The following is a 72,089-nucleotide window of genomic DNA, read 5'->3' as shown; positions in this document are numbered from 1 at the left end:
TTTATACTGTGAAAAGTATGAAAGAAATTGAAGATGACACAAAGAAATGGAAAGAGATTCCATACTCATGGATCAGAAGAACAAATACTGTTAAAATGCCTATACTATCCAAAGCAATCTACACAAATCCCTATCAAAATGCCACCAGCATTTTTCACAGAGCTAGGAGAAGCAGTCCTAAAATTTGTATGGAGCCACAAAAGACCCTGAATAGCCAAAGCAATCTTGAAAAAGAAAAGCAAAGCTGGAGGCATCAAAATTCCAGATCTCAAGTTATATTACAAAGCTGTAGTGATCAAGACAGTATGGAACTGGCACAGATACAGACACATAGATCAATGGAACAGAATAGAGAACCCAAAAATGGAATCACAACTATATGGTCAACTAATCTTCAACAAAGCAGGGAAGAATATCCAATGGAAAAAAGACAGTCTCTTTAACAAATGGTGTTGGGAAAACTGGACAGCAACATGCAGAAGAATGAAACTGGACCGCTTTCTTACACCACAAACAAAAATAAGTTCGAAATGGATGAAAAACCTAAATGTGAGATAGGAAACCATCAAAATCCTAGAAAAAAATCCTAAAGGATAACACAGGAGCAACTTCTTTGACATTGGCCATAGCAGCTTCTTACTAGGTATGTCTCTGGAGGCAAGGGAAACAAAAGCAAAAGTGAACTATTGGGACTTCATCAAGATAAAAACCTTCTGCACAATGAAGGAAACAATCAATAAAATTAAAAGGCAGCTTTTGGAATGGGAAAAGATATTTGCAAATGGCATATCTGATAAAAGGTTAATATCCAAAACCTATAAAGAACTTATCAAACTCAACACCCAAAAAACAAATAATCAAGTTAAGAAATGGGCAGAAGACATGAATAGACATTTTCCCAAAGAAGACGTACAAAAGGCCAACAGACACATGAAAAGATACTCAACATCACTCATCATCAGGGAAATACAAATAAAAACTACAGTGAGATAACACTGCACACCTGTCAGAATGGCTAAAATTAACAACAAAGGAAGCAATAGATTTGGCAAGGATGTGGAGAAAGGGGAACCCTCTTACACTGTTGGTGGGAATGCAAACTGGGACAGCCACTGTGGAAAAGTATGAAGGTGCCTCAAAAAGTTAAAAATAGAACTACCCTATGATCCAGTAATTGCACTACTAGGTATTTACCCAAAGGATGCAAAAATATTGATTCAAAGGGTATTTGCCAGTTGTCTATTGACTGATGAATGGATAAAGATGTGGGGTGTGTGTGTGTGTATGTGTGTGTGTATAAGAATATTACTCAGCTATGAAAAAGAACAAAATCTTTCCATTTGCAATGATGTGGATGGAGCTAGAGTGTATTATACAAAGTGAAATAAGTCAGTCAGATAAAGATAAATATGATATGATTTCACTCATGTGGAATTTAAGAAACAAAACAGATGAACATAGGGGAGAAAAAGAAACAGGTAAATCACAAAATAGACTTTTAACTATAGAGAACAAACTGAGGTTTGCTGGAGGGGAGGTAGGTGGGGGCATGGGTTAAATGGGGGATGGGCATTAAGAAGGGGACTTCTTGTGATGAACATTGGGTATTACATGTAAGTGATGAATCACTAAATTCTACTCCTCAAATTAGTATTACCCTATATGTTAGTTAACTGGAATTTACATTCAAAAGGAAAAAAAGTAACTTTTATAGACAATAGAAAAAAAATTTGATGATTACTATGACGTATTAATGAATCGTAAGGATAAAAGATGAATTTTCTATTGGAAGAATGAGCTCGAAAGGGATGTTTAGTGCTAGTACCCACTCTATTCTCAAAGGGCAATACATCCCAAAGTAGGTTAGTTCCCCACTAGTTCAAGTACTAGTTGGGAGGCAAACAGTAGTTCTTGAAGCTTATATCTTTTCTAACCTCAGCTTATTTATCGATAAACTTGGAAACAAATTCTTATTTGCCCTCAAGCCAGGTGTTGCTTAGCTGTTGTGTTGTCAAAATCTAGGGACCTGAGATACTCAACCTGGCTGTGAGTACAATTTAGGTACATGTCTAATGTGTGTAAACTAGTTGGTGGGGTGGGGTAGAGGAGATCCATTTTTTGGACCAATGGTAGATCTCCCTACAACTTATTTTATACATTGTTGCAAAAAGAAATATGGTATTGTTTCACAAGGTAAGTAGATAATTCTGAAAACACAGTTATTTATGAGCTTTTTTCCTTTAGAAAAATGGAAAACAAATGTATATATTTGCATGTGTGAGTGATGGCATTTGTCTCATCCCTTGTACTTCGTCCCAAATAGGGTTACATCTTTGGTTACCTTGTCCTATGATACTACTGTTCCTTTAAATAGATACTTTGCAATGTAATTTATCTATCTTGAATCTCTACAAAATTTGTAAGCACCCCTACTTCACCCTGTTGTCTCCCCCACTTTCTCCTCTTCACACCTCACTCCCAAAACTAATCCCTCTTCCCACCTCTTATTCTATTAGCTACATTATATCATGGCTGTTGGTTTAGCATCCAGCTTAAGTTGGCCCCAGAAAATTAGACCCTTTACTTCTTTACCCTCTCTTTCTTCAATGCTTAGCACGGTGTGTGGCCCAGACACAGAGTAGAAGCCAAATGTTAGAATGGAGAATGTTTTCTGAGAGACAGGAGACTCTCTGTCTTCAAATGTGTGTATGCACTCTGAGAGTGTGCTAATATGTGCACATGCACAGTGGTCCTTATTATATTAACCTTCTGTGACCATAGGAAAAATGTTGACTTTCTTCCTAATTACTTGCAGTACATGAAATATCACTGCTTATCAAAATCTATAAATCTTGTATCTCCAGGTTTTCTTTGTTATATTTGTTTTTGTGAAAAAAGGAAAAAAAGTGTAAGTGGAATGAATCTATCAGTTCTTGAATTAGGAGAACTGAACTGGAAAGTTGAGATACCAAGCTAATTCAAAATTTTTAAAACATTTTATAAATAGTATAGCATCCCAATAGGATAGTGGAAATGTTGTGCTAGGTTTAAGGGTGACATAGGTGATCCCATGATATGCAATTCCTAAGTTGAAGACAATACATTAGGTTGACACTGAAAATTATAGTAAAACCTCTCATGAAGCCCCTTGTTAACATGCAGATGATTAACCCCCAGGCAGGCTCATGCTATTGGCGTTGGCAGCCTCTACCTGGGTACACCACCAAGCTGGTGCCCATGAGGATGTTACACCTCTCCTTAGCAGGGTTTTCCATGGAGTTCTATGACTATGCAATGATTTAGGGAAAAAATGGTATGTGGGAAGGATTCTTAATATTTATTATCCTAGACATAATAAATATTTTTTTTCTAAAAATTAATTGGTCAAAAGATTTCCCCAGTGTCTTGTTTATTTTCAGAGGCAAGGGAAGGAAGCTGGTGACCTTTCTGTATTCTCACATCAACAGCCACAAGGCATTTTAATTTAAGGGGAAACAAAATCTGTGACCCACTTTTAAACAATTGAGACTGATCAACCTTTGTTTAAATTCATCTAACTTAAACAGTCTGGAAATAAGTTCTTGGACATTTTTCAGTAGGAAGTGGAGAAAATGGTCGTGTGAATACACAAAGTGAGAAGAGATGTTAACTACACAGTTGCTGGTGTGAATTGTGGGAGAATTTTATTTAAAAATCTCTATTGGCTCTTTAATGTAGAGATCATATCCTCATCTCTACTGGTTTTAAAAATGGATTAGTTTTACATGTGAATGAAACCAAAGAGGATCTTAACAAGGGTCTTTATTTACATATGTATACCTTTAAACAAGGAAAAATGTATTTATTCTTTGTGGAAATTGGGAATACATCTCACCTCCTCTCCCAAGTGTAGTGAATCAGAGTGTTAAATACACAAAAGCTTAACAGGACTAACCTGAGAGGCTCTACCTGAAACCTCCAAAACCTGAATTCTTGGTGGAATTTGATAGTATGTAGCATTTTTATGGTGCTTTATTTTGTAGTTTTGGGCTATGATGGTATATAGAGTCCTAGCTTAGGAGTCAGGAGCTTGAATTTGCATTAACTCGTTGTATGACATGGACATGCTATTTAAACTCTCTGTGCCTCAATTTCTTTTCTTTCTTTTTTTTTTTTTTAAAGATTTTATTTATTTATTTGACAGAGAGAGAGACAGCAAGAGAGGGAACACAAGCGGGGGAGTGGGAGAGGGAGAAGCATCCTTCCCGCTGAGAAGAGAGCTCGACATGGGGGCTCGATCCCAGGACCCTGGGATCATGACCTGAGCCGAAGGCAGACACTTAACGACTGAGCCACCCAGGCGCCCCTATTCCTCAATTTCTATTGAAGAATAGAAGAGGGGAAACTGTCTTTGCTGGGGCAAAAACTGGATAAGAGCATACTGTGTTTTCAGTCATATATTTCTATAAAACTCAAGTAGAATTAAGACATCAACATTGAAGAGGTTGGCTTAGGTGGTGATGCTGTTAAAAATTTCCATGGCAACAAAACATACTAAGCTTTATTTTTAAAAATTATTGTATCCATAAATTAAATGCCCTTAGAGTGTAAAGAATTATGCATTTTGTTGATAGAACACAGTGCATTTATAATTCTTTGAGGAATCTTTTAATTAGTGTGTATGTGTATATTTAGTGCTTATCAAATATCTAATAGATTTACTCAATGACTGGCATTTTTTATCATTAATATGATTGTTTTTCTGTTCTAGTTAGCCAAGATTGGTTTCAGTTTGGGACGAGGAACTCAGACTGTTGTATATTGACTTAAAAAATTTTTTTTACCTTAAGTTACTTTTTCTAGTTTTCCTTAGATGAATGTCATTTAACCAAACCTGTTACAGGTTTTTCTTCACAAATATTTCAAAATGTACCTTCTGTTTTGTTTATTTTTTTAGAGTTTTTATTTTAATTCCAGTTAATTAACATACAGTGTTATATTAGTTTCAGATGTACAATATAGTGATTCAACACTTCCATATCACCTTGTGCTCATCATGACGAATGTACTCCTTAATCTCCATCGCCTATTGTTTTAAATCTGTTTGAAACTTCACAAAGACTTTGGAATATAATTCAACAGCATATAAAGAATTCTTAGTACTCTGTTGATAAGAGAACTAATAATATATTGATGTAATCTATTAAAGGAAAAGATGGGATTTATATGAGGAAAAGAGGCAAAGAGGAGAAGAAGAAGATTGTGGATCCTTCAGAAACAACAAATTGTTTTCCTTTACTTGGGCAAGATGTGGATGAGTTGGTAGTGAGCCAACTTTTCAGTTGCTTATGGATTTTCTTTTCAGTTGCTTATGGATACTCCAGATATTGGATATTTCCCTATAACAGGTTGCTCACAGTTGTGTCTCTTAGTGCCCTTTGTCAGCATTTCCATCTCGGTTTTGCTAGGTGTGCTTCGTTCCTCTTATCACCATTTTTCATGATCGATCACTTTTTACATATGCCCCGTACATAACTATCTTAATTTCCTATTGTTGCTGTAACAAATTATCACAAAATTAGAAGCTTAAAAGAATACAAATGTACTATTTAATAGTTCTAGAGGTCAGAGTCTAAAATGAGTCTGCAGGGCTCTAGGGGAGAATTTATTTCCATGCCCTTTCCAGTTGCCTGCCTTCCTTGGCTCATGGCTACATCAGGCTGACCTCGGCTTCTGTTGTTATGTCTTCTTGGAGATTATACTGGACTCACCCAGGTAACCCAGGGTAACCTTCCCATCTAAAGATCCTCTACCTAATTACATCTGTAAAGTACCTTTTGCCATGTAAGGCAACATATGCACAGGTTTTAGGGATTAGAATGTGGGCATCTTGGGAGGGGGGGCGTTATTATTTCTGCCTGTCACAGTAGCACATGACAAGATCTATAGTAAATACAAGAAGCTACAGTAATTGCAATAATGCCCATAATTAACCAGGAGCTTAAGACAAAAGCTGATGCTATTATGACGTATCAATAATTGATAATTATGCCTTTTCTGATTGAAGTTCTAAGGCCCTTCACAAAGTAGTTAAAAAGTACAAAGTAGACTTTGTAAGACCATTCCAGTGAGATCATAATGTGTTTTTATTTTCTTCATGGGGATTCATTTACTCACATGTATATATGTTTATTGGTTAATAATTAGAATGAACAAACTATGTGTCAGGTCCTGCCCTCATAGAAGCTTAAGATGGAGGAGGAAGATAGCTATTTATGAAGTTATGACCTGTAGTGATTGATGTGATTACAGATAGCAATGCTAGGAATGAGGGGAGAGTATAAATGGAGTTCCTAACCTAGTGTGGAGGATGAGGGTGGATTTCAGAACTCATTTAGATAAATAGCCAAATGTTCTTAGAAAAGAACTGGTTCATCTTTAGGCATTGGCATTCTAGGCATTTATATCATGAGAAGACTAATTATAAAAACTGTCAATAGCTCTCCCTATTATTCTACTGAGGGCATTTTCCATTGACAACTTGGGTTATGAGTGGGTTTTTCCTGGCTTTCAGAAAGCCATCTGTGGTGCCATTTTTAGACAATGATCTGATGACCATAAGAAAGGAAGAACTGCTCTTAACTTCAGTGAGTATCAGACGGTCTGGTGAGAGGAGAGCTCTAAATCTGAAACTGTGTCATCTTCTCAGATTACTGCCTCAGTGACTGACTACCCAATTTAAAAAACCAAAACCAAACAAACAAAAAAACCCAAAAAACATTCAATTCAGAGACAATGCAAGGAACTCTGGACTTCTTAAGGCATGGAGTTTTGCTCCATTAAAGGCAGTCATGGGCTGGCACAAACATGCCTTTCCTAATGTCTAAGAGCTGTTGAATCCCGATCATTGCTACATTCTAAGGAAGGCACACCACTGCACTGATGCTCTTTACTTTATGGTATTAAGAAGGTCCTTGGCTACAAAATGGTATTTAGCTTTGGGGCCACAATTACAACCTGACTTGTCACCTTCAGATTTGCTTATAGACGCTAAGTCCTAGATGTTACCTGGAATCTATTTTCATGGTCATGTCTTAATAAACTGTACTGGTTCCACACTTCATTAAGGGTTTTTTGTTTGTTTGTTTGTTTGCTTGTTTGTTTTAGGGTGCACCTATGACTTTATTCTTTTTTCTTTGTTTTGTTTATTGACTTTTTTTTTTTTTTTACTTTATCGCATTACAGCTCTTGAAGCTTTTGTCTGGGTTTCTGTTCTGAGACATCTGTCACTGGATTATAGATTTGGTGCAGCTGACTCAGGAAGTTTGACCATAACAGAACCTCTCTTAGCCACCTCTTCAGGGTGATACATTGTAAGGTTGGTTACCTGTGGACTACTGGTTCAAAGAGATAAATAATAGATGACTAACCAGAAAGCTTTCAGAAGAACTTAAGCTTTTATAGACTGTACTTTTAAAAAATGATGTTTTGTGGGGAAACAGACTTGATATTCCCACAGGTGACTGCTGCATTCACCTCTGGTGGGACTTATTTCTATAGGCTTTGTTGTTAAATGTTTTTAGTCCATCTATGGTTGTGTAAAAGACTAGTTTAGATTATTCCATGTTCCAGGACTGATTTTGTTTTATTAAGGAACTACTGCTAAGGCAAACCTATGTTTTGTTTAAGCCTAACAACCCACTTTTATTACAAACTTTTTTATTTTGTGAGGAAAATATTGCTTCCTTATTCTTTATTTCTATAGTGGTAGTCTTAGATATGTATGTCCATGAAACTGAAACAAGTAATAATTTGGAAGAAGAATTTAGAAGTTTCTAAAAAGAAGGTTACTTAAGGTTTCATAAACTTTTGTACAAGTTACTTGCTATTAGATAAGCATTCTAAGAGAGTATTTTTCTTAGATTATTTTGAGCTCTAACATGCTGCTTTCTGGTAATTGCTTAAGACTATGAATTTGACATATCAGACTGGGCTATTAAGGAATTTAAAATAGCTTTATCACCCTGGGTAGGTGGGAAAATTAAGGAATTTCTATGTCAAATGGCAAACAACTTGATTATATTCTCTATAGTCTTGGCTTTCTTGCAATAAAGTAACTAACATATACATTTTTTTTATAACCTTGTTTTTTCCTTTTTATTTAAAAAATTATAAAATTTATGCTGATGGTTAAAAAATTCAAATGCTAGAAGAAGGTATACATAGAAAAGTCCTTTCCTCAGTCCCACTCCCAGGAATCTGGGTATCGTTCTAGAAACTATTCTCTCGATAGAAGCATAGTTTTCATTTAAAAAACACATCCACATTTTCTGGATGCCTTTCCACATGAACATGTTCAGATTTCCTTGTTTGTTTTAAGATGAGATAAACGGATTTAACCAGTTGCCTACGGATGGACATTCCGATCGTCCCCAGCCCCCCACACACTGCATCTTCACAGGCTGGCACACCCAGTGGGAGTGGGGAGGACGAGGATTAGACCTCTGGGAGCGGTATGGCTGGCCTGGCCGATGGCCTCGAAGACTCAGGAACTCTTCACTAGCACAAGGACAAGGTCGTTCCTGCAGCAGCCCTGAACCAACTAGCCAGTCACAAACGAATGTTGTCTCAGACGGGTGCAAGGTTAGCTTACACGTAAAGAAGGCAACTGTCCTGTCACGTCCAGGAAGTAATTAAAGTAAACTCAGCAAATGGCAAAATGAAAAGAAATGGTGTCAGAACAAGCTCTTCTATTCATTTGATATCAATAAAATGGTTCAAAATAAACCGGAAGACCGTGGCAGGGTCTAGCTGTGTTAATGATGAAATGTGATATTTACTGTTTAGATTCAGCAGCTGGACGAATTTCAGCTCCCTTAGTAAGAGGGAAGATGAAAACCGGGACCAATCAGAACTTGGGTAGGACTGTTACCTTTTCCTTCACATCCGCACCGCGGTGTTCAGCTAAAGCTCTCATTTTCTGGGCACATTTTTCTTCGTATAACAGGAAAAACAGGGAACCTTTAGGGAAAATAGGCTGAATAGCTAAACAGCCTTCTTTTTCGAGGCAGCTATTTATATTCTGAGAGAGTGTAAGAACTTGAAGAAGAATCTCCTTTGCCACGTGGCCGTCATAAAGGGAAAGGAATGAGAAGTCCACTTGGGCACCAAGTAGTCCGTCTGCCATGGCTGGATTTTCAGACACATTCACGAGCAGTTTCAAAACTTGAACCTTGGTACTTCCATTTCCTGTAAGCAGCACGTGGAACAGGTCTGTGATGTACTTGCTAAGCATGTGCTGGTGGTCGTTGGTAACTGTCATGTTGGTCAACAATCTCAGCCCAGCCAACTGTACAGCAGAATCCAGGGGCCCGGAGAGGACATCCTTGCAGACTTGACTGATGCATGCCTTTATCTCGACTTGATTGTCAACATTCACACTCAGGTTATTCAATTCAATGCATTTAAAGCTTTCTCTTTACTACTGTGGTTGGGATGGTTGATTTTGCTTCCAGTGATTGGAATACCACCCAATTTACGAATAATGACTTGGTTAGCTGAAAAGGCTGCATTGTTACCCAGAGCGACCAAAGCTCTTTCAGTAATTACAGGATCATCAGTTGACTCAACCAGGTAGAGGAGTTTCTGGAGCTGGTCATCGTTTAGGACATCATCATATGAGCCATTGGTTAAGGCTTCTGCGGAGCGCGAGGGGCGCAGCGGAAGCCCGCGGCCGCCTTGCCGCTGGCTCCGCGTCAGCTTGTAAATGCAGTAGCAGGCGCCGGCCGCGAGGACCAGGCCCGCCGCCAGCCAGCCCCCGGCCCGGGCGCCGCCCATGCTGCCGCTGGGGCTGGGGCGCGGCGTGGGGCCTCAACATATGCATTTCTAACCACAAGTTTATCTAGGGGAAATGCACAGGGTTAGTTCCTAGCACCTTGTGCTCATTTTCATGGTAATTATTGCTCCCCCTTGATTTATTAAGATATAATTGACAAGTAAAATTGTATATATTTAAATTGTACAACGTGATGATTTAAAATACACATACATAGTGAAATGATTACCCCAATCAAGGTAACACATCTGTCACTTGACATGGTTATCATTTTTCTTTCTGTGTGGTGAGAATGTTTAAGATTTACTCTCGTAGCAAATTTCAACTTGACAATAGAGTATTATTAACTGTAGTTATTATGCTATAAATTATATCCCCAGAACTTACTCATTTTATAACTGAAAGTTTATACATTTTGACAAGCATCTTTCCATTTCCTCCACTCCCCAGTTCCAGGAAACTACCATTCTACTTTGTTTCTCTGAATTGGACTTGTTAAAGGAAAAGATTCAACGTATATGTGAGATCATATAGTATTTGTCTTTCTCTGTCTGGCTTATTTCACCTAGCATAATGCTCTAAAGATTTATCCACGTTGTCACAGATGGCAGAATTTCTTTATTTTTATGGCTTTTATACCAAAGCCAGACAAGGACACTACAAGAAAAGAAAATTATAGACCAATATCCCTGATGAACATAGGTGCAAAAATCCTTGACAAACTACCAGCAAACCAAATTCAATAGCACATTAAGTGGTTCATATACTGTGATCCAGGGAGATTTATCCTTGGGATGCAAGGATTGTTCAACATATACAAATCAGTAAATGTAATATACACATTCACAGAATAAAGGATAAAAATCACATGGTTATTTCAATAGATGCAGAAAAAGCATTTGGCAAAATTCAATATCCTTTCATGGTAAAAACTTTCAACAAATTAAGAACAGAAGGAATGTACCATAATAAGCCAAAAGATAAATAATATATCATAATGTACTGTAATTACTATAGTAAAGTCTGTATATAATAGACCACAGCTAATAGCATACTCAATGGTGAGAAGCTGAAAGCTTTTCCTCTAAGATCAGGAACAAGACAAAGATGCCCACTCTTCTCACTTCTATTCAACATAGTACTTTAAGTCCTAGCCAGAGCAATTAGGCAAGAAAAAAAAAGCATCCAAGTGAAATTGTCTTTATTTGAAGATGACATGATTTTATACATAGAAAGCCCTCCATCAAAAGCTCCACAAAAAACTCCCCTAAAAAAACCCAACCCCCAAAACAACAAAAACCCCACCAATAAACTAAAGTTTCAGGATACAAAATTAATATACAAAAATCAGTTGTGTTTACACTAACAACTATCTGCAAGAGAAACTGAGAAAACAATCCCATTTACAAAGGCATCAAAAAAGATGAAATACCTATGAATAAATTTAACAAAGGAAGTAAAAGATCTATACACTGAAAACTATAAAAAAATTGATAAAAGTAATTGAAGAAGACACAAATAAATGGAAAGATATTTTGTGCTCAGGGATTGGAAGAATTAATATTGTTAAAGTGTCCATACTACCCAAAGCACTCTACAGATTCAGTGCAATCTCTATCAAAATCCCAAACACATTTTTCACAGAAATGAAAAATAATACTAAAATTCATATGGAACCACAGTATCTGAATAGCCAAAGCAATCTAGAGAAAGAACAAATCTGGAGGCATCACACTTCCTGATTTCAAACTTATTACAAAGCTATCGTGATCAAAACAGTATGGCACTGGCATAAAAACAGACACAAAGATTAGTGAGAAGGAATAGAAAGCCCAGATATAAATCCACATATATGTTCAAGTAATCTTTGACAAGGGTGCTAAGAACACACAATGGGGGAAGGATAGCTTCTTCAATAAATGGTGTTGGGAAAACTGGACAGCCACATGCAAAAGAATGAACCTTGATCCCTATCTTACATCACTCACAAAAATCAACTCAAACTGGATCAAAGCTTTAAATGTAAGACCTGAAACCATAGACATCCAAGGAGAAAACAGGAAAAAACTCATTGACATTGGTCTTAACAATGACTTTTTTATATATATAACACCAAAAATACAAGCAACAAAAGCAAAAATCAATAAGTGGGACTACATTAAAGTAAAAGGCTTCTGCAGTACAAAAGAAAAAAATCAGTAAAGGGGCAACCTATGGAATGGGAGAAAATATTTGCAAGTCATACATCTGATAAGAGGTTAATATCCAGGGCCGCCTGGGTGGCTCAGTCGTTAAGCATCTGCCTTTGAATCAGGTCATTATCCCAGGGCGCCGGGATAGAGTCCCACATTGGGCTCCTTGCTCAGCAGGGAGCCTGCTTCTCCCTTTGCCTGCCATCTCCCTGCTTGTGCCCTCTTTCTCTTTTTTCTTTATATCTCTGACAAATAAATAAAATCTTTTTTTAAAAAAAGAGGTTAATATCCAAAATATATCAAGAATATATCAGGAACTCAAAACTCAATGACAAAAAATCCAATTAAAAATGTTTAAATAAATTGAATTAAATTAATTAAAATAGATTTTAAAAGGATTTGAATAGACATTTCCCAAACACATATAAATGGACAACAGGTAAATGAAAAGGTGCTCAACATCGTTAATGATCAGGGAAATGCAAATCAAAACCACAGTGAGATACCACCTCACACCTGTTAAGATGACCAATATATAAAAAAAAACCCAAAGATAATAAATTTGGGCAAGGATGTGGAGAAAAGGGAGCTCTTGTTCTCTGTTCGAGGAAATTTAAATTGGTGCAGACACTGTGGAAAACAGTATGATGGTTCCTTAAAAAATTAAAAACAGAAGAGCAATCCTACTTCTGGGTATATATCTGAAGGAAACAAAATTAGTATCTCAAAGAGATATCTACACCTCCATGTTCATTGTGGCATTATTCATAATAGCGAAGATGTGGAAACAGCAGTAGTAACTACACTTATTGTGGTGAGCATTGAGTAATTATAGAATTGTCAGATATAATATATAATTCTATCAATATATATATTGTACACCTGAAACTGATATAATATTGTATGTCAATTATATGTCAAAAAAGATATGGAAATAACCTAAGTGTCCACTGATGAATGAATAAAGAAAATATATATCTTTTGCTTTGATACAACATACGGTAAGCACATGCCATTGAAAAGATTACTTTTTCTGTCTATAATGAAAATTTAAGAGTTGTATCCAATTTGACTATCAGTACACTTTCCTCACCTGTCTGGTTCTGTCTCCGTAATCCTGCAATATTAAATAAAAGAGGATTCTCTCCCTGAGCTTTAGAAGTAAAGTATGTTGCTGTGAGATTAAGAAGCGATACTGAGCAATACTCTGTTTTATCAGCTGGGTTTCAGGCCCTGATGAAACCAAGAACAATGATTTTTTTTTTTTTTTTTATTGAAGACAGAAATTATAGTTTTATTAGTAAGCTAAAAAAAGGTTCATTTCAAATGACATCTTAACAAAAACATGTAGTAGTGGAGTAGTAAAAAACTGATAGACGTTACACATCTTAAGGAGACTAAGGAAACAAATTCACTTTCTTTGCTGGTTTGTCAGGGGCTACTGACAATCTAATGAAGGACCAGTATTTTAAATTATTTTCTGGTTTAAAACTTGAATATATTTTAACCACATATGGGGTTTTTATATCTTTGATGTTAAAATGGCAGTCCATAAACTAAAACCTGTTCGTTATGGTTACATTGCCTTTTTTTGTTGTTTGTTTGTTTGTTTTAATTATGTTAATCACCATACATTACATCATTAGTTTTTGATGTAGTGTTCCATGATTCACTGTTTACGTATAACACCCAGAGCTCCATGCAGAACGTGCCCTCTTTAATACCCATCACCAGGCTAACCCATCCCCCCACCCCCCTCCCCTCTAGAACCCTCAGTCTGTTTCTCAGAGTCCATCGTCTCTCATGGTTCTTCTCCCCCTCCGATTCCCCCCTTCATTCTTCCCCTCCTGCTATCTTCTTCTTCTTCTTTTTTTTTTTTTTAACATATAATGTATTATTTGTTTCAGAGGTACAGGTCTGTGATTCAACAGTCTTACACAATTCACAGCGCTCACCATAGCACATACCCTCCCCAATGTCTATCACCCACCTCCCCATCCCTCCCACCCCCCACCACTCCAGCAACCCTCAGTTTTTTCCTGAGATTAAGAATTCCTCATATCAGTGAGGTCATATGATACATGTCTTTCTCTGATTGGCTTATTTCACTCAGCATATTACCCTCCAGTTCCATCCACGTCGTTGCACTTCACACCAGTCAGAATGGCTAAAATTAACAGGTCAGGAAATGACAGATGTTGGCGAGGATGCGGAGAAAGGGGAACCCTCCTACACTGTTGGTGGGAATGCAAGCTGGTGCAGCCACTCTGGAAAACAGTATGGAGGTTCCTCAAAAAGTTGAAAATAGAGCTACCCTATGACCCAGCAATTGCACTACTGGGTATTTACCCCAAAGATACAAATGTAGGGATCTGAAGGGGTACGTGCACCCCGATGTTTATAGCAGCAATGTCCACAATAGCCAAACTGTGGAAAGAGCCAAGATGTCCATGGACAGATGAATGGATAAAGAAGATGTGGTATTTTTAACATCTTGTTTAGAATACTCATCTGTACCAGGATGGAGCAGTAATGGTTGAGAGTGTGTCAATAATCTCAAAATTAAAACTGTGCAGGTAATTTAAGTGAATAACTTTTGCATATTAGAAGACACTTGCCCTATGTAAATGTGAGAAATTGGGCCAGGCATTCTAAATTTTTAAGAAGAAATGAAAGTCTGAATCTTTTATATGAAGTGTACTATTGTTTAACATTGGCAATGAACTAAATCAAAACATTGCAGATGAAAGAAAACACAACTGCAAAACCAGCTGTGAGATTGAAACCTCTGGAGTAAAGGACATCTAGGTTCCTTCTAGCTGTAAAAAATGTCTAGTTAATGAATTATACTTACCACTCCATCAATCTAGTTAATGAATTATACTTACCACTCCATCACCCTGTTCTCATTGGCTCATCATACAGTTTCTTTATTAAACAAGATGCCAAGGCGTGTTATATAAATAACTGGAGTATGCCTTTTTACCACAGAAACCTAGCTTTGATGTTTTGCTTTAGAAAAATGATACTGATAAATGGCTCTAGATTTTTGTACATATGATGCTAATGAGAGCAGTGGGGTTTCTTTTGATCAGATACTTTAATATCATTGTCAGAATAAGTACTAACCTGAATATGAACTTGTACTTTTAAGAACACTATTGTATCAAGTCAGGGATTAGGTTGTCAGCCATCCCAGACCCGACTGATAAAATTAGCCAGGAAGCACAGTAACTTTTGTTCCAGAATTTTTGGTTAAAGAAAACTTGGTATTGGGGCGCCTGGGTGTTTCAATCGATTAAGTGTCTGACTTTGGCTCAGGTAATGATCTCAGGGTCCTGGGATCGCCCCCTCTCCCCTGCAGTGTGGCTCCTTGCTCAGTGGAGAGTCTGCTTCTCCCTCTCCCTCTGCCCCTCTCCCCACTTGTGCTCTTTCCCTCTCTCTCAAATAAATAAATAAAATCTTTAAAAAAAAAAAAAGAAAACTTGGTATCTGACTCTTAATTATAGGGACTATAATAACCCTTTGGGGGAAAGTCTTTAATAAAATTATAAATGGGAAAAAAAGTAAATCAGAATTTCAACATCTAAAAGTAGAATTACAGATTTTCCTCAAAATATTTGGCATTAGTGTTTGACCTTTGTATTGGACCCTGTATTAGAAATACATGTAGCAGGGGCACCTGGGTGGCTCAGTCGTTAAGTGTCTGCCTTCGGCTCAGGTCATGATCCCAGGATCCTGGGATCGAGCCCCGCATCGAGCCCCGCATCAGGCTCCCTGCTCCACGGGAAGCCTGCTTCTCCCTCTCCCACTCCGCCTGTTTGTGTTCCTTCTCTCGCTATGTCCCTCTCTGTCAAATAAATAAATAAAATCTTAAAAAAAAAAGAAAAAAATACATGTAGCAGCTTAGAATATATAATAAGGAAAAGCAGGGATTCTTTGTGAGTTTCAAGTCTTCACAGTTGTCTGGAAGATTCTTTTCAGAAAAGCCCTGAAACACCTGGGCAGAGCCCAAGGATGCCCTTCGGTTGCTGTGTGATGCAAATGTTTGAACCCTGACAGATTTCTCTTAGTATGAGTCATTCACATGTTAGTGTGATTGAGTTCTAGATTCTTCCTGGAAGGTATTAAGCAAAAGAATTATACTGGATATAGGAGGAAAGTAGTTGGCAAGGGATACTAGGGAGCATTCTCTGAGACATACTTCAACTAGTTTTTGATTTAACTAAGGCCATTGCTGCTTACTTGATAAAGTGGAGGACTTTGTTTTACACGGCCTTTCTCTATTTGATAAATCTACTTAAATGTAAAATCATGGCAACTCAGGAAGAGTACTCACAGAAAAGGAAATTGGCCAGAGGTTTGACTGGGAAAGGAGGACTCAAAGACATTAGACATGGCTCTTGTCTATGGAAGGAAGGAAAGAGGAAGATAAGGGTATCTCACGGAGCAGTGAAACCTAGTGTAACTTCTCCTTGAGCTAGGAAGCTGTAAATTGTGAGCTAGATTTCAAAATAATGAAGGCAATTGAGCATGAAGCAGGTCATAATGGATAGAGTTGTATGGGAAAGATCACCCACAAAAATATTCTGTCATTTCAGCCTTGGTGAAGGACTTCTAGAGAGTGGTATTTGGGTAACAGAAGTTTGGACTTCCATTTGAAATTAGACATGTTATTTACTTATAAATGACCATCAAAATCCAGTTTTCCTTAGAGTATTGGGAGAAGAGAATATGCCCAGGAAACATTCCCTGAAAGAATTCCCTGAGAAATTTGTGGAAGAGTGCCTGTTAGTCACTTTTTTTTTTCAGCTCTCCAGCATTTTACCTCCTTTCCTATAAGTTGAAAATTCCCTGCCACAAATGTCTTGATGGAAAGGAGAGCCCATTGCCCACAATAGAAGCAGAAAATTCCTTATCACCATAGAAACAGAAAATTCTCAGAAATTGTTTCTCTAGCTCCATACTATGTCAATTGGAAATAGTGGCCGGGAATGTTCCCCCTGGAGCTCCAGAGGCAAAGCTGGAGACACAGATAGAAAGGGGCCCCCTGAGGGCAGCAGCAGGAGTGTGTTGGGAATGGGATCCAGTAGAGGGGCAGGGTAGGGGCTGCAGGCCCTCACAGGGCAGTCTGTGCCACAACTCTGGCTAGTGGCTATGGCTGCGAAGCTTTTCTTTGTTCCCACCTATTCTGAACCTGATTTTCCAGAATCCTCAGTAAGTGTGAGATTCCAACATCCTTTAGTATTATTTTTTCTGCTTAAATCAAGTAGAGTTGGTTTCCATTTTGCAACTGATTTATAATACACAAGGGAATCACAAAACATTTTCGCATTTAGTCCCTGAAGAAGAAAACTTGATGGTGTTTAGAGAGCTGAATTAAATTGAGCTTTTAGGGGCGCCTGGGTGGCTCAGTCGTTAAGCGTCTGCCTTCGGTTCAGGTCATGATCCCAGGGTCCTGGGATCGAGCCCCACATCGGGCTCCCTGCTTGGCGGGAGGCCTGCGTCTCCCTCTCCCACTGCTTGTGTTCCCTCTCTTGCTGTGTCTCTCTCTGTCAAATAAATAAATAAATAAATCTTTAAATTGAGCTTTTAAACTACAGAGTTTTCAAGGCCAAGAACACCCTGGGAGGACGAGGGGAGAACATGGTTCTGTGTGAAAACTCAGGAGCATTGAGCAGGGCAAAAAGCAAAGGAATCTGGTGATGCAAGACTGCTTGACTACTTTCCTCATAGAGTCATTCATGTCCTCTTTCATCTAGTAGGCTCCAGGGTCTCTCTTCTCTTGCATTCTCCTGTAACCTCCGGTTCTCGCGTGGGGCTTGGCAAAGAGGAGTTGCCACAGGGTTTGTTGAGTCCATTTTCCTGGTTCTGCAGTTTCCTGCCTCCTAGAAATAAGTAGCCAAAATAGTTTCAAAGAATGATGTATCTTTGGTTTATTTCTAAATGCTGTAAAATCATTCCCTAATTAGAAAATAGACTTATTTTGCATGGAGTCTTAAGGAATCCCGTCATGTATCTTTTCCTTTGCAGAGAACTCTTTGCCACTACAGACCTGTTCCTTGTGGTTTTATATCTGAGTGATCGCATGGGGATATGAGACTCTTTTGAAGAATTTACTTGTGAGTTCTGAATGTAAATACACCATTGCAAGAACTGCTTTAGGAAGAATCCTGAAGCTAAATAAATCTTAGAAACTTGGGAGCGAAATGGCAGGACTTTGTTTTATCCTGAAAAAGAAATCTTTAGGGCATAATAATTGGAACCCAGTGTACTTGGAGCCAGACGGCTTGCCCTTGGCCTTGGAGGCCGGCAGGCTGATCTCCAAACATCACAGCCTCAGACAGCCTTACAATCGAAGAGAAAATAACTGAGGAAAACTTTGGAAAGCCACTCTTCTCCATTTATGTCTGTTCCTTTGTCTACCTGGTAATAATAGGACTTTTTACATTTTTCCATGGTACTTGGAGTGGTTTTTTAAACCCTAACATTTGTCCCTTGTCCATATACATATCAGATAAGTCTTATAAAGAGGACTATAGAGGATCAGTGTAATATTTTAGATAGCCCAATATTTTGCTTTTGGGTAGTGACGTTAAGCTCTCATCATAGGAGAGTGTGACAGTTACCTTCACTGCTGCCACACTTCCCCAAAGCAAAAAGGGTGCATCAGAACCAGCTGATTCTTGTTTAGCTTCACATATAATTATGATGGAGTTTGAGGCATGGAGTTAAACAATACCTGAAATAAATAATAAGTAAACCACTTCCTGTTTTCCTGAGATTATCTGAAATGGCTGGTTTTACCTTTCAGCTACTTATCTCAGGATATGTGCTTATTCTGAAATTTTGCATCTGGTAATTAAGCATAAATATTTTCTGTGACTAAGAGGATATATGATTTAAGGCTCTAAAATATTAAATATGATGGAAAATAGGTTTATAAGTTAATATAAAAGAAATCTAAAACATGTATACTCATCCCTAAATCAGAGATTCTCATCCTTGGCTGCACACTGGAATCACATGAGGAATTTTAAGAATTGCTGATGTTTTGGTCCTACCACAGGCTGACTTATCTTGTGTGTGTGCCCAAGCTATCAGGATTTTATTTTATTTATTTATTTATTTTAAAGATTTTATTTATTTATTATTTGACAGAGAGAGAGATAGCTAGAGCAGGAACACAAGCAGGGGGAGTGGGAGAGGGAGAGGCAGGCTTCCTGTCGAGCAGGGAGCCCGATGCGGGACTCGATCCCAGGACCCCGGGATCATGACCTGAGCCGAAGGCAGACGCCTAACGACTGAGCCACCCAGGCGCCCGCTATCAGGTTTTAAAAAGCTGGCTTATGTAAAACTGTTTGACAGACGGGAATATATTAGAATTGATTGACGTGATCCAGGCATTTCATAGATTCACATTAAACAATATGAGATCAAGTATAGTCATCAGTCGGTAAGAAGCAGCATAGTATCTAACCCTGGTTCTTTACTTAAATTTAATTAGAGATTGTGTACTTTGTTTAATGTCTGTCACACCCTCTAGACTATAAACTCTCTGAGGTCAAGGAACATCCTCGTGTTATTTTCTCTGGTGTATTCTCAAGGCTCTATTTAGTGAGGAGCGTATGGCTGGCCCTCAAATATTTCAGAATGAATAGAGAAATACTTAAAAAGAAATATGTATAAATACTCTTTGGAAAGAATCAGATCAAGCTAATGTCATGCCAAAATTTCTTTTATGGGCACAAATTGCCTTTAATTTTTAAATTCAAAGCTCTAATTCTGTGTAACTAAACTTCCAGTTAAGAAAACGTGCTAAGCTACTGATTTTTCACATTTCAGTGTCATGTAAAAATATAAGGTCCATAAGGGCAAGGACTGCTTTGTTCGTTGCTCTGTCTTCTATGCCCCCAATAGTAAGATCGCAAATATTTGTAAAAAGAGAAGATTATGCATTTTTAACCGCATTCCAAGGAGATTAGGGCTCTTTAGATTTGCCCCAAGCTTTGGGGATGGGAGTGGTATATAAGGGAAAGAGAGAGGCTAAGCAGTTGGGCTAAACTCTGTCCATGGTCACTTCAACTAGAGCAACTTCTATTCCTTGGGCTTTCTCATTTTATTTTTAAAAGCTTGAGACACTAATGCACTATTTCACAGGAACATTTCCTTAAAATATTATGTGCCTAGAGGTTTATTTTAAAGAGAAAAACAAACATTTTAACCTTGTAATTATATAGTGTAACACCCATATATGAAAGTGTTCGAAACATAGGTCCTGTATTTGTGACACTAAACAAATACCACATACACACCACGTGCAGCAAGTAGAAGACTGCCAGCATCCCAGAAGCCTCTTTCATGTCCCCACTCAAACACCTCCTCCTTCCCCTCAAAGAAACTACTATTCTGACTTCTAACCCTCTGGTTTCACCTGCCGCCCCTGCCCCCCCAAAAGTAGTGTGTATTGTTCTATTATATGAATAGACCATGATTTATTTATCCATTTTACTTCTGATCGATCATTTGGATTGTTTGTAGTTTGGGCTACTGTGAATAATGTTGCTGCTTTGAATATTCTTGTACCTATTTTGAGGTACATGTGCATGCATTTCTGTTAGATTCATAATGAGGAGTGGAAGTGCTGGTTATAGGATATGAGTGGATTTAAACAAAGTTTTATTTGATACGGTCAAACAGTTTTCCAAAGTAATTATTTCAACTTACAGTCTCACCAGCAATATATGAGTGTTCCTTTCCCATTATTCCTTCTTCACACCAATACTTGGTATTTTCTTTCTCTTCAATTTTAGCCATCCTATTGGATATATAGTGTAACTCATTATGGTTTTAATTTTCATTTCCTCAGCTACTGAAAAGTAAGCCATTTGGATATTTTCTTTTTGAAGCACCTTTCAATTTCTTGCTCATTATACTATTGGATGGTCTGTTTGTTTTACTATTGGGATGTCTCTTTATTGGTTCTTGTGAGTTCATTGTATAATCTGAATATAAGCCCTCTGTTTATGATATGTATTACAAATGACTGCCCCCACCTGCAGCTTGCTTTTTCATTCTCTTAGTGGTGTCTTTTGATTAATAGAACTTCTTACATTTAATGTAGGCTGTTGATCAATTTTTCCATTTATGATTAGGTTCTGTGTGTGTGTGTGTGTGTGTTTCTGTACATGTGTAAGTTCTGTTTAAATAATCTTTCCAGGGGTGCCTGGGTGGCTCAGTTGGTTAAGCATCCAACTCTTCATTTCAGCTAAGTCATGATCTCAGGGTTGTGAGATTGAGCCCCATGTGGGGCTCTGAGCTGGGTGAGGAGCCTGATTAAGATTCTCTCTCTCCCTCCTCCTTTACCCCTCCCCTCCTTGTACACACATGCTCTCTCGCTCTCTCTCTCTCTCTCAAAAATAATAAATAAAAAAATAAATAATCTTTCAATGCTGAGGTTATAAAGATATTCTTATTAGCAGCACTGTCCAATAGAACTTTCTACAATGATGAAAATGTTCTGTATCTGCACTGTCAAACACTATTTTTAAGTGCTGTTGAGCACTTGCATTGTGGCTAGTGTGACTGAGGAACTGAATTTTAAGTTTTGTTTAATTAATTTAAATAGCTACTTATAGCTACTTAAGCTACTATGTCAGAGCAACTTTACAAGCTTTATTGTATTGTCTTTTACATATAGACCTACAATCCAGCTGGCAATCATTTTGTGTATTTGTATGGTGTGAGGTAAGGTCCAGGCTTAATATTTTTTCCCTTATCCAATTGCCTAGAATAATATGTTAAAGTGATTGCTTTCTTCACTTCTCTGTAGTACCACTTTTATCATAAATTGTCATATCATAGTCAGGTACATAGACATGGGTTTGTCTTTGAGCTCTTTATTCTCATCTATTTGTATATTTTTGTGTTGATTCCATATGATTTTAATTATATAGCTTTATTAATATTTATAATATTTATAAGTTTTTCTACTTTATTTTTAAGAACCTTTGTATTTCCATATAAATTTTAGAATCAGCTTGTCAAGTTATACACACAGACAAAATTCTGTTGGGTTTTGATTTAGATTTTATTGACTACTCTATAGGCCAGTTTGGAAGAGAACTGACACCTTTACACTATTGAGTTTTCTAAGAAGTGTCATACCCCTTACATGGTCTTTTTTTTGGTCAAACATGTGGCAATTTTTCACATCTTTTATTGGATTTATTCGTAGAGATTTAATATTTTTGATACTCTTATAAATGGCATCCCTAAATATTTCATTTTCTGTTTCTTGTTGGTATAGAAATATGATTGATTTTTTGTTATATTTGTCTTGTATTTGGCAATCTTGCTAAACTCATTTATTCTAATAATTTATTTTAGATTCTCTTGTATATTCTATAAGCAGATCATAAGCAAATAATGACTGCCTTATTTCTTCCTTTTCTGAATTTCAAAACTCTTACTTCTTTTTATTGCCTATTGCACTAGCTAGAACTTCCAGTACAAACTTATATAGTAAAGAGACAGTGAACATTGTTGTATTGTTCCTGATCTCAGGGAGAAAGCTTTTGGTGTTGTGCCATTTTGGATATGCCATCTAGTGTGATTTTTTCTCCTCTAGATATTTTCTGAGAAGTTATATCTTGTTTGCTAGGAGTTATATATAGAATTTTATCAAATGCTCTTTTGCACCTATTGAGATGATCCATTATGTTTTCTCCTTTTTTCTACTATTGTAATGATTTGATTTTTGAATATTAAGTCAACCTTGTATTTGTGGGATAACCCAATTTAGTCATGATATGTTATTCTTTTTCTATATCAGCTAAATTTTATTTAGAGTTTTTTGCATCTATGGTTTTGAGCAAAATTGGCCTATATCAAGGTTATACTGACTTAATAGAAAGAGGGGAAGCATTTCTTCTTTTTCTATTCTTTGGAAGAGTTTGCATAAAATAGATGTTATTTCTTTAAAATTGTTGATAGAATTCATTAGTAAAGCTATCTGGGTCTGGAAATTTTTTGGGAGGAAGAGAGACGTTTAAAATGGCAAATTAGATACATGTATTAAAGGAGTTTATTGATTTGGAATTTCTATTCTTGGGTCAATATCAGTAAATTATATTTTTGTTTTCTGGGAATCTGTCATTTCATCTAAAATTTCAAACTTAATGGCATAAATGTTTATGGTATTTTTATTTTTTATTTAAAAAATTGTATTTATTTATAGGCCAGAGAGAGGGAGAGGGAGAGAGTGAGAGAGGGAGAGAGAGATCACAAGCAGGGGAAGCAGCAGGCAGAGGGAGAAGCAGGCTCCCAGCCAAGCAAGGAGCCCAATGGGGAACTCAATCCCAGGACCCCGGGATCATGACCTGAGTGGAAGGCAGACACTTAAACGACTGAGCCACCCAGGCGTGCCAGGGTTGGTTTTTTAAAAAGTAAATTTGGTAAACATTTAAGTAGAGTTACCAAGATAAAAGAAGAGAGGACTCAAATAGATAAAATTATAAATGAAATAGGAGACATTATAACTGACACCACAGAAATACAGAGTATCTTAAGAGACTACCATGAACAATTATACACCTACAAATTGGACAACCTAGAGGAAATGGATAAATTCCTAGAAACATACAACCTACCAAGACTGAATCCTGAAGAAATAGAAATAGAAAATATGAATGGGCCAATAATGGGTAAAGAGATTGCATCAGTAATTGAAAACTTTCCAAAAAAGAAAAGTCCAGGACCAGATGGCCTCACAGCTGAATTTTACAAACATTTAAAGAATTAATGCTAATTTTCAAACTCTTCCAAAAATGGAAGAAGAGGGAACACCTCCAAACTCATTTTATGAGACCAGCAATACCCTCATACCAAAGCCAAGCAAGGACGCTACAAGAAAACAAAATTTCAGGCCAATATATCCCTGTGAACATAGATGCAAAAATTCTGAACAAAATACTAGCAAACCAAATTCAACAGCATATTAAAATGATCATACAGTATGATCAAGTGAGATCTATCCTTGAATGCAAAGAAGTTCAACATACACAGATCAGTAACTGTGAAATACCACATTAACAGAATAAAGAATAAAAATTATATGATCATCTCAATAGATACAGAAAAAGCATTTGACAACACTCAACATCCTTTTATGATAAAAACTCTCGTAAATAAGGTATAGAAGAAATGTACCTCCACAAATAAGGCCAAATACAACAAACCCACAGCTAATATCATTCTTAATAGTGAGAAGAACTAATTTTTTATTTTATTTTAATTTTTTTTAGTCGGGCAACAAATTTTATTAAAAGCAAACTGCTCATTCAAAAGTGATCAAGGAACAACTCAAAATACAGAGCAAGAAGGATAAACAAAACAAGTTGTTTTAATTTTCTCACTATATGAAATTCAAACTTTTCATTTTTAGGAAAGGTTAAGCGTAACTTCAGTAGACAGCAATACAGAAAGATTTTATCACATAGACTAGTTTCCTTAGTCAGTTACTTCTAGCTGTCTCCATTGGGATAGATGCATTTACAGAACTACCTGTGCTTGAGCCTTCTTTGCAAGCAGCTTTAGATCTGCAATGCACTTGGCAATTGTCTCCTTTTCCTGCTGTGTAGAGATGCTCTGCACCATATTGCTTCTCCACCCAGTTTATCATGTACTCTTGTTCCTTTTGACGCTTCATGTTGTGCACAGAGATATGATAGTCCAGGCAATTCTTCACCTCCTTGTTTACTCTATGTAGCTGTTCCTGGTAAGTAAACTCCAGTGTCATAGCAATGTTATTCATCTAGACATCAAAAAGTTAATGGCACTTTTGAACCAATGCCTGCTGTGACTTCTCCATGTCATTTGTGTCTGATCTGTTTGATGGAAGCCTGTTTCACTTCTAGTTGGGCAACTTTTTGCTCATTGAGTTTATCAGCAAATTCTCCAATAGAGGTACTATTTTTTTTTTTTTGAGGCACCATATTTTTTAACTACATAAATTTGTAACCCTATTGTTGATATAACAGAGAGGGTCTCTGCAGTAATCACATATATTTCTATGGGCAGAAAATATAAGATAAGCCCAGTTCCAAGCACATTAAAGTTCTGTTACCCCAGTTTTGGGAAAAAGGAACTGGAAGAATTCCTTGGAGATCAGCCCCAAATGAACATTTCCTCTATAGTCAGGAAGAGGCGGTACAGGGGCAAGACTTGGCTGCCCTGTGTGAAAGAGCTTGTTGCCTGCGATACCCTTGGACCAAGGAGGGCTGAGCTCTTTAGACAGGGGGCAGCTGACCACCTGGGACAACAGGGGTCAGCGAGGGTCCACGCAGTAGTTACGAACTAATTTTTTAGTTGTGTGTCAGATAAATCTGTCAATTCTTTTTTTTTTTTTTTTTTTTAAAGATTTTGTTTATTTATTTGACAGAGAGAGACACAGCAAGAGAGGGAACACAAGCAGGGGGAGAGGGAGGGGGGAAGCAGGCTTCCCGCTGAGCAGGGAGCCCGATGCGGGGCTCGACCCCAGGAGCCTGGGATCACGACCTGAGCCGAAGGCAGACGCTTAATGACTGAGCCACCCAGGTGCCCCTCAATTCTACTTTTTAAAAAATAACTTCATTGCTTTATTTGTGTCTATCTAATTTTGAGTGCTTTATTCATTTATTCTCACTTTTCAAGGTCAATATTTTTAACAACATCTAAGGCAAAAACCCAGAAATTTTGGCCTATAGGGTTCTGAATTTTACTTTGCCTAACTAATCTCTTGCATATTTGATTTTTATTATTGATATTTTAATTATATAGGGAATTTTAAAAAATATGACTTTCTTCCATTTTATATCTCACCTGGAATCCTGGGATGTTTATTATGTCTCCTCATGGGTGGGTCACAAATTCCAACTTCTGTCTCTCTAGTACTAATAGACTCCTGGAGTCTTGGCTTTACACTTTGGCATCTCAGCTGGGGTTTTTTAGTTGGGATTTCAAGTCTCACTCTTCATTGGAAAGGCTTAGGAGTTGGAAATTCCTCAAGGGCAAAATGCTGCTGCATTTTGGGTTATCCTGTTGTTCCTTTCTCCCTGTTATGTTTTGTCCCCTTTGGTCTGTTCTCCCCAGCCTAATGAAACTGCTTTAAGCCACAATCTACCACTTGTGTTTAAAAATGATGGTCCAAATTACCAATGCCTCTGAGGGAAAAGCTAGTCATCAAAGTGGGTTCATCTTAATCTGCCCGTCTTTTCTGTGGGGTCTTTGCCCCTCAACTCCTGATTGTCTTGGCTGTTCTCTAATGCCTTCACTGATGCTTTCAAACTTTTAAAAATGTGTTTGATTCAGCTTTAATAATTGTTTTTGGCAAGCGAATTGGTAATGAGAATACAAGATTTTCCCCTTACTACATTCTTTTCTTATAATGTTCAAGTCCTTCTTAATTTAAAGCTTAGCTTTTATTCTAGTTTATTCTACTTTAAACTTATTTCTTGACTTATGTTTCAAAAAGCCTGTTTTCTTTTAATTTTATTAAAAATACAAAGTTGATAACTGGGTATTTACCCCAAAGATACAAATGTAGTGATCTGAAGGGGTATGTGCACCCCGATGTTTATAGCAGCAATGTCCACAATAGCCAAACTATGGAAAGAGCCAAGATGTCCATCGACAGATGAATGGATAAAGAAGATGTGGTCCATATATACAATGGAATATTACTCAGCCATCAAAAAGAATGAAATATAGCCATTTGCAATGACGTGGATGGAACTGGAGGGTATTATGCTGAGCGAAATAAGTCAATCAGAGAAAGACATGTATCATATGATCTCACTGATATGAGGAATTCTTAATCTCAGGAAACAAACTGAAGGTTGCTGGAGTGGTGGGGAGTTGGAGGGATGGGGTGGCTGGGTGATAGATATTGGGGAGGGTATGTGCTATGGTGAGTGCTGTGAATTGTGTAAGACTGTTGAATCACAGACCTGTACCTCTGAAACAAATAATACATTATATGTTAAAAAAAAGAAGAAGAGAGTAGGAAGGGAAAAATGAATGGGGGGAAATCAGAGGGGGAGACGAACCATGAGAGACTATGGACTCTGAGAAACAGACTGAGGGTTCTAGAGGGGAGGGGGTTCGGGGGATGGGTTAGCCTGGTGATGGGTATTAAAGAGGGCATGTATTGAATGGAGCACTGGGTGTTATACGAAAACAATGAATCATGGAACACTACATCAAAAACTAATGATGTAATGTATGGTGATGTAATGTAACATAACATAATAAAATAAAATAAAATAAAAAACACAAAGTTGATAATTTCTAAAAATATCTTTGGTTTCTTAAGGTAAATCATTTTATGTGTGTGCTCTGTATCCCTAAGGGACTTCCTTTCTTTATGTTATTTAGTATTGCTTTACTCATTCTTGAAAGAGAAGAAATCTCCCCAGGTTCTGTGTTTGGAAAAAGCAATTTAAAATTTCTCTAAGTCCCCTGTACTCTTCACTTGGGTGTGGAGTAAGTTTCTCATATATTAAACTGAAGGGGGTGTTTTTATTAGATATCTAAATAGCCAGATTTCCAAGGTCAATGAATCATTGGTTTAGAATGGCTCTGATAGATCATCTGTCTTACAGCTAAATTCACTGACTCAGAGGGAGTTTATTTCTGAGTCCTTAGAGAATAACCACGGTTCTTTTACCAGAGTAGTCCTTGAGAAGTGACAATCCCAAATGTCCTGGTTTCCCTGCCTCTTCCTTTATTTCACCCCTTCCTTTTAGAGATTTCATGTTAAAAGATGCAATGTAACTCCACTTATGTGTCTTTATAAGTTACAACTGCCTTGGATTACAGAGGGTTATAAAAAATGAGACTTTTGGAAGGAGAATGTCTTAAAAATTGTTCTTGAGTTGTAGAGGAGTGGCTGCCAAGTGTGGGATAAGGGAAAGAGGAAAACTTTTATGTCCAGCAGCGCTGGGCTTTAATACTGATTACCCCACTCTCAAGCTACTTAAGAGTGGAAAGATCTAAACTTTTCTCAGTGGTAAAATTGGTATGACAATGTACCTTCCTGAAAAGATGATCTAGGGACCAGCTAACAAACAACACAGTTAGCACACTCTTGGTAAAAAGAGTGCTCCAAATACTAGCTATCGTTACTAATTTTATTATTATCATTATTTTAATAATCATTACTAACTTCAATTTGGATATAAGACTCTTTGAGAAATCCATGTATTTTGTACATTAAGCAAGGTTTTGTAATATTTCTAATTTGGTGAGGTGGGGGACAGGGTCAAATGAAAACTAGGGTGTGGCAATGAAAAAAGCAGTCTTGTGGGAAGAAGCTTAGTCTTAGGCCAGCCTTTGCGGTATGAATGTTGCAGCCCAGTCATCTAGGAGGCAAGAGTTTTCACATCAGAGCCTCTGCAATGGCCTATTGTACTTCTCTATGTCTCCCAAAGTTCTGTTGTCTCTGCTATGTCTAGACCTCATTTCATTTTGAAGGCCTTCACAAGCTGACTTCAATTTATCATTCCAATGGGAACTCAATCCATTCACTTTCAGATACTCCAAGTTACAATCATACCAGTCAACTGTGATATTCCTTGAATATTTTAACTCTTTTCCTCATCCATGCAGTTTTTTGTACTATTCTCCCAGACTGACCAGGCTTGAATGCCTTTTCTCATTTGTTATTGTCAACACTAATTCTTAAACTCTTCCTGCTTCATGAGTCAACAAAAGTATCTTCTTCCCAAGAGCTCTTCCCTTACTCCTCACCACTTTTCAGGTATTTTATTCTGCATTTTGGAAACTTATATTTGCTATTCTTCACCCTCCAAGCTGTAAATCTTTTGAACTGTGTCTTATTTTTCTTTACATTTCCTGGCAATGAGGTACAATTTTTGTACCTGGTAGGCATTCAGTAAAGGCCATTTAAAACTGAACTCCAGTATCTTAATTAATGATACTGTTTTTATTTAGATGCCAGTGGTAAAAGATTATACTTAGACAAACAGGAAACGGCTACTTTCAAAATCTGTTTGTTATAATTATGTTTGCGTGTATAGTCAACTGTGAGTAGATAATTATTTAAACTAATATTCCTTCCATTTCTATGGTCCCAGCTGTAATCAATGAGTCAGAGAAGTACTCTGTTATTAATTATTTAAGATTGGGTACTTCATACTGCACAGAATATCTCTAAATTTCCTTCACAGGATCAAGTAAGCTTTTTCTAGATTTTTATGCCCTATTTGCCGAGTTCTTAAGTGAAGTACTCATTCTCTTACTCTCAGAGTCACTGAGCTTTCCAAGTCAGAAACTGTAGTGTTTTATCCAGTCTTTTCTTTCCTCTATTCTATTTATAAGCTCTATCTAAATGTACCAATTCATTTAAATTTCAAAATAAGACACAGCTCTTCTGTTTTGTCATTATCTTTTCCTTCTTGGAACGGGTCATAACAATTCCCAACTTATGTCCCTGACCTTAATCTCTTTGCACTCTGGTCTGTACTAAAAATAGTTGAGCATTTAATCAATGCCAGTTTTCAAAATGATTATTCAGTAATACCATCTATGTGATCTGAAAATCTATTAAATTTAAGTGGCTAAAATTACTTAATTGAAACTTCTCAGCTTTGACTCAGTCGATCTTGTCAACCTCATCTTGTACTATTCCTTTCTGTGTAGTTCAATTCCAAGAACACACCAAAGCCTTTAAGACTCTGTTGTCCTCCTTTGCTTATTCTCTGCCTAGAACAACCCTTTTTTGCTGGCAATTTCCTACTCCCCCTTCAAGATCTAATAAAATATTAATTCCCAGGTAAGGAGTTGCTTTGTCCTTGGGGTTTCTCAGCCCTTTGCTAATGTACCTTTAGTAGTTTCTGCAGTGGGTAGTTATTTATTTGTTATCTTTGTCTCCCTGGAGTGGTAAACCCTGAGAGAGCAGGATTCCTAAATTACTTATCTTTGTAACCCCAGGTATTGCACAGTGCCTAATAATGGTAGGGACACAAATTGCTTTTCTTAACTCTGGCTCTAAAATTTCGGCCACATGTTTAAGGTATAATGAAAAGGACCCTAGATGCAAGTTAGGAGACCTGAGTTCTAGTCTTGGGTCAGTTATTAACAAGCTGTATAATCTTGGGTGTATCATATCATCTCTTTGTACTTTGGTTTCCTCATCTGTACAGTGAGGAGATTGGACTTGATGTTGTCTGGGGACCTTCCTTTTCTAAAGGATGACAATTCTAGGTGGGGACGTTTATACACTGATTTGAGCAGATCTGCCAATGGTAATGTTCTAGGACACATTCTTAATTTATAACTATTCATTTCTAACCATCCACTCATTCTGATTTAATGAATTTGATTTCAGAGTGAGATATTAAAGGTTCACAATGTTAGAGTTTAGACATGCGATCTTGGAAACACATGGGGGTCCTCACTGCACATGGTGCACACAAAAAAGCTTTTAATTAAACACATGAAATGTATTAGTCACATGCTCTTGAGAAAACTATAAAAAGGTCCCATCCCAAGCCCAGATGTGCCCTTGGGAAGGATTGGGACAGCAATAGGGGAGGAGGGGTGAGTTTCAGCTATGATTACTCCCATCTGTTGTTATTTAACAAACAAACAAAAAAGTTCCCTAAGTGAACACTAGACTGGGAAAAATTATAAGAAACTGATATCAGAGTTGGACTAAATATGTAAAATAGCTTCATAGTCCTAAATTTTGAGATGGGATTTTAGATTTCAGATTTTGTTAAAGTTGCAACTGCTTGTCACATCTTTTGTTTGACTTTTGCTCTTCGAATTCATTTGATGCTTCTGTGATGAGTCTAGAACATACTATATATTATGGTGGATAAATCTGCCCCATGGAGCTTAGCTTGACCAGAATTTTTCCAAACATAGTTTTGGACACAAAATACATTGATCCGAACATGTATGGAGAATAGTGATACCAATTTTCTTAATTTATTTAAGGATCCGAGAATAATTACAAGTGGAGAGAACTCAGCTAAAGACATATTAATCAATTTAGCGTCAATAAACCACCATTTAATTTAATAAAGAGAGACACACTACAACACAGTGTTTATTATTATGTTTATTATTAGCTACTCTGTTACATTTTCTGAATGGTAGCAGAGTTTCAGATAGTGTGTACCCTCCATGACTGTTGGTATTAATAAATAATTGAATGAACCAACTAAATTCTCATAGATACGTTAATAAAGTATGCAGTTGATTTCTGGAGATTGGTAAAGACTGAGGTGCTAAGAATATTTCACTCTGATTTAAATTTCTAATTTGTTGCTGTTCATTATAATTTGAGATCCTTCTGTGAATTTATATAAGTCTAAAGAAGATAGTTTGTCTGTGCTTAACCTTTCTAATGTATTTAAATGTATTCAATGTAATGTATTTAAAATGTTTTAATTTATTTGTTCTACATATTTGAAAAATATCATGAAGCTTAAAAGCAAATAATAATTCCTCTGAGATACTTTGAACTCTGATTAAATGTGGAATCTTTGAATACTTTTTAAATGTGTGATTTTTAGGGATGTCAACATTTTAAAAATAGCAACTAAATATTGTATTTTCTTCATGCAATCAGATAAAAAACACCTAAGTACAGTAAGTTTCCTTTACTAGTTCTACCTAGTAGTCAAATTTAGAGGCTTCATTCATTACAGCTGTAGAGAATCACACTAAAAAGAAAAGTGTTGCATCAAGTTATGGGAAATGTGAACAATTTCCAATAAATTAAGGTATTCTTTCCAAAGCTAGTTTATAGGAAGGATAAGGATCATAATTTAACTACTGAAGCAATTTTGTCCTTGTTTGTTTTTTCTTCCTATTGTAAATCTGAAGGAAATATGATACAATTTGTTTTTAACATGCTCACATGTGTTCCTATGGGATCTCTTAAATCAAGAGAAAAATCTTTGTATTTCTGGGACAAAAAATATGAACACACCTGGCACTCACAAAATGTGCTGAGCAAGTGGATCAATAAATGAACAATGACTTCAGTATTTTTACTCTGCTGGACCGATGATACCTTTCCGAATGCCATCTTGGAGATGTCTTCTAAACTGAAGCTGATAAGGAAAGTGCCTCCCCTAGCACTCAACTATAGAATATTTGGGAGAATTTAAAGGAAAAGCAATAATTCTCTTTCTTTCTCAAATTAATTTGCAAAGTTAATGCAATCTCACTCACAATTCCAGCAGGATTTTTTATGTAATGAGACAGATTCCAAAATTCAGATGGAAGAATAGTGGTCAACTCCAAGGATACTGTTCATATTTTGTTTTATGGAGAAGTCATCTATTTTAGCAGTACAAAGGCCAAAAATAATCAAGAATTTTGAACAAAGACATAATGAGTACATCTGTTCTGCTAGATATCATGACTCATTATAGAACCATGGTTTAGAATTGGTGCAGGAATGCACAGTGGAGCAGAAGACAGAGCTGCATATACCAAACCATGCATATACCGAACCCTGGTAACAGAGGTGGCATTCAAATCATTGGAGAAATCATTATTGAGTAGATGGGTCTGCCAATTGGCTCTCCATATGGAAAAATATAAAAGTAGATCTCTATCTCACATTGCATATCAGAATGTAAAAAAAGAAACTTAAAACATTCAGAAGTAAACATAAAGAATATCTTTGTGAAACTGGGGTAAGGAAGAATTTCTTAAGAGATAAAACCCAAAAGTTATGAAATAAAAGGTGAATTTGTCTAAATTAAAACAAATTCCTTTCAACAAAACACAACACAAACAAATTTAGAAGTCAAGTGATAGATGAGAAGAAGAGATTTGCAACACGAAGAAGATTAGGATCCGGAATGATGGACAATGAATAAAATAAATAAAAAATACAAATAAATGATGAAATCTAAGGCAATGTTTATTTCTCAAAAATGGCTGCTCAGAAAACAGAGCTTATCTGAAATATATGGGCAGCCTAAAACCACCAATCAGTGATATTTTTGCATTTTGTAGAAGACTCAGGTTGGAGTTGGTTAAAACAACAAAATAAACAAATGAAATGATGTAGTTTAATATAGATTATGTATTCCTGGGAAATGACCTGAAATTGCAAGTGTTGGGTGTTATAGAATACAAGCCTTCTAAAGATTATTTTTAAAATATCGAAATCAGTCAGTTTCCTCAATTGGAAATTAATGGCATATTCAAGTTAGGACAATTCAAGGATGATTTATTAATCAAAAGACTAATTATAAAGTGTGGTGGGAAATAAGGGAGGTGGCAAGGAAAAGTGCAGGAACCAGGGCTAGCAGACTCAGAACTCTGCCCCCTCCTCGGTCTGCAAAAGTAAAGCAAAGGAAGGGACAGGTTTCTGGACATGGAAGAAGAAAGTCATGAGGAGCTGGGAGCCTTGAAAGGAGCAATGGCCTTCTGTCCAGTGATGCAGCCAGACTGGGTTGATGTTTAAGAGAAAGAGCCAGAGACTAAAAAGCCCAACCTCAGTCTCTGTCCTCCCTCTCATCTCCTGTTAGACTTGCCATAGGCTGACCCTAGCAGGAAGCCTGAGACCAAGGAATTGTGGGTATCTGGTCCATATAAGTCAGCTTTTCAGGGCAGAAAGTAGGCTGGAGTAGGAAAGGGAGGATCTGAAGGTAGAAATGAAAGATAACTGGCACAAGAAGCAATATTGTCCATGATCATATTGTGAAGATCATGAATAGCAAATGGTATTTGGTAGCTTGGAACAAAGTCTTGTGAGTGTATTAAACACAGATTCAAAATTTATCTGAATAGAAGTGAAGATATCTGTTTGAGAAAACTGTAAGTGATGCACAAAGTGGCTCAAAGATGGCTAACGCTGATGTTGGACATGCTTATTAGAAATTTGAATAAAATTGTTTAAGAAATGTGAAGGAGAAAGCAATATTTTAAAAATATTTTATTATGTAATGTATGATTTAAAATATGCATTTGAAATGGCATTAATATGAAATGTGACACAGACATTTCATGATTTTATCTTTATACATAAATATTTTTATATTAAAGTTGTACAAAACTTTTTGTATTTTCTCATTTGGAACACTGAGAGAGATAGCCAGACCCATATGGTATGGAAGAGCTATGGAGAAAGTGATAAGTGAGTATAAAAATGGACAAAAGATATGAACCAGCAGTTCAAAGAAGAGATAAGCCAAATAGACAACAGACATAAAAAAGATGCTTAACTTAATCAGGGAAACTATTAATCAGGGAAAAAGATTAAAATGAGATACCATTTCACACCCTATTTGGCAAACATCAAGTCAGATGTGTGTGAAAAAGATCTTGCCCACTGCTGCTAAGAGTGTTAATAATTCCCATCACTTTTTGAGACACTTGTCAATGTCTAGTGAAATGATAGCCTAAGACTCTCTTGACCTAGATCTATAAAGATCTGGGTTGATCTAGAACCTCTTGCTAATGAAAGTAGGAAAATATGCAAAATATATTCATTGTGATATTTTTGTAATAGTGAAAAACTGGAAGATATTTAATACCACTCAAGAGAGAAATGAATAAAATGTAGTTTATTTATATATTGGACAATTAATAGCAATTAAAACAAACTAGAGTTATACACATCAACATAGAGAAATCTTAAAATCAAAGGTGGATGCAAAAGCAAGTTTTAGAATGATTCATATTATAGAATGGCATTTACATAGATTAAGCCCAAAGTAATGTTATATATTGTTTTTGTATTCATAGATGTAGTATAAAAACTTGTATTGGAAGGGATATATCCCACACTCCTCTTAGCATCTGGCTCTGGGTAGGAAGGGTGGGAAGGATGGGACTGGACAGGTGTTGGTAGCATGAAAGTGTACAATGTTTTGGCTTGAAATACCTGGATGTTTGTTTGTATTCAGATTAGATTTAGACTCCGTTTCTTTTATGTCCTGAAACAGTCTGAACACATATCCAAGAATCATAGCTACAGTCAACATAGTTTTTATTATTTGGAGGCAAATGGAGATTTGTTTTCTTAGTGCTGTGATTTTCAGGGCAAGTTATAAAACTGTTGATTGGAGCAGTTATAATCATTTTCTACAATTTATTTCTCCACTAGCCTATAGTCCAATAAGAAGACTTTTAAATGGAAGAAATTGATCTCAGCTAATGGAGTAGTAGGAAGACAAATGCAATTGTCCATATGGTTAGCTGAGAGCAGATTGTTTAAAATTGATGAGTCTTCTTTTTACCAATTTAAGAGGTGACATGCTTCTAAGATGACAACAGTGTATAGGAAGAACATGAAAGACTTGACCAACTTCCCAATTTGTATTGTCAATTATATTGTGACATTATTTTTGATTAAATATTCAATTTACCTCTATTCAAATATAATTATCACCCATAAGCAGAAACTGAACAAATTAATTTTAAAATGTCCACAACTGTTAATTATGTGTCACTCACTCTTTATTTATTTATTTATTTATTTATTTATTTATTTATTTATTTATTTAATTTAATTTTTTTTTTTTTAAAGATTTTATTTATTTATTTGACAGAGATAGACAGAAGAGCACAAGCAGAGGGAGTGGCAGAGGGAGAGAGAGAAGCAGGCTCTGCACTGAGCAGGGAACCCGATGTGGGACTCGATCCCAGGAACCTGAGATCATGACCTGAGCTGAAGGCAGACGCTTAACCATCTGAGCCACCCAGGCGCCCTGTGTCACTCACTCTTGTCCCCATTTCCCCATATATCTATTTCCATCTGTTATGCCTGAACTACAGTGTTCTCTTCTAGTTCAGTTGGGTTCTCTGAGAGCTCTATTTGAATTGAATCCTTCTAATCTTCTGTTCCTTTGTAATTGTATGGAGCATCCACTGTGTGTGAATTTCTCACTTCCTATTCCCCATCTCTTTAGATAATTTTACTTTCTTATGAAGTTGTAATAAATGAACCCCGCCAGTCCCCATTTGACTATTCCATTTACACTACTGCTGTAATTATTGCATTGCATTGGATGTATTCTATTTGCACATAATGCCTTTTCTGGATTAATTAACAAGCACTGTGGCAACTTGCCAAAAATACATGACATTATCACGGGGACAGAAGTACTAATACACTATTCACTAATGGACCATCAATTTCAATCTTCAACCCTTACCTCCCTCTGAGTTGCTGCCTATTCAACAGACCATTTGGATGTCTCTGAGTAAATCAAACTTAACAACATTCCCCTAGAACTACTCCTCCCACCATGTTTTCTGTTTAGTCAGTGACATCTCCATCTGCTAGGATGTGCAAGTTGGACTGTCACCCAGTTTCAAGATCTTATTTCTCATATCCAGTTTTCTTCCAGGGTATGTCAATTTTGCTTTCTATGTATCCCACAAATCCACCTGGATTCAAGCCACTTACTCTTACTAACCATCTGGACCATTCAGTAGACAATTTACTGATCTCTCAGCTCTTTCTCTTGCATCCTTCATTGTGTTCTGTACACTGTAACCAGAGGGAACTTTTCAAAGATGCCAAGGCAATCACTTCACATACACTCAAACCCTCAACCTCTGATTGCTAATAACCCTGTCCTTAGGCTAAACACCAAAATCCCTTATGTGACCTATAATGCCCCGTAAGGTCTGGCCCCAGTTACCCCTAACACCCTCTGCTTCTCACACACTATTACATGATATCATTTCCTTTTTATTCTCAGTGCCTTCTGTTATATCCCACTCTATCTGGTTGACCCCTACTCCTCTTTCAGATTTCTTCTCTCTTGCCACTTCCTTAGAGAAGTTTTTCCTGACCTTCCTGAATTGGTCAAATCCTCCTATTATTAGTTTTCAGAGCACTCAGGACCTAATGTTTCTTAGCACCTAGCACGGTGGTAATATTACATTCACTTGATTCAAGTATTTTTTTTCCCAATAGACCCACACTGCCCATACATTAGCCACTAGCCTAATTAATTAAAATTAAATGAAATAAAAAATTGTTTCTTAGTCCCACCAGCTACATTTTAAGTGCTCAAGAGTCACAGGCAGCTAGTAGCTACCTTATTGGGCAGTGCAGAATGAAGAACATTTCTATCATCGCAGGATAGGATAGCAGACACTACACTCTAAGTTCTTCTAGGCAGACACTCTTTCTTTATTCTTTTTTATTCTGTCACCTTTCTATCTTTGTCTTTGCATGTATTCTTAGTGCCTAGCAACATGTCTGGCTCATAGAAGACCCTCCAAAACATTTTTTAAGCAAATGAAAGAATGAGATAATGAATGAGCACCTTAGAGCCTTGTGAGGACAAAAAGTAGAGCAGTCAAGAATGTTCTACACTGTGAAAATGTTCTCGGAGGCTGGTATTTGCACACCTTTGCTTCCTGAGGCCTTAGGACTTTATGCTTGTCATGTGCTCACTTAGTGACATGTCTACACAAAGCTTTGTTTTGCTATCTCAGATTTTACTTGGCAAACATGGTCTGGAGATCCTTCATGAACATTTTGTAAGAGAGAGTTCCTTGTGGAAATAAAAAAGTATCTGATTGAGGCAGTAAACATGCTCACAGATGTTTATCAGTTTTTACCAGTGAATAATTGTCGTGTCTGAGATGAGTTCTTAAGCCTACAGCAATATGCAAAGTGATGTCAGGGATCACATTTCTTATTTTACTTTGTTTTATTTCAGTTTAATTTTACCATTTGTGAAGGGGAGAGTTAATGAAGTATAGTCTAAAAAACAGTAAGGAGGGGCTCTGGTTTCACTGAAACCTATGTTAAAGCTGCAAAACATCACAAAAGGGTCTAGTGCTTTAACTGAGGGAAAAGCAGGGGCACCTGGGTGGCTCAGTTGGTTAAGTGTCTGACTTTGGCTCAGGTCATGATCTCAGGGCCCTTTACTGAGCCCAATTTGAGCCCCATGCTCATAGGGGCGTTTGCTTGCCCCGCTCCCTCTTCCTATGCTCCTCCCCCACTCATGCTCTCTCCCTCTCTCTCTCTCAAATAAATAAATAAAATCTTTAAAAAAATAATTGAGGGAGAAATTAATTAAGGCCCATGGGCCAAATCCAGCACCTCGCCTGTTTTTGTAAACAAAGTGGTATTGGAACAAAGCCCAACCCATTCATTTATTCATCTATTGCTCTTTTCACTATGGCAACAATGAGTAGTTGGGACAGAGACCAGGTAGCCCAAAAAGTCTAAAATATTTACTACCTGGCCCTTTACCGAAAAAGTTTGCCTACCTCTGTTTTAACTCCTATACTAGCAAAAGTTTCTTTTTGGGGGGCCATGAGGATGAAATCATGGACAGCAGGTGTGAAGTAAGCTGCCCCTTGCTATGCTGTGTAGATTGATACCCTTTAGATGTTGGCGTGGGAGAAATGGGAGGTTGGCCTGAAAAAAGATAATAGATTAGGAAATATGCCAATGAGAGATGAATGCTGGAAAATGAGAGGCTGCAGAAGTGAAGCATATGTGGGTAGGCTTTGAAAGAATGTGGGTCCTAAAAAGCAAATTAGAAGCAGAGAACACCTTTATTTTTTTTTCAGAGTTAAACACTATCAATATTTTGATATATTTTTTTCTACTTCTATTTTTTTTTACATAAACAGATCAAACTGAGTATATAATTATATCATTTGGGTTATCTTACGTTACAACATGAAAAATTTTCCCATGTACCAAAGTATTAACAACAGCAAGATCTTTAATTAGCTGCAGAGTATTTTCATCATAGAACTATATCATGTATTTTATGTGACCAATCCCTTTTTATTGGACATTGAGGTAATTTATGAATTTTTTTCTTCTGCTATTATAAACAAAGGTCATTAATTCTCTTTTTAAAATCACTGTCTGGGGTTCCTGGTGGCTCAATCAGTTAAGCATCCAACTCTTGATCTCAGCTTAGGTGTTGATCTTGGGGCCATGAGTTCAGGTCCGGCAATGGGCTCCATGCTGGGTGTGGAGCCTACCTGAAAAAAAAAATCAGTGTCTAATTTTCAGATAGCAATGTACACAAATTGTAAGGGTATATAACTTGCTGAATTTTCATATGTGTATTCACCTTTGTGACACTAAGTGTGATTAATTTTTCTTAGTTACTCTGAACAAGTGGAAATCTCCAAAAAGAAGGCTTTCAAGAACTGATGCTGGTGGTTCCTGGCTTTCACCAAGATTAGAAGGATTCTGTGTCATGGACCTTTAATTCTTCTTTTTAAAAAAATATTTTTTTATTTAAATTCAATCAATTAACATATAATATATTATTAGTTTCAGAGGTAAAGGTCTGTGATTCATCAGTCTTATATAATACTCAGTGCTCATTACATCACATGCCCTCCTTAATGTCCATCTCTCAGTTACCTCATCCCCCCACTCCCCTCCACTCCAGCAACCCTCAGTTTGTTTCCTATGATTGAATCTCTTATGGTTTATCTCCCTCTCTGATTTTGTCTTGTTTTATTTTTCTCTCCCTTCCTCTATGCTCTTCTGTTTTGTTTCTCAAATTCCACATATAAGTGAAATCATATGATAATTGTCTTTCTCTGATTGACTTCTTTCACTTAGCATAATACCTCTAGTTCTATCCATGTTGTTGCAAAAGCAAAATTTCATTTTTTTGATGGCTGAGTAATATTCCATTGAATATATATAGCACATCTTCTTTATCCATTCATCTGTCACTGGACATCTTGGCTCTTTCCATAGTTTGGCTATTGTGGACATTGCTGCTAAAACATTGGGGTGCAGGTACTCCTTCGGATCACTACATTTGTATCTTTGGGGTAAATACCCAGTAGTACAATTGCTGGGTCATAGGGTAGCTCTATTTTCAACTTTTTGAGGAACCTCCATACTGTTTTCCAGAGTGGCTGCACCAGCTTGCATTCCCACCAACAGGGTAGGAGGGTTCCCCCTTCTCTGCAACCTCACCAGCAACTGTCGTTTCCTGACTTGTTAATTTTAGCCATTCTGACTGGTGGGAGGTGGTATCTCATTGAGGTTTTGATTAGTATTTCCCTGATGCTGAGTGATGTTGAGCACTTTTTCATGCATCTATTGGCCATTTGGATGTCTTCTTTGGAGAAATGTCTGTTCATGTCTTCTTCCCATTTCTTGATTGGATTATTTGTTCTGTGGGTGTTGAGTTTGATAAATTCTTTATAGATTTTGGATACTAGCCTTTTATCTGATAGGTCATTTGCAGATATCTTTTTTTTTTTTTAAGATTTTATTTATTCATTTATTTGGGAGAGTGAGAGAGAGAGGGAGAGAGAGACAGAGAGCACATGAGAGAGGGGAGGGTCAGAGGGAGAAGCAGACTCCCCGCCAAGCAGGGAGCCTGATGCGGGACTAGATCCCGGGACTCCAGGATCATGACCTGAGCCGAAGGCAGTCGCTCAACCAACTGAGCCACCCAGGCGCCCCATTTGCAGATATCTTCTCCCATTCTGTTGGTTGTCTTTTTTTTTTTAATTTAAAAATTTTTTTTAACTTTTTTTGTGCCTTTATTTATTTATTTATATGTTTAGTTAGCCAGCATATAGTACATCATTAGTTTTTGATGTAGTGTTCAATGACAGAGAATGCCTTTAGATCAACTGTTGGGAAACTGACTCTGACAGCTATGCCCAAGAAGGAAAAATGAAGTCAGAAAAACTCTACAGACAGTTTCTGGGAAAGCCCATTCAGGAGTGAAATGGTCATAAAGAGATTAGGTTTCAACTAAGACTGAGGATACCCTGATGTAGATAGAAGCTGAATACAGTAGAGGCAGAGAGGTCCGGAGAGCCCATTAACTTGAGGCTCACATTTACATTTTTTATTTTACCTCTGAAAGAGATTATATATAACATCAATGAGCAACACTGGCAGGTTTGAAAGAGGGCAATGATATTTAAACTGTAAAAAAATTTGACCGTGTGTGTGTGTGTGTGTGTGTGTGTGTGTGTGAATCTTGGAAGCCATGGAAAATACAAGTGACAAGCCCTGTAGCATAAACTTTGTAGCCAGGCTATTTTTCTTCAAACTTTGGCTCTGCCATTTACTAGCTGTGTGACTTGGACAAGTTACTTAACCTCTCTATGTCCTGACACTCACCTCCAAAATGAAGATCATAATAATAGCACTCCCCAGGGTTGTTGAAAGGACTAATGGGCTTACATTCATGAAATGCTTACAAGTGCGCCTGACACAATGGGTGCTCTAGGATTCCATGAAATACAGAGGCCTCCCTCTCTCTCAGCATTTGACTTGCCCTGGCTATAAGATGAACTAGATGCAAACTTTGGATATGATCTCAAAATGTCGATTCATGTGGGTACTTGTTTTTGACAGACTACATAAATGGTATTAAAGAATTCATGTCCTTTAAATAGATGGTTGGTTAGTGTATCAGAGGAATGAGGACTTGTTTTTTGGATTTTTTTCTCCTTTGAACAGATTGTAAAATAGTGTCTGTGTGGAAGTTGCATCTCACTGACCCAAATTCCTGCCTGCAAAAGAGCATACTACTGGGCAGAAAAGAAAGTGAAAAAGTTGGTAAAGGTGGGGGAAACTCAACTCAGGCGGGTGTTTTTGTTTGTTTGTTTTAAAACTGTGGTAAAAAATATGTAACATAAAATTTACCATCAAAACCATTTTAAGTGTACTACTGAGTAGTGCTCAGTAGATTCACATTGTTGTGCAACTAATCTCCAGAACTCTTTCATCTTGTAAAACTGAAACTCTATACTCATTAAAGAACTCTCCATTCTCCCCTCCCCCCAGCTTCTGGTGACCACCATTCCACTCTGTTTCTATGAGTTTCACTCCTCTGGATACCCCATGTAAGTGTAATCATACAGTATTTGCCTTTCTGTGGCTGATTTATCTCACTTAATATAATGTCTTCAAATTTCATCCATGTTGTAGCATGTGTCATAACTTCCTTCCTTTTTCAGGCTGAATAATATTGAATTTTATGTATTTACCACATTTTGTTTATCCATTTATCCACTGATGGACACATGGGTTGCTTTCACATTTTGGCTGTTGTAAATATGCTGCTATAGAAATGGGACACAGTAGGCAGGTGTCTCTCTGAAATTCCTCTGTGGTGTGGCTTCCTTGGCTCCCTGGCCCCCTTGCTCCCCAGAATATTAGAAGAAGGTTGTTCTCTAAACCAGGCAGACTGGGATTACATGAAGTTTCACTCCTTACCAGCTCTGCAATCTTGGACAAGTTACTTAAGTTCTCTGAGCTTGTTTCATTCTCTGTAATAAAGGAACAGTGATATTTAAACACAGACTTCTTTTAGGAGTTAAATTAAACCCACAAACCAATCAATGTGATAGAACACATTAATAAGAGGAGAGAAAAGAACCATATGGTCCTCTCAATTGATTCAGAAAAAGCATTGGACAAAATACAGCATCCTTTCCTGATTAAAACTCTTCAGAGTATAGGGATAGAGGGAACATTCCTCAAGTTCATAAAATCCATCTATGAAAAACCCACAGTGAATATCATCCTCAATGGGGAAAAGCTGAGAGCCTTTCCCTTAAGATCAGGAAAGGATGCCCACTCTCGCCACTATTGTTCAACATAGTACTAGAAGTCCTAGCAATAGCAATCAGACAACAAAAAGAAATAAAAGTATTCAAATTGGCAAAGAAGAAGTCAAACTCTCTCTCTTCACAGATGACATGATACTTTATGTGGAAAATCCAAAAGACTCCACCCCCAAATTACTAGAACTCATACAGCAATTCAGTAATGTGGCAGGATACAAAATCAATGCACATAAATCAGTTGCTTTCTTATACACTAACAATGCATCCATTTACAATAGCACCAAAAACCTTAAGATACCTCAGAATAAACCTAACCAAAGAGGTAAAGAATTTATACTCTAGGAACTACAGAACACTCATTAAAGAAATTGAAGAAGACACAAAAAGATGGAAAAACATTCCATGCTCATGAATCAGAAGAATAAACATTGTTAAAATGTCTATGCCACCCAGAGCAATCTATACCTTCAATGCCATCCAGATCAAAATTCCAATGACATTTTTCAAAGTGCTGGAACAAACAATCCTAAAATTTGTGTGGAATCAGAAAAGACCCTGAATTGCCAAGGAAATGTTGAAAAAGAAAAACAAAGCTGGGGACATCACATTGCTTGATTTCAAGCTATATTACAAAGCAGTGATCACCAAGACAGCATGGTACTGGCACAAAAACAGACATATAGACCAATGGAACAGAATAGAGAGCCCAGATATGGACCCTCAACTCTATGGTCAAATAATCTTCGACAAAGCAGGAGAAAATATGCAATAGAAAAAAGACAGTCTCTTCAACAAATGGTGCTGGAAAAATTGGACAGCCACATGCAGAAGGATGAAACTTGATCATTCTCTAATACCATATACAAAGATAAACTCAAAATGGATGAAAGACCTCAATGTGAGACAGGAATCCATCAAAATCCTAAAGGAGAACATAGGCAGTAACCTCTTTGACATCGGCCACAACAACTTCTTTCAAGATTCATCTCCAAAAGCTAGTGAAACAAAAGCAAAAATGAACTTTTGGGACTTCATCAAGATAAAAAGCTTCTGCACAGCAAAGGAAACAGTCAACAAAACAAAGAGGCAACCCACAGAATGGGAGAAGATATTTGCAAATGACACTACAGATAAAGGGCTGGTATCCAAGATCTATAAAGAACTTCTCAAACTCAACACCCAAAAAACAAATAATCAAGTCAAAAAATGGGCAGAAGACATGAACAGATGCTTCTCCAAATAGGACATACAAATGGCTAACAGACACATGAAAAAGTGTTCATCAGCATTAGCCATCAGGGAAATTCAAATCAAAACCACATTGAGATGTCACCTTACACCAGTTAGAATGGCAAAAATTGACAAGCAAGAAACAAGAAATGTTGGAGAGGTTGTGGAGAAAGGGGAACCCTCTTACACTGTTGGTGGGAATGCAAGTTGGTATAGCCACTTTGGAAAACGTGTGGATGTGACTCAAAAAATTAAAAATAGAGCTACCTTATGACCCAGCAATTGCACTACTGGATATTTACCCCAAAGACACAGATGTAGTGAAAAGAAGGGCCATATGTGCCTCAATGTTCATAGCAGCAATGTCCGCAATAGCCAAACTGTGGAAAGAGCCGAGATGCCCTTCAACAGATGAATGGACAAAGAAGATGTGGTCCATATATACAATGGAATATTACTCAGCCATCAGAAAGGATGAATACCCAACTTTTACATCAACATGGATGGGACTGGAGGAGATTATGCTAAGTGGAATAAGTCAAGCAGAGAAAGTCAATTATCATGTGGTTTCACTTATTTGTGGAACATAAGGAATAGCATGGAGGACATTAGGAGAAGTAAGGGAAAAATGAAGGGGGAAAATCGAAGGGAGAGATGAACCATGAGAGACTATGGACTCTGAGAAACAAACTGAGTGTGTTAGAGGGGAGGGGAGTGGGGGATGGGTTAACCAGGTGATGGGTATTAAGGAGGGCCCATACTACATGGATTACTGGGTGTTATATGAAAACAATGAAGGGTGGATCACTACATCAAAAACTAATAATGTATTGTATGATGACTAACATAATAATAAATTAAATTAAAAAATAAATTAAACCATGTTTGTTATATTGTAAAAGTTCAATAAATTCATTTCCCCCTTTCCTTCAAATGTACCATTTCTTCTCTGATCACCTACAAATATCTCCTTTTATTCTTGTTTTATTACAAGGAGAGCCACAAACATATCCATGAGGCCCAAAGTTGGCTTGTGCATTAATACTTAAAAAAAAAAAAAAATGTCCTCCAGGGATCCTAGAAGAGTTGGGCCAACCTTGCTTAACTAAACAAACACTCCTTAGAGTTTCAGGGTTCTTTTGAAAAAGGACTGACCTATCCAAGAAGTCTTATGATCTAAGTTGCCTTTTTTATTTAAAACCAGGAAATAGTATTTCTCTTTTTTCAAAAGCCATTTTAGATATTTGAATTCAATTCAACACAAACTTTCAGGGTATGCCAAATTTGACCCACATATGTTCCCTGATGCCTAACTCTTTGGGGTCCACTTATTTGACCCTGATCTAATGAAGAAAATAAGACCTTTACATGCTTATGTTGGCAGCAAGTGTTTGATTTCATTCCCTTTGGGGAACGTCATTGACATAAATGCTTCTGTGTGGTACACCTTAAAGAACATTACAGTATAGTGACTATGCCAGTAATGGTCTGTTTACTTAAACTCAATTCAGTGGTATAAATATTACTTTAAAATGTCAGCAAAAATGTATTTTTAAATCACTGGAAAAGTATACAGAGAGAATTTGTGATTTTAGATCTTGGCAAAAAACTATAAAGAAATAAGGTGCCAGATATGTACTCTGCTGGGAAAATTAAGCTTAATGATTATTTTGTTTTGAGAGGAAAAAAAATTAAGAGAATGACTTGAACTTTGAGGAAGAAAAATAATGTAGAATAAAAGAAACTTGGTAGAGGTGACATAAAAATTGGACAGATGGATACAAATGATACTTGCTCTTAAAATTCCACACATAAAAGAATGTAAAATAGCATTTCAACATCGTGATTCAATGTGACATTAGCTAGTACTAAAATGGGTAAACATACATGAGCTTATTTATTTTGAAGTTCTTTTAACTATTGAATCAGAAAATTAGGTTAGATTTATAAAATGTTTTGCTTTTGCAAAAACAAGCTCACACAAATATAGATCATGGTCATTGTTGGAATTTTTTTGCGTGTGAATGTTTAGCATAACATGTTTGCTGAGCAAGTTGAGAAACCTAAGAAGTGTTCTGAAGAGCCCTGGGGAGTTTGAGTGTCATCTTCTCAAAGGGGGGAAGAGAATTTCAGTCTTACAGGATAGGAGTGAAAACAGGGCTAGGGCGAGCAACAGATCATCCCAGATTCAGTGAATCCTATATAGTGTTGGGGTAAGAGAAAGTTCTAGGGTCTTTGAGTCTATCATTACTTGAGTAGAGTCCATCACCTACCTTGACGTGGTGGACTTTGAAACCAGGCAGTAGCTGAAGGTATTAAGTCAAGCCTTTTGGTGCTTATTATCTTCAGAAGAAGCTGCGGTGCCAGGTATTAGGGGTGAGACTACTAGCAGGGGGCTGGCAGCATTGCAATCACTTTATTGTAAGAAAGTTTCAAGTATTAGATCTATTGTTGTTGGGGTCCCATGTAGTATTGTGACGTCACAGTTCCTCCATTTATCCAAAAATAAATGTTTTTTTTTTAAGATTTATTTATTTATTTATTTTAGACCGAGAGTACGAACATGAGCAGGAGGGGCAGAGGGAGAGGGAGAGAGAATCTGAAGCAGATTCCGTGCTGAGTGCAGAGCCTGAGATGGAGCCCAATCTCACAACCCTGAGATCACAACTTGAAATGAAACCGAGTTGGACGCTTAACTGACTGCACCACTCAAGTGCTCCCCAAATAAATGGTTTGAGTGATTATTGTTTGCTGGGTACCACCTAAGACCTAGCTTCCCAAGATTAGTAAGTATACAATTCCTGCCCTCAAGAATCCTAAATTCCCAAAATTAGTAAATGCACAATTCCTGCCCTTAGTGCACAGTTCTACCTGTTCAATGGTGTGTACAATGTTTGGTGGTGATCATTGATGTTCTCACTATCAGTAGGTAGGGACTAAAGCCAAAAGATGAGTGCACATCTCAGAAAAAATAGACCTTATATAAGGGGCCATTGACCCACAGTTTCCACAAAGCAGAAGTTAAGGGGATGGAAAGGAAGGATTAGAGTTAGTATGGGCTATGCCCAGGAAGGGTGAAGCACAGGATAGTTTAGAGTTGTTTAATAGCCTGTGAGAGCTGTAGGGGACCTGACCTGTCATCTATTAACTCATTCCTCTTTCAGCTCAACAAAGCGGAGCCTATAGGCTGAAAAGGTATGCTTTAAAGAGAACAATTAGCCTTTTTTTGTGGCATAGATACTCTTAAAATATCCATATTTTATAGGGAAATCCGTATTTTATTTTAGGGATAATCCATATGCTGGTAACTTCACAGATCTTTCCAAGATCACCAATGATTACATTGTGTCTAAATTTACCCAATGCTTTTCACTGATTTTGTCTAAGTGATCTCATGACCATTTGACACTGGTCACTCTTTGCTATTTAAAACTTTTGACTCCTTTGGTGGCATCATATCTTCCTGGATTTTCTCCTATTTTTCTGACCAGTCTTTCTTAGGTCCCCTTTTTAGTTTCTCTTCTTTGGCTAATCACTACATCCTGATCCTGTTTCCTGGGTTTCTGTCCATCCTTCCTTTTTTTTTTAAGATTTTATTTATTTATTTGACACAGAGAGAGAGAGAGAGAGAGAGAGAGAGAGAGAGCACAAGCAGGGGGAGAGGCAGGTAGAGGGGGAGGGAGAAGCAGACTCCCCACTGACCAGGGAGCCTGATGAGGGGCTCAATGCCAGGACTCTGGGATCATGACCTAAGCTGAAAGCAGATGCTTAACCAACTGAGCCACCCAGGCACCCCCTGTCCATCCTTCCTATTCTTATAATCCTCATAGTCTTTCTGAGCAGTCTGACCTCCAGCCATGACTTTACTTTCTGTTTGTAAGTTGATAATTCCTACACACATCTCAAGCTAAGATCTGTCCCCTGGATTCCAGGCCCTTATTCCAGAAGCCTCTTGAATGTCTCCACTTGGCTGTTCCATGTGAGCCTTAAACTCAATAAACACAAAACTGAAATTATCATCATTTCTCCACCCTGACACTGTGTCCCCAAATCTCTTCCTCTTCTATTCCTCATTTTGCTTGGTACCATGATGCTTAGACTCCTCAAACCCAAGGTTAATTTTTGATTCATCCTCATATTCTTTTGAACAGTTTTTTTACCTGTTTAATTCCTTTCCTCCCCAATGTAGGGCTTGATTTCATGACCCTGACCATCATGACCTAAGCTGAAATCAAATTGGACACTTAACTGACTGAGCCACCAAGGTGCCCCTAAAAATATGTATTTTTAAAAATCTAGCAATATAGGAGAAACCAAGTGAATATGAAATGATGCTTAGGTTTACAATGAAACTATTTTATGCTCATCAGAGGGGCAAAAGTGAAAAATGTGATGCTTTAAGTGTTGGTGATAATATGGAGACATGGGAATTCCAACATTGCTGGTGGTCTTTTGGCGGAGGACTTAGCAATAACTAGTAAACTCAAAGATGTATGTGTCCTTTGACCAGTAATTGGAACTTAAAGGTCCATACTCTAGAGAAACCATAGCACATGTACACAGGAAGAAATGTTTGGAGATAATGACTGCAGCTATGTGCAATAGCAAAAACATGTAAACAACATGAATGTTCAATAGGAGAAGAGAAAAAATTCTGAATAGGTGTTCCCTCTGGAATAAGAGGGGAATGAGATTAGGGAAAGTATCTGTATTGTTTCATTTATTAAGAGGCTTAGTGACTTTGCCAAGTTATACCAATTAGCCAGAACTTTAATAGTATAAAAAAGAGTAGAAATAGTAAAATTGGGGTTGAAGTATTCAAAAATAAAAATGTGTTTTTGGAAGGGATAAGGATCAAAATAAACTCAATGCCTTACGTAATTGTGGGTGGGTCATAAACAATTTTTTATTTTGGCCAATTCACGACCTGTCTTGACTCTATCAGAGAACTGTTGAAAACATTGTCTACTCTGACTTCCTGGATATGCCCTGCTTTAGTGGTGCCATGTAAACAACCTCACTGGCTTTTTCAAGGGGAGTTGTAATATGAAGGCATCATGTGATAGAAATTCTGTTATGTTTCCTTGCTAGTCCATTCCTTTTCTACCTGACCTTTAAATGTTTTAGTTTGTCATGACTCCATCCCCTTAACACTCTGTGTTCTCTCTCTAAGTGACTGCAACTATTTCTACATTTAAATGTCAAGTTCAGATAGCTCATCTAAGCTCTAGACTTCAAATAGCCAACTACTCACTCAACATCCCACTGGGACTCTTATGGACAACTGAGAGTCCGAATCTAATACTGAATTCATTCTCTTCACCCACCTCCCCCAAACATATTCCTGCTGTGTTTCCTTCCCCAAATAGAATATCACCATCTACCCAACTGCAGCTACCAGAAAACTGGGAGTCATTTTTGACATCTCCCTCTCTCCTATCCTTTATATCCAACCCATCACAAAGTTCTGTTAATCCTACCTTATGGGGCATCTGGGTGGCTCAGTCGTTAAGCATCTGCCTTCGGCTCAGGTCATGATCCCAGGGTCCTGGGATCGAGCCCTGCATCGGGCTCCCTGCTCCATGGGAAGCCTGCTTTCCATCTCCCACTCCCCCTGCTTGTGTTCCCTCTCTCACTGTGTCTCTCTCTGTCAAATAAATAAATAAAATCTTTTAAAAAAAAATCCTACCTTATAAATATACCTCAAACACATCGACTTTTCTACAAATTCTTTACTACTCATAGTGCTTACTGTTCACTGTTGTGTTCCCTGTTTATAGCCCAGTGCCGCCAAGTAGTGCCTGAGTGAAAGGCTGGTTTCTGGAATGTCTACAGAGAGAAGGAACTGCAGGGGACTACACAATATTTGGAAATCAGTTCTTTTTATTATTTCAGAAAACTAGTCTGGAATAGTAGTTTTAAAGGTTTTTAAACTTATATGGAATTAAATATGTAGCTATGTCTTCATCGGTATTTGAGTGTTTTCCTAAGCTGAAGTGCATTTCCTTGAAAAAAGTGATGTCACTTTGCATGTTAGATAGGCTTGGTTTCAGAGGCTGTAGTGTTTGTGCTTGGGAATGACTCTTTAGAACACTCTCTAGAGTAAACCCTCAAATAATCCTTAGCCAAAGAGTATTAATTGTGGGCTGGTGAGTGAGGAGAAGAAGAAAGAATGATTTTTCCCACGAATGGTATGAATGTCTTGTCTCTGGTATTGAAAGAGAATGGATTTTGGATTCAGATTTGAGTCAGAATCTCATCTTTCACTTAAACTTTGGCTAAAAATTTCAACTGCCCCCAGCTTCAGTTTCTTAATTTATGTAATTGATTCTATGTCACCTTCATGTGAACATTTATGTAAATACCATAGCTTTATTGAGATAACATTAATCAAGCTCTTAGCATAGTGCTTGCTCCTGGTAGAGACTCCCACAAACTAGTTTACCTGTCCTTGAATTGGCATCGAGGGCCTCGGATAATTGAAGTCAGAGTTTGAACACTTGAAATCCTCCCCTTCTTAGAGCTTATTCTAAGAAACTATTTTGATAGACAGACTGAATGAAATATTGTACAATCATAGTAACATAACAGTGAAGGTACTTTTATACATTTGGAGAAATAGATAATGAAGCAAGGAAAAAAGATTTCTAGCAATATAGTGCTTTATTGTAAGAAGGCAATAAAGCAAGTCTGTCTCACCAGGGCTGGATATCGTTTAGTTGTGACCTTCCTAGAATATAGTAGTAGGTGTGTTGTGAAGAGTAGCTGCAAGGACCAACACGTATCTTCCTGCATTGGAGAGTGATTCATCCATCCTGCAGCCCATTTATCTCACAAATATCTGAGTGCTCAGGATATGGCAGGCACTGTGCCTGCAGTAGAAGTCCAACAGTAAACAAGACACAGTTCTGCTCTGGTGTAGGGCAGGGAGAAGGAAAAGTAAAAGATAATAAGCAAATATATACGATATCAGGTGGTGATAAATAGAATAACACATAAAAAAGAACAAGGGGATAGAGAGGATGTGTGTGTGTGTGTGTGTGTGCACAGTCTTTAATACAAGATGGTCTGCGAAAGCCTCTAAAAGGCAGATTAGAACAGAGGCTTGAAGATACAGAGGGAGGAGGTCTTGTGGGGCCCTGAGGGGATGGATTTCCAAGCAGGGGTGACAACAAGAATGAAGGTCCCAAGCAGCATGCCTGGTGTATCTAAAAAATGGCAAGGGAGGTAGGGCCAGAGCAAGCAAAGGTGAGAGGGAGGGAGGTCAGTGAGGCAGTAGGGTCCAGTAATCCCATAGTGAGATTTTTGGCTTTGAATCCTAGAGAGCTAGGAAGCCATGGGGGTACGGGGTTTGAGCATGATTTTATTTACCTTTTAACTGGATTATTCTGGCTGCTGGGGGGAATGGGCTGTTGGACGGCATGGGCAGAAGCAGGGAGACTGTTTAGGAGACTGTTACCACAGCTAGATCAGAAGTATGTTCCCTTCAGTACTAGCTGTAAAGTTATATTAATAAAATATACCTCCATATGGTGTTCTTTCACCAAAAAATGTTCTTTCTACTGTCTACTGACTACCACATTAAATGCAGCCTGTTTCTCTTCATTTATTATTTTATTTCCCTCTATATACTATCCCTCAAATATTTAAACTAGAGGAATAATAAAAGGGATGGTGAAGTATAGTTGAATTTTGGATCCACATCAAGGTAGAGCTGACGGGATTTGCTGATGGATCAGATGAAGGGTATAAAAGAAAGAGGAATCAAGGACAGCACTTAAAACTTGAGTCTGAGTAACTGGAAGACATGGGGATGATTAAGAGAGGGACAGATGTGGGGGATGCTTTAAGGTCTTTTTTATTGTCTAAGCATCTTCTATTCCAACACAGTTTCTGGAATCCTATCTTAGTACCTGTCAGCCATTGTCTGCCTTTGGCTTTGTTGACTGCTGAGGCCTGAGTTCTGTGGGATACAAGAGACTTGTCTGGCACAAAGTATATTCCATAAAGGAAGTTGGGAGGAGTGTAAGACAAAGATTGCACCTATTTGCTGCTTAGCCAAGGGCTAGCCCTGTTTATTAAAAAACATTCCAACTGTCTCCCTACAGGGCCAAAGCTGGAGGAACAGCTGGAGGTGATTCCCAGCTTGGCAGAAGTTGCAAAAGCCATTAAATCTCCAAACAATGAATGTTGAACTTTTCCAGGTTTTAGTCAGTGAAAGCATAGAGCTAGAAGAGGGAAGACTCAAAGAAGGTTGTAGCTGGAAGGGATGTTAGCTAAAGACTAACTAACTCAGAGTGACATGACTCAGAGAGGCATGAGACTCTGTGAGGTTATATAACTTCTGCGGGGATGTGAGAGTGGTGGAGAAAGGACCAGAACCTGGGTCCCTGACTCCCAGGGCAGTACTTTTCTTGCTGTACTATGCTGGAGGGAACATGGCAGTCCCAGCTATGCACTGACTTGCAGCAAATCATCCTTTACTCTAGGGAGGCTGGAAATCATGAAGCCTTCATTATGCTACTCTAAATTCCCTGGCTTTACCCTGATACGGAAACTGAAGCTGGCTGGGTTTCCTGGTCTAGGCAAGTAAAGAATAGTCATTAATAGTCCTTGCTTTCCGCTGGGGATAGAAGAGTATAGACATCATGGATTGTAAGCAAAATGATTGGAAAAAATAGTGTGTAATGAATGATGTAGTAAACCATGCATGTGGATAATTGAAATTCATTTACATGTAACTACCGTAAAAATAAGTTTGTAGTATTTAAATTTCCTTGCTTTATCAAACTGGCAGGTGAAAGCAAAATGGCTTGATGTGAATTTCAGCCATCTTTTTTAGGATATCAAAGGAGCTGCTAAGGGGTAGGAAAGGTTCAACATAGACTATTGTGGAAAGAAAGAAAGGTGTTATGAGTAGTTAGCCCCTGAGAAACTGAGATTGGTTTGTTTGTTTCTATTCAAATACTTTGAAAATCCAGGTGAAAGTTTGTGAATAGCTTCTCTGTAGGGCCAAGATCATCTCTGATTACTACAAAGTTATTACACCCCCATGTCAACAATGGTCAGTGCTCATACAAATTGCAGTCACATTCTCAGCTTCTGTGTGTGTGAGTGTGTGTGTGTGTGTGTGTGTGTGTGTGTGTGTGTGTGTGTATCTGTAAAATCAAGTAGAATGGGACAGTCCAGTCTTTTGGTAAAAGTTTGTCATTGTTTTAGCTATTATGCTTGATATCTAAGCATAATATCCAACTTGATTTCCAAGTTCAACGACTCTAGACATTACTAAAATTTAGGGACCCACTCAGTTCTGTACCCATTGACTAATACCTGATATTTCTCATTTTTAAAATTTTTTTATATATTTATTAATTTGACAGAGAGAGAGAGAGCGAGCACAAGCAGGGGGAGCAGCAGGGCAGAGGGAGAGGGAGAAGCAGGCTTCCCACTGAGCAGGGAGCCCGATGCAGGATTTGCTCCCAGAACCCTGGGATCATGACCTGAGCTGAAGGCAGATGCTTAACAGACTGAGCCACCCAGGCACCGCTGTTCCTCATTTTTTTGAGGAAAAAGTTTTTCATAACTGTATATTTCTCACTCGGTGTGTTCTAAAATGGAATATTTCTTTTATTTCATTCTACATCATTGCCCTGTGGTCTTCTGTCTTTGGTTTCTGAGACATAGATCCCCAAGGGTTCAGGAAGAATATTCTTCTTTGAAAGCTGAATGCTGGATCTCTGATAGTTAAAGACAGAGAGCTATTTTTCCATGAAGTCATGTGACACTGTTATTCCCTCTTCAATCTGGCAGCATCTGTAGGAAGACTTCAATTAGTTGCACAAAACAGTCTACAAGTTAAAGTTAGAGTGATTTTCTTCCCTGTTAAATCTAGTTACACTTTATTCTTTCTGTTTTCATATTTGTCTATTGTGCTAATTGATTAAGCTCCTACTCTCTGCCTGGGAGTACACAAAACCCCCAATGAGCATGGCACATTTTCCTAATTATATTCTAAGAGATGGAGGAGGTGGTGGGGTGTTGAATTTTTACATTCCTAAAGGTTTTATAAACCACACATAGAGGTAAAATCAGTGAATCCTGCCTTTCTGCTTTCTTTTGGATATATTACAGACCAAATAGGAAAAAAAGATTCAGATTTTTAAGATAAAATGCAAAACTAGAAAATTCTGAGTGTGTCGCAGGGTGCTTCTGGCTAAGGCCAGGCTTCCAGTTCATTATTCTGGGCCTTTAGTTTTCTTCAGTGAAGTGTAAAGAAAGCTTTACCATGTTTTCTCAGTCTCAACAAGCTTTTATACTGCCCTAAAAATTGATAACCCAAATTCTAGCTGCAGAATTTACTGCTTTTGTCTCTGTTTGCTCATTTGGCCTTGCTCCTTCTCTCCCATTCTCTCCCCCTTTATAAATAGTTATATGCATTTTGTTGGGAATGAAACAGACAGGTATCAATTTTTAGGGCAGTATAAAAGTCATTCCTTCCATTATCCAAGTGGGTGAGCTGCCCTACTTACTCCATTCTAAAATAATTTCTGCCGATGTACTTTTAAAACTCTCTGTGTTCTAAAATCACCTGTTGGTAACTATGATGTCCAGCAATCAATAAAAGCAAGTATCAGTATTTTATATTGCACTGTTGTTTCATGTGTTTTTTTAGTGCTCTTTTCAGCAGTGTTGTCTGTTATTGATGACTAACTTTCTGAAATGAGAAGATAGGCCATACCAGGAGCTCCTGTTTGAGATTCACGGATTTGGTGGTTCGATCTGTAAATGAGATTGATCCTGTGCCAGCAGAGTGAGTGTCCTAAGAAAGGCCACAGCCACATGGTGACAGCATACAGAACTTGATATAAATTAGGGCTGATCTTATAGCGGAAGCCACCCCCTGCCTCCAGATTATACCGTCACAAATCTGTTTCCATGGGAAAGCAGAGGGGAGAAGCTGCCTGGTCCCATTATTCATTTGAAAGCAGCCTCCATATCAGCTAGAGAGAGTGTGCTTGTGTAGGTGACAGTTGCTCAGAACTTTTCCCTTAGTCAAATAGGCATTTGATGCCCAAACTGACTTCCTATTTGCACTCCGTTTCAGGGAAACTCTAGACAGGCCTTGTCTTGGATTGTCTGCAGTCCTTTAGTTGCTTTGTAGAAGGTGTTGTTGCAAGGCTTTTTTGTATGGTCTGCTCAGCTTGGGGCAGGGGTGTTGGTGTCCAGAGATAGCTGACTCATGATGCCCAGACCCACACAGGACTGGCTTTTGCTACCAGCAAGTGTGTGTGTGTGTGTGTGTGTGTGTGTGTGTGATTTAAACACACATGCAGATACACATATATAATGAAAAAGACTGAACTAGCCTCATAATTCTATCACTCACTTGATGGAACATGGGAGGAAAAACTACTTGGAAAAAGAAAACAAAATTTCAGTCAGAATGATTCTTTTTTTTTTTTTTTAATTATGTTATGTTAATCACCATACATTACATCATTCGTTTTTGATGAGAATGATTCTTGATGAACAGGGGATCTGAGTAAAGGAGAAGTTTGGCATCTTTGCGCAGATGTGACTTGGTGACACACTTTCCCTGCTCAGGAGACCCCTTCCCTACAAAGGATTGAAACTGCATTTCCCTGTGAGGATAGGCAGGTGGGCCCAACGTAGTTGTCCATGTTCTCATTCACTCCTATTTTGACTATGAGATTAAAAAATATTTGCTCTTCATGACCTCCTTTTTTTTTTTTCATTTCTACACAAATTTGTAACACAATCTCAACTTGTTTCAGACACATTATCTTAGTGATTTGTGTAAATATCTAAGGAAGTATCTTAATCTTACTGGCCCATATTCTCCAGACCAGGTGTTCCCTGAGCAGTACATTAGGCAAGGCAGCTTGCTATTATTATTGGTGGAAGCAAGCTTATCTTTAATTGATTAACCTTGAGTTAACACATGTGTTTTCTGCTAGACCTGTTTCCAGACTTCACTTTCTGAAGTTTCTCTATATCAACGGTGTTTGCATTAAAGTATTTATTGTATTATGTTTATATATACAAAACAACAGGTAACATACATAAGTTCTGAAGAAAAATCATGAACATTCACGAATTTACAGCGAAATTGAGAACTGGAACATTACAATACTGTTCTCTCTTCCCTCCAATATGTGGTAACTACTATCCTGAAGTTTATGTTCATCAATCTCATCCTTACTTTTTTGGAGGCAATTTTTATACGTATGTAACCCTTAAGAATATTTTGTTGAGTTTTGTTGCTTGAACTTTATTCAAATGCTACAATTCTCAATATTTTTCAACTTGCTTTTTTTGCTCAACTTTGCAATTCCTTGGTGTTGTTACACATAATTATAATTCACTCATATTCACTGTTGCATAATATACCTTTGTGAGGCTATACAAAATGTATCTATTTCCTGTTGAAGAATTTTTAGATTGTTTCTTTTTTTAAATTATGGTTTTGCTACCATGTACATTCTTACATTTCGCTCTGGGGATGGATGCAGAATTGCTAGGTCACAGTGTCTGCTATTATTCCACATGAGAAAATAATGCCCAATTGTTTTCCCAAGTGACTGTTCAGTTTCCACATCTCAGCACATATGTAAATTCCTTTTGATCCCTGTCCTTGCCAGTACTTTTATTTCCAGGCTTTGCAATTTCTGGTAATCTAATGGGCATAAAACAGCATTTTATTAGTAACTAAGACAATACAAATTAAGATGCCAAAGAGGTTCGGCATTTATGGTGTATAAATTGGCCATTTCTCCTTTCTCTTTGTGAAATAACTGTTCAAGATGGATGTCCCTTTTTCTTTTTTTTTATTTTATTATGTTATGTTAATCAGCATACATTACATCATTAGTTTTTGATGTAGAGTTCCATGATTCATTGTTTGCGTATAACACCCAGTGCTCCATGCAGTACGTGCCCTCTTTAATACCCATCACCAGGCTAACCCATCCCCCCACGCCCTCCCCTCTAGAACCCTCAGTCTGTTTCTCAGAGTCCATAGTCTCTCATGGTTCGTCTCCCCCTCCGATTTTCCCCCTTCATTTTTCCCTTCCTACTATCTTCTCTCTCTCTCTCTCTTTTTTTTTTTTTAACATATAATGTATTATTTGTTTCAGGGGTACAGGTCTGTGATTCATCAGTCTTACACAATTCACAGTGTTCACCATAGCACATACCCTCCCCAATGTCTATCACCCAGCCACCCCATCCCTCCCACCCCCACCACTCCAGCAACCCTCAGTTTGTTTCCTGAGATTAAGAATTCCTCCTATCAGTGAGATCATATGATACATGTCTTTCTCTGATTGACTTATTTCGCTTAGCATAATACCCTCTAGTTCTATCCACGTTGTTGCAAATGGCAAGATTTCGGGGTTTTTTGATGGCTGCATAATATTCTGTTGTATATATATACCACATCTTCTTTATCCATTCATCAGTTGATGTGATGTCCCTTTTTCTAATGGGTTGCTTGTCTTTTCCTGACATGTAAGAGCTTTTATATAGTTACTTGGCCTTTGTCAGTTGTATGTGTTGCAGTTAAAGTCCTTCTGGTACCTGACTTGTCTTTTCACTTTGCTTATGCTATCTTTTGATGAATAGAAGTTCTTAATTTTAACAGGGATGAATTTGTTATAACTTTTTTTCATGGCTAGTGCTTCCTATGTCTTCAGATGACCTCCCCTACCCTGAGGCTATATTCTCCCAAGTTAAACATCTTAAAATTTTGCCACCTATTTGATGTCCTTAATCCATCTAGGATTGATTTGATTTTTGTGTATGGTAGGATGTGAGAGGTTTAGTTTCATTTTCTTTTCCTGAGGGAGAATCACATCAGTCATCACTATTTATTAAGTAGTTTCCTTCTTTCCCAGTGATCTTCAAAGTAACAGATATTTCAGATTTCTATGTTCGTGTCTACCTACTTTGGGACTCTTCATTCCATTTGGAAAAAAAATGTTTTAAAAAAACCACACAAAATCTTTAGTTATGAATTTGTATTGAATTTTATCAAGTATTTTTTCCCTGGAAGTTGAGATCCCATTGTTTTTCTCCAGTAATCTGTTAATGTGGTAAAGGACATCTATAGAGTCTCTATTAAACCACCCTTGATTTCCTATGACAGTCTCAACTCAGTCATGATGTTATATGTATTTTTTTTAACTACTGGGTTTAGTTTGTTAAGATTTTGTTTGTAACTTTTGCAACTTTGTTTCTGAGTGAAATTTGCCTGTGACAGTCTCTTTATAAGCTATCCTTTACTAGTTTTGGTATTAAAATTATGTTTGCCTCCGAATGCATTGGGGAATGTTCCTCTTTTTCTCTTCTCTAGAAGAGCTTGAGATGATTTGTACTTTGGAAGTTTCATAGAATTCACCTTAAAAAATCTTATTTGTCTTTTTTTTTTTAAAACTGGAGAAGATTTTCAACTAATAATTGAATTTCTTTCACGGTCATCGTATATTTAGGTTTTTTTAAATAATTACTTGATGCAGTTTTAAGTTTTCTTTCTTTTTTTTCCTAGGAAAAGCTTTCTTGTAGGATCTCAAGCTTAATAGGAATCTTAGGTTCAGTTTCCCAGTCTTGTAAGACTTCATCTCACATTTTCAGAGCTACATCCCTCATAGAAAGCACTTTTTAAAATAATTTTCGCAAAGGCACTATTTGGTTTTATGACGATGTAAAACCAAATAGTCCTTGTATATCATATTGCTGATGTAGGCATTTGGCCTTAGGGCAATCTCTAAGTTATTTTATAAGCCTTAACTCTCAAACTGCTTGCACACATTATTTTTTTCAGAGATATCTGGGAAGATTCTGATTTTGGTTTGCCTGATTTGTGTATGTCCCCATGACAGGAGTAGCACCCTCCCCAGTCCACCCCCAGGGAAAATATGCCTCACTTGAGGAACCCTGAAAACTCATCTCCCTCTCCTCTAACTCCTGGGAAGCTGCCCTAACTATAAATACCTCATGAAGTAAGAAGCAGTGAGTGGCATATATGTGCATGTGGTTACACAGTAGTTATAAGGAATCAGTTTCCTTCACTATAAACACAATAAATCGATGTTTATTATTAAAAAAAAGAGCTTATGCATTAAATTGACATTTCATGCATCTGAAACATACCAGTGTTTTTAACTGTTACATGTACCAACAATAACCATGTGGGGAAACCCTAGCAAATATTTCAAATGTCACATATCTTTTACGGCTTTAACCCGCTTTTCATTTTATTTGCAATCTGCAAAAGTTAAAGGAAGATCCAACAACAAAACAAGCTCTCGCTTTTGAGGAGTTGAGTGAGGTTGCCAAAGGCTTGTTTGATTAGCTATTTTCCTCATAATAGCCACATGCGTCTCTTCCCCTAACCATCTCTGCTTGCAAATTTTAGCAAGTGCCTGAAGCTGAGAAGTGATAGGATCTGCCTGCCTCAAAAGGCATGTTAGGCTATGTTCAGCTTATACTGGGCTGAGGGATTTCTAAGGAGGAAATAGTAAGATCTGGTGACTAAGTTTTTCTCACCCCACTTCACCTCTCCCACCCCCAACTACTTCTGGCTAGCCCTAAACTTCTCTTTTTAATGATATCTTGCCGGAAAAGCTCATTACTAGTTCACAGGAAATGCTTTTCTCAGAAGAGTAGTTTGAAATCCAGTTGTTAACTTATGCCTATATTTTCTCCTCTAAAGCAGAAATAATGTGCCATTTGAAAAAAAAATTTTCTTTCCTATAGTCATAATTGTATACTACATTTGCTGCAATATTAGGAATGGAACAAAAGAGGTGTTTTAGAGCAGGAGTTGACAAATTTTTCTGTAAAAAGCCAGATAGAAAATATTTTAGTTTGTGGGCCGTATGGTCTCTGCCACAACTACTCATCTCTGCTGCAAAAGCACCAGAGACAAGATGGCAGCGCATAAAGAATACACATGGCTGTGTGCCAATACAATTCTACTTACAAAAACGGGCAGGGGGCCAGATTTGGACCGCGGGCCATAGTTTGCCAACTTTTTTTGGAGACACTGTTTTAAAGGGACTTCTCTCAAGGTTTGTTACACGTAGTTTGCTATCATTCATTTATCTAAGGCAGAGTTTCTCAACGAAGGTACCATAGACGTTTTGGGCTGGTTAATTCTTTGATATGAGGGATTGTTTTTTGCATCATAGGGTGTTTAGCAGCCTCTCTGGCCTCTACCCACTTGATGCCGGTAGCATCTCGTGAGTTGTGATCACCAAAAATGTCTCCAGACATTGCTAAATGTCTCCTGAGGATAAAATTACTCCTTGTGGAGAATCACTGATCTGAAGTGATGAGAGTGACAGGTCACAATCGGAGACTGTGAACTGTTAAACTGTCTGAACATAGAGCACAGGAGGGGGTGTGAGGGATTGAGGCCAAGAGGTAGTCAAAGGGAAATCATTCAGGGCCATTTAGACTTCCTTTTGAAGGCAACTGGATGCCATTAAAGGGTCTTACAGAGATGGGTGTGGTTTTATGTTTAGTTTTATATTTGAGAATGGTCATTTTTGCATGAGAGAAGAAAATGAGTGAGGCAGAACAAGAATGGAGGCAGGGAGGCCAATAAGAAGACCCAGTTCCAACATTTTGACTGGTACATCTTGACAATGATGGTCAGGCTGCTGGGCATTATTACATTATCATAAAATTCATGTAATGTTAACCAAATCTACAAAAGACTAATTAGTGCCATCAAGTCAATCTATAATTTATTAAAGATGTGCCTGATCTTACAGTCAAGGTAAGTTGTCTTGTAACATTTGTTTCCTTCTACAAGGAAAATTATCTTCGAAAACAAAACCACCTAAAAGCATTCTCAACTGTGACTGTAGAGCCAGAGCAAGGATGCTGACCATCATTATGGGATGTACTCACCAAGTTATTGTGGCCAAATGAGTAGGCCAGCTCTGTTTTAGGGATCAAGAATTAACTCTTGATTTGGAAGGAAACTGAAAGTCCAATGTTCACTGACTACATTTATGACATCATCTCTAATTGGTTATGGCACCTCTGTTACATAACTCTGAAAAGGAAGCTCATGACATTTTGTAGTCTATAATTATTAGAGAGCTCTTTTGTTTCTTTTTTCACTTCTACAAGATATTAGGTATTTAGTGTTTCTTTCCAGAGATCTAGAATGGTTGCATTGAGGAGTGTCCTCTTCCCAGGACAGTCTTGGGAATGTAGACGAATGCTCATCCTCTAACTCTCCTTTGTTACATTCTGCCCTTAATTCCAGTTATTCTCATAGTTGTGATATCCAATTATAGGTATCAAAGGTCTCCAGTCTATAGGCACCAAGGTAGGTAGTGGGAATACAAAGATGAGGAGATATTTTCCACTCACAAAGAGCTTACAGTTCCATGGGGGATGGAGGAAGGGCTTCAGTCATTAAAATAACAAGTACAATTGATATAATTCATATAACGTGATATATTCTTCATCATTATTGAGGGAGGGATGTGGAAACCACTCAGTCACTCTTTAAAATTAAACTTTCCCCCTGTTTCCCCTCAAAACTTGGAAGTTTCATCTTTTTCAGGAAAGCATGATTCCAACTCCACTTCTTTAATAACTATTCTGTTTGGGTAAATTTATCTCTTGTTGGCCAGCCTTCAAATCTGACAAAATGTACAAGTCACAGAGATGCTCAATGTGTTATTACAGAAGAGGTAGCCACTCCCACCATTAGCCACCACCAGAGAGACATCATTTTCCTGATAACTTAAAACTATGAAGACCCCTAAGTTGGCGAAACCTCAGGACTGAATGATTTCAGAATACATGGTTTACTCTCTAGCAAACTAGGAGATGAGCTTGAAGATTAAACAAAAAAAGCCTTGGTTTCATATATAATAGTTTAATTCCTTTTGTGTGGGTTTGACATCATATCCACCAACCTCATCATCTACATTTTGAAAATCCAATGAAGTAACAGAAACAAGTTCCTTGAAGTATGCATTAATGAACATTGGTTTAAGCACCACTTTCTATCTTCCAGTAAAAACAGTAAGTGAAGTACTTTAAGCTGGAAGATGGATAAGAGTTGTTATGAGATTTTTTTTTTAAAGATTTTATGTATTTATTTGACAGAGAGAGACACAGCAAGTGAGGGAATACAAGCAGGGGGAGTGGGAGAGGGAGAAGCAGGCCTCCCGCGGAGCAGGGAGTCCGATGCGGGGCTCGATCCCAGGACCCTAGGATCATGACCTGAGCCGAAGGCAGATGCTTAATGACTGAGCCACACAGGCGCCCCTGTTATGAGATTGTTTTTGCTTCTTTTCTCTCATCATCTACCATATAATTTGCTGATAGTGTAACGCTTTGGATAAAATTCAGTAAATTTGGTAAACTTAAGGGAAACCAAGGTGAGAATTTTTTCTTTTAAACTGCTATATTTTTCAGTAGTATAGAACCATTATAACTAGTGTTTAACAGAAGCATACTCTTGCCTCTAAAGGCACAGAAATATTATAAGATTTAGTTGTGTAAACTTAAGTACTCTAGGTTTTTTAAGTCTGAAGATGTAGCAATTTGTCTCTTAGGAGGCATGTTGTTTGACCTTAATGAAACAGAAGAAGTATAAATTGGAAAAAAAAAAAATCTCTTAGCTTTGTATATATAAACATGTTCTTCATCTCCAAACTGAAAAGATAATATTTGTTGCATTAAGAAAGGCAAAGCTGCTCTTTTTTTCCTAGTAAGAGTTCTAGGAAAAGCAAAAAACTTGTTAAAACACTTAATTCTTCTTTTCTATGTGACTCACAGTTTCCTTTTTGCTTCTGACAACATAAGTATCTTTGTATCTGTGCATCAGCCTGCCTAAGGCTTCATCTCCTTCCATCGCTCAAAGACAGAGCCATGGGGACACTTCCAAGAGTCAGCTAAGGAGAGTGCACACACTTAAAACCCACACCTGTTAATCCCCCATCTTTTCCAAGAGTTTCTTATTCAGTATTAGACTTAGAGCCTTTGTGAAAGCGTCCAGAATATTTTAACATTTCCTGCTTCATCTACAACTTAGAGCCAGAAGTACAGCCCCAGTTTCTTCCAAGATGTTTTATGAGCAAAGAGTCATGTGCTCTGTAATCATTCTTAGTTTAAGATGCCTCAGGTTTCATGCTTTGGGGATAGAGAAGGAAAGCACATTTTCTTCTGACACTTCCAGTCCATGGAATATATGTTTTAGAATTCTCATTTTTTTTCCAGCTGGACTGTGATTTCCTGATCACCAAGTTGGGATGCTGCATTAAAATGCATAAGTCTCGGGGTACATGGGTGGTTCAGTCAGTTAAGCATACAACTCTTGATTTTGGCTCAGGTCGTGATCTCAGGTTTGTGAGATGGAGCCCCACATCAGGCTCTGTGCTGAGCGTGGAGCCTGCTTAAGATCCTCTCTCTCCCTCTCCCTCTACCCCTCGCCCCTGCCCCCTGCTCGCACATGCATGTCTTTTCCATGTGACAGTTGGAAGTTGGGGGACCACTGAATCCCATTTCTCAGTAATTGTATTGTGAACCATGCAATATAACAAAGATGATTATGAAAGTCTGCAGTGGACTTGGTGCTGGGCTGTCCTAGAATGGTCACCATCAGCCCCTCTGTCCTGAATGAGGCCTTCTTAGGCACCTCTGGGTAGTGTCTGAAGCCTATCATTTTCACTTAAACCTAGGGCAATATAGTAATTATGCCTCAGCCTATGTGATTGATGTGGACACCAAGACTGGTTGGTGATTTCTTTCTTTTTTTTTTTTTTTCAAAGATTTTATTTATTTGAGAGAGAGAGCAGAGTGAGAGAGAGCATAGGAGTGGGGCTGGAGAGGGGCAGAGGGAAAGGGAGGGGAAGAAGCAAACCCCTTGCTGAGCAGGGAGCCTGATGCGGGGCTCAATACCAGGGCCCTGGGATTGTGACCTGAGCCAAAGGCAGATGCTTAACTGACTGAGCCACCAAGGCACCCTTGGTTAGTGATTTCTTTTATCTTGCTGTGTTGGGTATGTGAGATAACATTATTTGTTACAATGTGGCCTATGTGTTGTACATAACACAGCAGGAACAGTGGGGGACCTGATTATCTCCTGGGTTCACATCTAACTCCTCCTAGATCCACCTACTGCTACTGACTATTGGGATGGTTAGAAATAAAAAGTTATTTCTAGACCATTTGTCATTATCTTAGTCCATTTAGGCTGCTGTAACAAAATACCTAAGATTGGGTGGCTTATAAACAATAGGAATTTATTTCTTGCAGTTTTGGAGGTTAGAAGTCAAGATCAAGGTGTCAGCATGGTTGGATGAGGGTCCTCTTCTGGATCACAGACTTCTCACTGAGTCCTTACATGGTAGAAGGAGCTAGGGATCTTTCTGGAACTTCTTTTATAAGGTAGTAATCCTATTCATAATGGCTCCATCCTCAGAGCTTAGGCACTTTCCAAAGGCCCCAGCTCCTAATACCATGATCTTTGGAGGTTAGGATTTCAACATTTGAATTTGGGGGGATACACTCAGACCATAACAGTCATTGCACACGAGGGACTTGCTTATCATAGGTAAATATTTGAAATTGTAAAAAAATACAAGAAAAAGTATCTCCATAATTCTATCACACAGGGACAACTGCTTTTGGTTTATATCCTTCTAGCCTTTGAACTTTTTTTTTTAAGTTTTATTTATTTATTTATTTATTTGAGAGCAAGAAAGAGAGAGAGAGAGAACATGTGCAAGTAAGGAGAAGGGCAGAGAATCTTCAAGCAGAATCCCCACTGAGCTAGGATCCTGATGGGGGGTGCTCAATCTCATGATCTCTCAGGTGTTTGTATGTTAAAGTCTTTGGCCCATTTTTAAAATAAAGTTGTTTGTTTTCTTATTGTTGAATTTTAAGATCTCTGTTTTGGATAACAGTCTTTTATCAGATGTGTCTTTTGTAAATATTTTATGGTAATTTTTAAAGTCAAGTAGTATCAGTCTTCCAACTTTGTTTCTTCTCTTTCAATATAGTGTTGACTATTCTGGGTTTTTTACTTTTTCACATAAATTTAGAATCATTTTGTTGGTGGGATTTTGGTTAGAATTGCACTGAATCTATAGATCAAGTTGGTAAAAACTGACATCTTGACAGTACTGAATATTCTATCATGAACATGGAATATCTCTCCATTTATTTAATTCTTTGATTTTGTTCATCAGAGCTTTATAGTTTTCCTCATATAGATATTACCTATATTGTGGGTAGCTACTAATGTAAATGGTATTATGTTTTTAATTTCAAATTTCACTTGTTCAATCCTGGTATATAGGAAAGTGATTGACTTTGTATTTTAACCTTGTATCCTGCAAACTTATAATTGCTAATTCGCTCCAGGAATTTTGGGTGATTCTTTCAGATTTTCTTTTTTTTTTTTTTAAGATTTTATTTGTTTATTTGTCAGAAAGAGAGAGAGAGTACAAGCAGGGGGAGCAGCAGGCAGAGAGAGAGAGAAGCAGGCTCCCCATTGAGCAGGGAGCCCAATGTGGGTTTCGATCCCAGGATCCCAGGATCATGACCTGAGCCGAAGGGAGATGCTTAACCAACTGAGCCACCCGGGTGTCCCTCTTTCAGATTTTCTACATAGATAATCAAGTCATCTATAAATAAATATAGTTTGGCTTTTTCCTTCCCAATCTGTATACCTTTTATTTCCTTTTTGTGTTTTAATGTATAAGCTAGTGCTTCCAATATGATGTTGAAACAGAGTTGTAAGAGAGAACATCATTGTTTCTACCTGCAGAATGGGAAAGCTTCAAGTTTTTCACCATTAAGTATGATGTGAGCTGCAGGATTTTTTATAAACTTTTTTTTTAAATCAATTTAAGGTAGTTCCTCTCTATTCCTAATTTACTGTGAGTTTTAGATCATGAATGGTTTTGGATTTTGTCAAACGCTTTTTCTGCATCTATTGCTATGATCATGTGATTTTTTTCTTTTAGTCTGCTGATGTGATGGTTTACATTAATTGATTTTCAAATATTGAGCCACCCTTGCCTACCTGGGATAAATCCCACTTTGTTGGGGTGTGTAGTTCTTTTTATACATTGTTGAATTTGATTTGCTACTATTTTGTTGAGGATTTTTTCATCTAAATTCATGAGAGGTATTGGTTTGTAGCTTTTTTTTCATGTAACATCTTTGTCTGGTTTTGGTATTAGGGTAATTATGGCTTCATAGAATGAGTTAGGAAGTACTCCCTCTGCTTCTATTATCCACAAGAGATTGTAGAGAACTGGTATAATTTCTTCTTTAAATGTTTGGAAAATTCACCAGTGAATCTATCTGGGCCTTGTGCTTTCCATTTTGGAAAGTTATTAATTATTGATTCAATTTCTTTAATAGAGATAGGCTTATTCGGGTTGTTTGTTTCTTCTTGCATGAGTTTGGCTAATTGTGTCTTTCCAAGAATTTGTCCATTTCATCTAGGTTATCAAATTTATGGGCATAGAGTTGTTCATAGTATCCCTTTATTATTTTTTCAATGTCTATTGGAGAATTCTGTTCTTTATATGACTAGAAATGACAATTTGGGTAACAGAGCAAGACTCTAGAGGCTTGGAGTCTGGTAATGGTGCCCCAGGTCTTAGATTGGTGACCAGATTGAGTTTAGGGGGTTGGTCAATACAGCACATCCTGTGCTGGCAAATGGGTTGGGTCATTTAGAATAAGAAATTCTGGTCTTCTGGGAATAATTCAGAGCCCTGTCAGCATCATCTCATGTGATTGGCATGCTTAGACATAATTTAATGTCCTGCCTGAGCACTGGTGCTGGGAATGAGGCATTTCACAAGTCAAAGGGCACAAATTTTATGTTCAGGCAGTGACAGCTGATGATATATAGAGTAAGAAGTTGCCACATCTCATCCCATTGACTCTCTATCAGACCCTCCCTGTTGCTCTCTGTGTCTTTGTATTTCAATCCCTTGTTCCTGGAATTAATGTCAGATGTTTGTGAATCATATAATTTCAAGGAAGGCTGTTTCCTTTCACTTTAGCGAAGAGAAGTCAGGGAAAAGATGTTCTCAGTATTGGCCTGGGCTAGTAATTGAGAAGAAATTCTCTGAGTGTTTCTATTCTCTTCCTTCACCAGACCTGAGATTCTGTCTGTGATGAATGAATAGCCTGTGGCCTAAAGACAACTGATTTCACTTTATCAGGTGGGACCTTGAAAAGTTGAACTTCAGAAAGTTTGTCTTGGCTCACAGGTGTTCTTGAATTGAAGATAACTTAGGGATGCCTTGGTGGTTATTTGCTGCTGTTCCCTGGTTCCTTAAGTTCTTGTGGTTAAGTCTAGAAGAAGAATATGGAACTAAAAACAAGCTAGAAGGAATGGATGGTTCAATGAATAGGTGAATTTAAAAGAGGAAGGGGTGGGAAAACAAGGTCCTCTTCACATTTTAATGTCCTTTGGATTCATGTAGGCCTGGATTCCACTCAAATCCTTAGAATGATTCTGGTTTTCCCTTCCTGCATAGCTTTCCAACTTCTTCCCATTCTTCTCAAGAACCCAGTCTTCTCTTTCTCTATCCTCCAGTCTGTCCTGAATGTCTTCATGAGCTCTAGGGCTTAATGGCTAGTAATATACTATCTTACAATGTTACCCCTCTCAGGGATTCTCACATTTTACCATCAGCCAAGATAAATCTCTAAAATATAATTTCAGATATAAGATAGCAAATGAGAGAAGAAATTTTATGTCTTAAGCCCTCTGATTATGATACACACTAAAGTTCGTGAACTCCCTGCGTTACACCATTGACTCACTCTGTTTCTTGAGCAAGTCTCTTAAGTTGTTTGAGTTATGCTTTCTCCACCTCACAAGTTCACAGAGTTGTTAATGAAGATGAGACAGTGTAAAAAAAAAGTATGGATTGGGAAATAATTTAAAAATTGAGCACCCCCGGGGGAATGATAGAGGAATAAGTAGATCATTCAGGGATTTTGGTTTTGGGATTTTTTTTTTGTTTGTTTATTTGTAAATGAGTTTTGCAAGCGGTGATGGGAAGGAGACTAGCTTTTCTAGAAATAAACTGGTAAGAAAAATTTAAAGTGTTGAACATTCAATAAACAATAGCTGCTATTTACTAAGGTCACTGTCACTATCATCACTATCATCATCATCATTCCATTTAAACAGATGCTAAATTCTGCTTTGATAATCAGTCTCATTCTGGCCAATATTTTCTTGTTAGTTTCCTTCTTGAATTACATTAGAAATCCTAGTTATAGGGTATTCCACTGAACAATATCAGAATATATGTTCTTTTCAAAGGCACAAAGATAGACTATATTCTAGACCATAAAACAATTCTCAATAAATACAAGAGGATTCAAGTCATTTAAAGTATGTTTCTCAACTACAATAAGATTAAATTAGAATTAAAAACAGAAAGATTCCTGGAAAAATCCCCCAAATATTGGAAACAAAATAGCATACTTCTAAATAACCCATGAGCAAAGAAGAAACAAAAGTAAAATAGAAATATTTTTAACTAAATGAAAATAAAAATGCAAAATATGCTTAAATTTAGTTTGAGTAGGACAGAGAAGACACAGATCAGTATCAGGAATGAAAGAGGCAGCATCACTGCAGATTCTACAGATATTAAAAGGATAATACGAGAATATTATGAACAACTTTATGTCAACACATTTGACCACTTATGTAAAAGTTCAAATTCCTTGAAAGACACAAACTAATAAACCTCACTCAAGAAGAAATAGATAATCTGAATATTTCTGTGTCTATTGAAGGAATTGAATTTTTAGTAAAGCAAACAAACACAAAATACCCCCAAACCCAAAACCTTCCTACAGAGAAAACTCCAGGTCCAGATGGCTTCATAGGCAAAGTAATACTACTTGATTTTAAGATTATAAGCTGAAGTATTCAATATAATGTTTCATTGGTATAAATAGGACAAATAGAGCAATGGAACAGAATAGAGACTTCAGAATCAACCTATGTAAATATGGACAAATGATTTTGATGAAGGCGTAAGGTCGATTCAATAGAAAAACAGTTGTCTTTTCAACAAATGGCACTAGAATAATTGGATGTCTGTATGCAAAAAAAATGAACATTAATCCATACCATTCATCATATGCAAAAAATCAACTCAAAATGGATCACAGATTTAAATGTAAAACCTAAAACTATGAAATCTTCATGACCTTTGATTTGGCAAAGGATTTTTAGCTATGACACCAATAATACAATCCTTAACAGAAAATCGTACTAATAAAAAACTTTTGCACTACAAAAGACACCACTGAGAGAATGAAAAGTCAAACTACAGTTAGGGAGAAAATATTCGCAAAGCATATATCTGATAAAGGATTTATAAGAACTCCCAAAACTCTATAATAGGAAAACAAACAATCCCCACCACCACAAAAAAAGCGGGCTAAGGTTTTGGACAGACACCACCAAAAACAAAAACCAGAAAAAAACCCAGATGGTAAATAAGCACATGAAAATATATATGTATAGCATCATTTATTATTAGGGAAATATAACTTAAAATCAAAATGAGATACTACTATATGCCTATTTAGAATGGCTAAAATTAAAAAGTTTGACAGCATGTGTCAACAAGGATGTGGGAAAGTGGAACATGCATACACTGTTGGTGTGAATGAAAATTGTACATCCATTTTGGAAGAGTTTGGCAGTGTCTTAAAAATTTAAATGAAAACCTACCTTATGATCTAGCTATTCCACTCCTAGGTATTTGTCCAAGAGAAATGAAATCATGCATCCCTACAAAGACATATATGCAATTATTCCTAGCAAAATTATCTGTAATAGCCCAAACTGGCAACAACCCAATATCCATCAACGGGTAAATGGATAAACCAACTGTGGTATATCTATGCAATGGAATACTACTCAGCAATAAAAAGGGATGAACAACTGATACATGTTACAACATGGTTGACTCTCATTGTAATAATGCTGGGTGAAAGAATCCATTCAAAAATAGAGTATATACTATATGATTTGATTTATGTGAAACTCTCAAAACTGCAATCTGAAGTATTGTAATAGAAAACCAATATGTGGGTATGAGGGTTGGGGTGGGAGGTGTGGAAAGGAAAGAGGGGGAGATTGAAAAGAAGCACAAGGATTTTTTTGGAGGTAATGAGTATGTTCATTATCTTTATTGTGGTGAGGGTTTTCCAGGTGAAAACATGTCAAAATTCATCAAATTGTATAATTATGTGCAGTTTATTTTATGTCAATTATACTTCAATACGGCTATTGGAAAGAAAATTAAAAATATAATAAAATATTGTAGAGAAGGGCTTGGTTTGAGGAATAGTATACCCATGTACATTTGACTCTTTTTAAGGTTATTTTAGACACTGACATGCTATTTTGAACTATTTAAATATTTTCAAGATACTAGATTTAGGGGAGTGAAACTAAGCTTTTGGTTGGGGGGGCACTAACACATAAGATTCTGTTCAAAATACAACTTTTGAAAATGTGACCATTTGAATAATAGTTTCATTTAGTGCCCCAGTCTTTGGTAGCAAATTAAGTGCTTAGAAAAGGAAATTTCAGAGAAGTTAGTTAAATCTTTTCTATACACTTCACATCTTCTGATTGGTGTCTTTGCTAAAGAGCAGGCCTACATCATGGAATACTCTTCATTAAATGTTGTGTCCATATAATTCCAGCTGCAATAATTACAACAAGAACAACAACCATAGCACCAATAGCCAATAGTAACTGAGGGCTTGCCCTGGGTCAGGCACTGTTCTAAGCATTTTACATATATTAAACCATTTACTCCTCACAATAACCCTATAAGGTAGAGACTGCTATGCCTATTTATAGAATAAATTTAAGCACAAAGAGGTGCAAATATCAAATTATCTGGGCCGGACATGGCTTAAATAAATACATTGTTGTTTATTTACTGATCTATTGTTTAAGAGATTATGATCATGACTATTCCATCCCAGCCTTTATAACATATCAGGCCTTCCATATACCACATTCAATAAAGTGTATAAGTCAGCCTGCTGGCAAAATCTCCTGTCTAGTGTATGTTCCCAGGACCACTATCCTCTGACTTGTCCCATCTGCTGCCACTCCCTTACATTCCCCATGTTCTCTTGGACTCCCTGATGCTATACTCTAACTTTCAGGACCCACTTCTGACACATCCTCTCGTTTAAAATTCCTGCTCTGGTTTTGGCCATTATCAAAAAGACAAGAAACCAAAAAAATGTCAGTGAGGATGTAGAGAAAAGAGAGCCCTTGTGTACTGTTGTTGGGAATGTAAATTGATGCAACTAATAAGGAAAACAGTATGGAGGTTCTTCAAAAAATTAAAAATAGAAATTCCATATGATACAGTAATTCCACTACTGGGTATTTGCCCCCCCCAAATAAAAAACACTAATTAGAAAGAATTATGCACCTCTATATTTATTGCAGCATTATCTACAATTGCTAAAATATGGAAGCAACCCAAGTGTTCATCGATAGTTGAAAGGATAGAAAAGATGTGTATATATACAATGGAATATTAGTCAACCATAAAAAGAATAAGATCTTGCTATTTGTGACATGGATAGACCTAGAGGGTATTATGCTAAGTGAAATAAGTCAAAGAAAGACAAATACCATATGATTTCTTTGATATGTGGAATCTAAAAAACAAAACAAACAAAAAACCAGACTCTTAAAAACAGAGAAGAAACTAATGGTTGCCAGAGGGCAGGTGTGTGGAGGGGTGGGTGAATTGGTGAAGGGGATTAAGAGGTACAAACTTCCAGTTTTAAAATAAATAAGTCACAGAGATGAAAAATATGGCAGAGAGAATATAGTCAATGATACTGTAATAATATCCTTGGTGACAGATGGTGACTACACTTATCATGGTAAGCCTTGAATAATGTATAGAACTCTCAAATCCCTATGTTGTGTACCTGAAACTAATATACGTCCACTATACTTCAATAATAAAAAAAAGTAGAGTTTAGACAAAACAAGGAAGGCAAACCTTACAGCTCAGCTTAATAGAAAGAAAGGATTCTTTGTATTCTTTTGTAAATACAAGTTGCTTTTTTTTTTTTAAAGATTTTATTTATTTATTCATGAGAGAGAGCGAGAGAGCACAGCAGGGGGGGTGGCAGGCTGAGAGAGAAGCAAGCTCCCCGCTGAG

At 37.4% G+C, this 72,089-nt stretch overlaps 1 protein-coding gene and 1 pseudogene across 1 annotated transcript; both read right to left on the bottom strand.

Annotated features, from left to right (window-relative positions):
• Positions 1-8,846: 8,846 nt before the first annotated feature.
• Positions 8,847-9,816, bottom strand: LOC116633522 (armadillo repeat-containing protein 10-like). The gene is given in 2 exon segments (XM_032406128.1): positions 8,847-9,436; positions 9,439-9,816. Coding segments are annotated over 2 exon segments (927 nt in total). The 3' UTR covers positions 8,847-8,887.
• Positions 9,817-24,550: 14,734 nt separating this feature from the next.
• LOC116633652 lies at positions 24,551-60,117 on the bottom strand (annotated as a pseudogene).
• Between the last annotated feature and the right edge of the window lie 11,972 nt (positions 60,118-72,089).

This window comes from Phoca vitulina, unplaced genomic scaffold (genome assembly GCF_004348235.1).
Source record: "Phoca vitulina isolate PV1807 unplaced genomic scaffold, GSC_HSeal_1.0 scaffold8, whole genome shotgun sequence".
In the NCBI taxonomy this organism is placed as follows: Eukaryota; Metazoa; Chordata; class Mammalia; order Carnivora; family Phocidae; genus Phoca; species Phoca vitulina.
The sequence above is the reverse complement of the archived record's forward strand: the minus strand, read 5'-3'. Positions and strand labels throughout refer to the sequence as shown.